General features: G+C 44.2%; 1 protein-coding gene across 1 annotated transcript; it reads right to left on the bottom strand.

Annotated features, from left to right (window-relative positions):
* Positions 1-1,338: 1,338 nt before the first annotated feature.
* Positions 1,339-55,183, bottom strand: LOC113405061 (dnaJ homolog subfamily C member 15). The gene is made up of 6 exons (XM_026651724.2): positions 55,008-55,183; positions 35,161-35,212; positions 32,555-32,628; positions 15,366-15,442; positions 5,182-5,252; positions 1,339-1,744 (listed from the first exon to the last, which is right to left on the bottom strand). Exons 1-6 carry the CDS (start codon positions 55,107-55,109, stop codon positions 1,674-1,676), a joined length of 447 nt encoding a protein of 148 aa, XP_026507509.1. The 5' UTR covers positions 55,110-55,183; the 3' UTR covers positions 1,339-1,673.
* Positions 55,184-72,089: the final 16,906 nt, after the last annotated feature.

The raw sequence follows: 72,089 nt of genomic DNA on the forward strand, positions 1-72,089 counted from the left end.
ATAAAAATGCACTTCTCTTTAGAAAACAAGTAGAAATGGAAAAATTATTAAAATCGATTATTTAAATTGAGGCTTTTGACTTGGTGATTTAAATCATGATTTTCATCACATTGATTTAAGTTAATTCACGCAGTCTCCTACATATCCTGCATCTGTACGGGCAGGAAGTATGACTAGATGACCTAACCTTCAAGGTTTCTTTCAAAGCTGGCCTTAGCATTTTTTTGGGTAGGCTGGCAAAACAGTTTCACACTCTTCCCCGTCATCAGACTCCATTAACAATGATTACTGCGCTACACAGAGGACTAATCTAAGGATTTTGAGGAGGATTAGTAAAATGGGGCTGTGTTCTGCTTAACTACACATTTAACACAAAAGTGTGTGTGTGTAGGAAAGAATGGGAAGACAAGACACCCCACAGTCTCTAGTTACAGAAGTGGAGCCCAGCTGTGGAGGATTGTGGTTAGTTGCCAATATTTAAAAAAAAAAAAAAAAAAAAAAAAAGTTCTCTCAGGAAAAAACTGTCCAAGTAAGATGGATACCTAGGGGCCATTAGGCACTCTGTATTCTGCTGAATGTTATCACACTACATGTTATCAACAGTAATTGTCCCAACCCTCTTCCCTCTGGCTAGTATTTTATAGAGAAACTAAGGCATAACAATTAAATCAGTTGACCATGGTCACAAAAGGGATGCTAGTCAGTGTTGAATTAGAAAACAGGAATTCCCTGTTCTTAATCTTCTCGGGTGACTTCTCATGGAATTCTGTTGCTCCATCCGGGGAGAGGTCATGCTGGCTACTCAGAGGAGTTCGCTCAGTTGCAGGCAGCTGATTGGGGGGGAACCTACAGCAGCACTAGTACCATGAATGAATCTTGGATGCCACTGCCCCTCATATTCGCAAACTGATCTAGAGTCCTCACAAAGAGAGTTATGGCACTGGCTTTCCCAAAGGCCAGCAGTGCAGTGAGGCATAAACAGACAGTGATTTTAAGGAAAGCTATCTTTCTCAAAGCTGTTTTAACATGGAAAAGGTCGAAGCACCTTAAAAAAAAAAAAAAAAATCAGGCTGATATTCTCCTTTACTTTTCTACGTCCCTCAAATATAGAGATAAGGAAACCAGCATTTTGGCGTAATCTTCAAGTCATTTTGTCCCAACCAGCAGCTTTGAAACGGCATCTATGCTGCAAATCCCAATATTTCAAAAGAAAGGAATCCAACATGTGGCAAGCCTTCCAGTTTTACCTTCTAGAGCCACTTCAAGTGACAGCTATACAGTATCACCATTATCAATAAATAAATAAATAAATAAATAAAGGTTTAATACAGACAAATGTTTCCATTTAAAAAAATATAAGTTCCAGAAGTCCAGCCCTATTGAACAAACCTGTAATAAACCATTTTTTAAGAACAGTCAATGAAGAACCAGCTTCAACGCTTAGAGTCAAAACAGATTGAGGGAGAAAAATATATTAGAAATGAGACATTGTAAAATGTATCAGTTTGATTTTTAAATAGTCTTAGATCTTTAATAATGAAGATAGATAACTGACTATTTGATCCAGTGTTATGCAGCTATATAGAGCAGCACGTAGCTATTGCACAATATATCTACAGGATTTCCAGTAGGAAGGAATGTATAAAAAGTTCTATCACAGACGTCCTTGGACATTAATTTTTGGTGCTGGATTCTAACAAATCTTTTGCTTCATTTACTTTTGTTGCTAAGTAGGGAGATCCACCTGAAAAAAGGGAGAAAAAATAGATTTATATCAGTATGAAATACAAAACCATTTAACTTAGAGCATCCCTTTAATTATTGGTGATGTGGGCTATTAGTTTCCTCCCCCTCCAAAAAAATCGTTCATAAGCTTACGTGAATATGTCAGAGATAAATTAAACTAGTGGATAAATAAACAGAACAAACATGAAATAAAATCTTAATCACTGCTGCTCTGCATTATTTTTCACAATCTCCTATTAAAGTGAAGTCCTCATGAAAAGTCTAAAGTTATTCTCTGAAATCATCTTATATTGGCATTTACCTGCAAGATTTAGACTGAATGCATTGTTCCTGCACCTGTTAAGCAAGGTCAGCTACCCTGAACAGTTCATCTAATGAGAACAGCTAGGATTCCCCCCCCCCCCCCCCCCGGAAATTATTAGAGGCAAAATGTTATAAGTAAATTTTTGATACAGAATATTAAGAACATACACCAAGCCTATTCCATTCTAGATTCAGAGACACAGAAATACCAGCCAAAAAATGTCACATTAAAGCTATTTAAACACGGTATGCCTTCTAACTTCTGGTCCTGAACAGTGTCATTGCTTTACGCTCCATCTAACAATCTGATTACAGTTCAGTGGTCTTTGTGTTTGTTTTTTTACTCTCCCCTTGAGTGCCAACCATCTGCCTACAGTCACCAAAAACAACATTATAAGGTCTGTATCAGTAGCTCGTCACTCACTAGAACACACCTCTATCTTTGTACACTAAAATGTGGTTGAAACATCACTGTGCCCTGAACAACCCTTTCCTAAGCATCTGTTCTGATGAATGAAAAAGTATGAATAAAATTTAAGGATACAGAAAGGACAAGTATCAGTTCTAGATGCCTGGCAACAGAAGGAGATGGGGCTTCCAAGACTGGAGGACTTCACTGTGACTTTTAGATCAGGAGTCTAAACCACTACACGCTCATTCCCAGATAGGGTTGCCAACCCTACTGGTTTCACTGGGAGTCTCCCGGAATCACGCACTTTTTCTCTTGGAGGCTACCGAAGCCAAACAGGGAGATTTTAGGCACTGGAGTCTGGCGGCGGCAGCAGGGCTAAGACAGGCTCCCTGCCTGCCCTGGCTCTGCATTGCTCCCTAAAGCTGCTGGCACGTGCCTGTGGCCCCCTTAGCCCCGCTGTGCCACCGGCCAGGAGCCGCCTGAGGTAAGCGCCTCCAGGCTGGAGCCTGCACCCCACACCCCCTCCTACACCCCAACCCCCTGCCCCAGGCTCAGCCCAGAGCCCCCTCCCACACCCCAAACCCCTCAGTCCCACCCCCCAGAGCCCATACCCCCTCCCGCACACCAACATCCTACCCCAGCCCAGTGAAAGTGAGTGAGGGTGGGGAGAGTAATCAATGGAGGGAGGGGGGATGGAGTGAGCGGGGCAGGGCCTTGGAGAAGGGGCAGGGCAAGGCAAGGGCGTTTGGGTTTGTGTAATTAGACAGTTGGCAACCCTATTCCCAGATCTAATACAGAAACAACTTAGTGAAGTCCATATTTTTTAAGTGTGTGCTGTGTTGTGTGTGTGTTTGGGGCGGGGAGGGGGGAGAATGCCTACCAATACATATGTAAAGTTTTTCTGATAACTGGGGTTTTAGTAAGGAGTGGGGATTACCAAATTGAATGTAGCTTGTCTAGTCCCCTTTGAGAGCAGAGGAATGAAAAATAAAATGATAAACTACAAAAAGCAATGCAAGCTAGAGAAATATTAACTATACACTGTTTAAATGCCAAAAGTGAATTTTCTCAAAATAAAGTCAAATTTGCTAGAAGCATTTTTTGCTACATTTACATCATTAAGTGCACAACCTATTTCGTTGCCTTCCAATGAGAGAGAAACTGGTATCATGCAATTCAATTATTTGTAATTTTAGTTTCGATACTCAGTGCAACAATTTTTGTGGCTTTCGTTGTGTATATTATTTCTCTAAAAACATTTGATTTTGATTGATTGATTTAAAATTGTGTCTTCAGATCCCATAGTTCTCTCATAACTAGCCTACATAACTGTAGTTTTAATCAGTTTCCATTGTTGTCCTTTACCCACTAACTCCAATTATCTGCTACAGCTGTGTATTGTCTTAGGCTTCGACCCTGCCATTGGAGCCACATGGGCAGAGCCCTAATGAAGTCAAAGGAGCTCTATGTGGGTATATGGACCTGCCTGGGTAGATGCAGGATTAGGACCTATGGCCCCAATTCTGCAATTGGTAATGCACAAGTGGGCTGCTGAGTCTACACAATGCCCTGTTGAAGTCTACAGAGCTCCAGGCAAGTGCAACTGTTGGCTCAGATGCTATCAATTGTGGGAGTGGGAGACTTTAGCGTATAGTATCTTCAGAACAGGGATTGTCTTAATATGTGGTACAGCACCCAGCCGAAAGGAACCAAGATCCTGATGGGGATCTCTGGGTGCCACAGCAATACAAATGATAATGTTTGTTAATCTAAACTTTTAACATACTGTACACTAAACTGTACCTCTGACCACCATAATATATTACAAATACAACAGAGAATTCCTTTCCTATTTTCAGAGTACAGAGTATACTCACTTTATAGAAAAACAAATTAAAAAGCAGAATGACAGATAACATCTAAGCAGGACTGTTTAGCCATTAGCAATCCAACGAGATAAGGCGGCTGAAAGAAAAGTGCTTACTCAACACCTTATATTGCTAGAGGTCAGTTATCTTTTTATTATGATGGTTAGGAAAAAAAGTAATCCTGTAAATCTGTCAACAAGAAATAAAAAACTTCACTTCCCCCTTTTGACTTTTGAAATACAGTGCAATTCTACCATCTGTTATTGAAAAGTAGAAACAGGAATGAACATATGGGTTCTCTTTCTCAAGCAGCTGTAGTGTACTTAAAATTATAATAATAAGCCTTTCTGTAAGATTTACATTAAAAACCTGGCCAATTAAAGCAACTGTGCCCAGCTTTACAGTTTTCCAGGATGGGTTTAAGAAATCCAGAATCTGATATATTTAGTGATTATAGCACATGTCCCTCAGAGACTTGTGTGCTCATATATTTATGGCCAGAAAAAAAACAGTTCAAGCATTTTGATGTAACGTAAATGGGAACTTCATGGCTAGTGTTTTCCCTTCTTCAAAGCTCCTGGAACACTAACCACTAGTGAAGTGCTGATCTAGAAAGTGAGCTCAAAAGGCAGCAGAGTAACCTAGTGCTGCTATTGCACGCGGATCTTGGATATCTGTCTGCTTTATTTATTAGAGAAAACAACAACATATAAAAGCTTAAGTCTCACTACTAAATATACAGCACATAATTTCATGAATTACATAAATGGCTAGCTACAACCAGTCTAAGTAAATTGAAAGGAGCTCGTAGTATGCGCTTTCCACCCAATATTAATGAAAACAACAGTGTACCTTTATCAGGGTGATTCAAAATCATGATTCTCCTATGAGCTGTTCTAATCTTGGCCTTGTCAGCAGATGGACTGTAGAAATAAATTAAAGTGCTTACCATAGTGTCAAATTCAGATTGTAAATTATCAGTTTGCACTGATTTCAGACAATTTAAAACTAGAGGTTTTCACCATCTTATGGACAAAACACCCAATTGCACCTTTCGGGATGTAACATTTTAATAAGCCTTTTAAGACATTTAAGGAAGTACACCTTTTTTTTTTTTTTTTTTTTATTAAAGCCAGTACAGTGCAGGAATACTGAGAGCTTTTGTATCCTCAAAACTCAACAGTTCCTGCCACATACACTACAGAGACTGTATCAGCACAGTTATGTCAGCATAGCTATGCCAGCATTACATTGACAGAAGGGGGTTTTCTGTCAGCGTAGGACCACCACCTCCCTGGATGGCATTAGCTAGGTCAACGGAAGCCCTCTTCCCTCACACCCCTGATCAATGTAGCTAAGCTAATATAACTTTTCATTACAGACAAAACCTTACACAGATTTAACTGTTTTTTCCACCAGTGAACAGGGGGAAATGATCCTTTTCCTGGAAAACGGTTATTTACGACCAATGACAAAATATCTAATATTTGTTGTAACTATGTATCTGTACAGAGTATTATTAAAATATGGCAATATTAAATAATTCCTCATTCTGGTGAGATCAGAAAACTCTGCATTTTTTGTTTTTCCAAAGCTGTTCAATGTGTTACACTCAGGGACATGTCAATTTACAAATGCTACAGAAAGCTGCTCCTTTCAGTGACAGGAAGATAAAATATGTACTTCAACTAAATTAAGTGTGTATCTTACCAGCAAATAGCCACTTATGGAAGCATTGTGCCAGCACAGTAGCAGCGTTCCTTCTGGTGTGCAGAGGAACATTTCTATTTGAATCTGTATGGTTTAGTTTTTTTTAAATTAGTTGACATGGGAAATGTAGCCATCATTTGCAGCAGCATTTACCACTTCAAGAGAAGCCAGAGGAAGGCAGCTTTTTGTCGCTCCACTAAAGAGTGTTATGGGGTAACACTTTTTAGTGGTACAAAATTTCATCATAGAAGGCGAATACATACTGCCCTTGCCTTTTCTTTTTAGCCTAAGGCTCCAAGAGCGGAGGCTAATACATACTTCCACCCCCATTGCTCCCTTTTTAGCTGAAGGCTCCAAGAACTTAACTCCACTATCTTTGCAGGAATGCCAGGTCTCAGCCTAACTATATTCTTGTGGGGGACTCCCCTAAATATTGTAATTGTTACTCTTCAATCACAGGAAAAATCAAAGCCTACATATGTTGCAGAAGTGGTGCACAGAACTGCACTAGAGAAGAAAAGGCAATGGGAATAAAAATTAGGCGGTCAGAGGCCCTGAAAATTACATAATAATTGAGAAATAAGATTATTTATATTTCAAATAATTTTTATATCAAACTGTTAAAGATCACAATTTACCATTATTTCAACCTATAAAGCGGTTAATAAATAGGCTGCTGTAATCTAGTGGATTGAGCACACAGTTAGAACCAAGTTTAGCTGAGTTCTGTTCCCAGTTCTGCAACTCATTGTGTAACCTGGGACAAGAAACAATCTATATACTCCAGTTACCCCACAGGCGTAGTTCTCATAGGGACAATGATGTTTGCCCACCTTTGCCAGGGGATTTCAGACCTATATTGCTAAAGGGCACTAAGTGCAAAGTATTATTAGAATCCAAAAATGAGTATTATTGTATTGTTAAGTTAGAAATTTAAATGCTCAAGAGTTAGGTTATGGCAAAATTGCATTAAAGTAGTGCAGTTCTGCTCTGAAAAATGACTGATAAAATGGCATGTAACATCAAGTTTGCTTAGTTTAACCAGATGTCACTAATCCTGCAAACTCAAAATCCTTTCTTAAACATCACCAGTAAAAAAAGGTTCTGCATTGCAAGTTACACTGCCAAGCCTCAATTTCATTAGTGCAACCTTACTCATTACCTTCAGGAAGGTTACACAGGGGTAACTGATTGGCCTTGTACATTTGGTCAGCCATATGTCTCTGGATACACATAGGAACAGATCTGTAGAGTAACGTAATGCTATTTTCCTGTCATTTTTCAGAGTATAATCACACTTGAAGGTTGAATACACAACCTCAACTTTGCCCCGTGTGTATGCATTGATTATACAATCTATTGTACTACTTCTGTAATGCAACATCTTAGCATTTTCTACAATCTTAGATTCTATTGTATATTCTTGCTATCTTTTTATTATTTCATACTTATTTTTATTGATTTATACACTATGCAATTTTTCTAGCTAACGTATCAATACTTTTATCACCACTTACATACCACATATTAAAATAATATAAAGATTTCCTTTGGAGAAAAAAAATCTTTATTTTATCTGGTAAGTTGTCTTGTAGAGAAAACAGTATGTACATTTTGAGTTTCTCTCATCTAGAACTAGCTAACTTACAATTCTCATTGGACTTATTCTGTAAATATGGAAAGTTCAGGACGTTTGCGTAATACGGGGGAGCTGGTAGCATCTACTATATTTAGATTCCCTAACATTTTCTATTATAAAAGGTTTTTGTGTACTTCTCTTTGAAAAGCTCTCTCAACTCCATTGTTTGCAGCAGGCTTTTGCTATTTGGCAGAGGGAACACCTTTGGACTAGAGAAGTGCCTTTTATTTGTCCAATTTCCCTCCTCATGGGCATCACCTAGAGACAAGAGTTCCCCCAACTCCCAAGGTGATGAGGAGAGAGCCAGGCTAGGCTTTCCCAAACCACCCTCTGGCCCCAGCAACCTATTCCCCTTCTCTCCATATGGAGCAGAGGCTTCCCAAACTTGAGGTAGAGGCGATAGGGAAGGAAAGAAAGCGTGTGTGTGTGTGCGTGTGTGAATGCGAGTCAGTTTGTAATTCTAGTGTTGATAACTCTCAGATTCTATTGTACTGTTCTCCAGCATACACAAAAGCAGCACACAAAGTACTACAAGATGCTACATGTGCAGACTATCTAAGATAATTGGAAAGTGGCATTTGAGATGCGATCACATATTTAACACTTTTGAAATACTTATACACAACAATGTATGTAATAAGCATCACCCACAAGAAATGAGTCAGTTTTAAAGTCCTAAACTCTCACAGAGCCATCAAAATATGCACATACAAAAACTAAGTAGGCACTGATCTTAGTACTGTAACCTTTGTATTTCTTTGTGTGTATCATCATATCACTGGGGCACACGGATCAGCATTCATGTCACACTCTCTGTCAGTACTCGGCCTGAGCTGGGGAAGCTAATGATCCAACCAGCAGACCAAATTCAGTGATGAATCCTGGTCACATGCCACCCAAGGCACATTGTGCATATGCTAAAGAAGAAGGTCATATCACTTCTAAGTTCAACTACATTCTGAGGCAGGGACCATTTCTTTGTATTTATTCTCTAAAGCACTAGTATGTGTTAGGCATTACATAAATAATAAAAAGAGGCACTGATAAGGGTGTGCATCCAGATGTAGCTTTTGCATTTCCTAACTTCTGAGCAAATTACATTAATTGGTTGCATATGTTAATCTCCTTTTAAAAAATAATCCAGAGTTTTTGGGCTAGTCAAATTTGCAAGACACCCTTCTGCAGTGGGAAGAAGCCTGATGGGCCAGATGCACTTTACCAAGTCTGCTTGTACTGGCGCTCCCTTTACTCCCTGGTCCTCCTGAGCAATCTCCTCTTGTGGCACTATATTTAAATACAGAGACAGTGAAATCTATCTACCCAGACTTTTTTAAATTTGAAAACGGTCTATGCAGACATTAGCTATGCTGCTAAATAATTAAAGGCCCAATCCTACAAATATGCATGAGTAACTATTTACATATGTAGTCCCATTCAAATATGGTGTTTGCAGGATTGGGCCACAGATACTAAAAACTATCATAGCTGCAGATGAGAGCACAAGTTACGAACTACTGAAAATAAAGGCTTATGATTTAAGTCTTGTTACCTTCGCTACAGCAGATGTTACCTCAGCTAACATAGAGCCTACCATAATAATACTTCACTTATAATGCCTTCCTCATAAATCTCAAAATTGAATTAAGCCCCAGAACCATTGTGAGCTAAGGATTTCCTTTTTACAGACGACAAAGATGAGGGACAGAGATTAAAATAACTTGCCAAAAGTCACAGAAATTTTATGCCACAGAATAGGGAATCACAAGACCCAAGCACAATACCATTTTTCTTCCCTGATTATGGAGACACCAGTTACTGCTCCATAGTTAATGCTGAATTCCATTTTGCATTTAAAGTACAGATTAATCCTGTTTTACGTCCACAGCCGCCACAAAATTATTGTTTATTTTGGGGGCACAGAATGGATTTTCTGAGAATTTACAAGTCTGATAATTAGTGTAAATTAAAAATTCATTAAAATTAGCCTCTAAGAAATTTAGCATCTGTCAGTGTTTGTCCCAAATGATCTTAGTAATGGAACACAGACTCTTCAGATTATCCATTGAGTTAATTTTTGTTGAAATCTTGTGCATAAATTATGTTAGAAGAAATTAGGTTGTATTTAAGCTATATTAATAATGTGTGTTGTATCTAATTGTTACATTTATAAAAACTACACACAAGGTCCAGTTAACAGCTCAGTTAACTTGTAAGTGGGGCTTTGTGACAGAGATAACTCTACAAATCACAACCGTTTCCCTACAGCTAATTTACATGCATCATTTTGATTAGTTATAATGAGTCAGTGCTATGAGGAAAACTGGACACATTCAAAATAAGGCTGTCAAATGATTGCGATTAATTTTTTTAATTAATTGTAAAAAATTAATAGCACAATTAATTGCACTGTTAAACAATAATAGAATACTATTTATTCACGTAGTTTTGGATATTTTCTACATTTTCAAATATATTGATTAAGAACATAAGAATGGCCCTATTGGGTCAGACCAAAGGTCCATCTAGCCCAGTATCCTGTCTTCTGACAGTGGCCAGTGCCAGGTGCCCCAGAGAGAATGAACAGAACAGGTAATCAAGTGATCCATCCCCTGTCACTCATTCCCAGCTTCTGGCAAACAGTGGTTAGGGACACCATTCCTGCCCATCCTGGCTAATAGCCATTGATGGACCTATACTCCATGAATTTATCTTGTTCTTTTTTTAACCCTGTTATGGTCTTGGCCTTTACAACATCCTCTGACAAGGAGTTCCACGGGTTGACTGTGTGTTGTGTGAAGAAATACTTCCTTTTATTTGTTTTAAACCTGCTGCCTATTAATTTCATTTGGTGACCCTTAGTTCTTGTGTTGAGAAGTAGTAAACACTTCCTTATCTACTTTCTCTACACCAGTCATGATTTTATAGACCTCAATCATATCTCCCCTTAGCTGTCTCTTTTCCAAGCAGAAAAGTCCCAGTCTTATTATTTCTCCTCATACAGAAGCCATTCCATACCCCTAATAATTTTTGTTGCCCTTTTCTGAACCTTTTCCAATTCCAATATATCAATTACAACACAGACTACAAAGTGTACACTGCTCACTTTTTATTTATTTGTACTGTAAAAAACAAAAGTAATAGTATTTTTCAATTCACCTAATACGAGTACTGTAGTGCAATCTCTTTATAATAAAGTTGAACTTACAAATGTAGAATTACGTACAAAAAAAGTTACTGAATTCAAAAGTAAAACAATGTAAAATTTTAGAGCCTACAAGTCCACTCAGTCCTACTTCTTAGTCAGCCAATTGCTCAGTTTGTTTACATTTTCAGGAGATAATGCTGCCCACTTCTTGTTTACAATATCACCTGAAAGTGAGAACAGACGTTCGCATGGCAATGTCATAGCCGGCATCGCAAGATATTTATGTGCCAGATGCACTAAAGATTCATATGTTACTCCTGAGGGCATTCTGTGCCAAAAAATTGAAAATTCTGCGCACATTTTAAAATTCTGCATGTTTTATTTGTCAATAAATAAATGCAGAAGCTCCAGCATGGCAGTGGGGAACACAGGCCACTGGCTGCACAAAGGTGGGAGATCACCCTGCAGCTCCTCCACCCCTGGGACATGGACTCAGCGGTGAGGCTGCACCCAACCCTGACACAGCACAATGCCAGGGCCTGCCCTAGAAACACCCTGGGACCCTGCTCCTCTGAGCCAGGTGCGGGGCAGGCAGACTCAACCAAGCAGGATCCAAGTGCGGAGGGGCTCAGTGTGGGGGGGATCCAGGTGTGGAGTGAGAAGATTCTGTGTGGGACAATCTGAGTGCAGGCAGCTCAGTAAGGTGTCTAGGTGTGGGGGGATCTGGATGCACGGAGGCTCGTTGAGGGGCTCCAGGTGCAGGGGCAACGAGACTCTGCAGGGGCTTCCAGATGAAAGGTGGTTGGGGTTCAGCGCAGGGGTCTGGGTGTAGGGGTCTCGGCGGAGGGGTTCAACGCAGGGCTCTGGATGCTGGGGGAGTGGGGCCTGGGTGCAGCTAGTTGGGGGGTCAGTGGCGTGGGGGTCTGGATGTGGGGGCTCAGGGTGGTGCAGGGGATGGAGCATCAGGGAGGGGGTTTGAGTGCAGGGAGCTCAGTGGGGAGTGGTCTGGGTTCAGGGGTGGGGATCTGCAGGCAGGGGGTCTGGGTGCAGGGGGTCTCCAGGTGCGGGGGTTGAGGTTCAATGGGGTTTTCGGGTATGGAGGGCTAGGGAGGTTCTGGATGTATGGGGTGAGGCTAGGCAGGGGTGCCTGGGTATAGGAGGTCTAGATGCATAGGGGTTGAGTGGATGGGGGAGCAGCTCCCTGTACAATGACCCCTCCTCCCATCCTCTCCTGCCTCCAGCCCAGACAGGACTAGTAGTTGATCCCGGCTCAGGGTAGGAGCCACTGGCTGGGGTGTCCCCAACCCCGTGGTGATTTACCTCTCCGCTGGCTGCTCCGGGTGCCTGAAACGATGCACCTGTGCTGCTAGGGAGTGGTGCGTGTCTGCTCTTGCAGCTTCCCTTTGCTTCCCTGTCAGAAAGTCATTTTTCTGTGGGGAAGCAAATACATTTGCAGGGGATATGAATTCTGCACACGTGCAGTGACACAAAATTCCCCCAGGAGTAATAGGTCCCTTCCTGCTTCAACCACCATTCCAGAGGACATGTGTCCATGCTGCTAATGGTTTCTGCTCGATAACGATCCAAACAAACAGTGTGGACCAATCCCATTTTCATCATCTGAGTCAGATGCCAGCAGCAGAAGGTTAATTTTCTTTTCGGTGGTTCAGGTTCTGTAGTTTCTACATTGGAGTATTGCTCTTTTAAGACTTCTGAAAGCAAGCTTCGCACCTCGTCCTATTTTGGAATGTACCTCAGATTCTTAAACCTTGGGTCGAGTGATGTAGCTATCTTTAGAAATCTCACATTGGTACCTTCTTTGCGTTTTGTCAAATCTGCAGTGAAAGTGTTCTAAAAAGGAACAACATGTGCTGGGTCATCATCCAAGACTGCTATAACAAGGAATATATGGCAGAATGTGGGTAAAACAGAGTAGGAGATACACAATTCTCCCTCAAGGAATTCAGCCACAAATTTAATTCATGCATTATTTTTTTAATGAGCATCATCAGCATGGAAGCACGTCCTCTGGAATGGTGGCCGAAGCATGAAGGGAGATATGAATGTTTAGCATACCGCACGTAAATACCTTACAATGCTGGCTACAAAAGTGCCATGTGAACGCCTGTTATCACTTTCAGGTGACACTGTAAATAAGAAGCGGGCAGCATTATCTCTCGTAAATGTAAACAAACTTGTTTGTCTTAGCGATTGACTAAACAAAAAGTAGGACTCAGTGGACCTGTAAGCTCTAAAGTTTTACATTGCTTGGTTTTGAGTGCAGTTATGTAACAACAACAAAAAATCTACATTTGTAAGTTGCACTTTCACCATAAAGAGATTGCACTACAGTACCTGTATGAGGTGAATTGAAAAATACTATTTCTTTTCTTTGCCATTTTTACAGTACAAATATTTGTAATAAAAATAACAATATAAAGTGAGCACTGTCTACTTTGTATGCTGTATTGAAAATAAATCAATATATTTAAAAATGTAGAAAAACAACAAAGAATATTTAATAAATTTCAATTGGGTATTCTATTGTTTAACAGTGCGGTTAAAACTGCAATTAATCGTGATTAATTTTTTTTAGTTAATCACGTGAGTTAACTGCAATTCATCGACAGCCCTAATTCAAAATTCTTGTTGGCAGATTAAGGAGAAGTGACAATTGGGACAAGTAAAAGTTCCATGACCACATACTGGCTGGGGCATCAGTACTTTAAAAGGCTCCCCACAGGATGGCATTCTTGCCTTTTCTCCACTGCACACTAAGATAGTACTAACTGGGGAAACAAGCAGAGCATAAAGGATACCTTTAAAGTGCATAGACATTGGAATTATGGGGCTGGGATCTCCCATCCCTCCTTTACATAGCACCTGTTCTCTAACGCAGACCTCTAAAACAACAATTCAACTGCAAATTAAGGTCCAGAATCACCAGTACATCGACTGCTATGAACTGTTCTGTCAAAGTAAACCAACTTTAAAGCCATCTAAATGGACCAGTAAGCTCTAACTGCAATGCACTACTCTGGTGTACCAGTGAATCTGCCCATACGTTTAATTTTAATAAGTGATTTAAGGTTGCTAATGCATTTCTTCAAGTCACCCAAAATACCACATGGTACCATTCTCTTTGGGTTTCTTGTTTAGTGTGTATGTATGAAATATCTATTTTCAAAACCTAAGGAAATTGCAAGACAAAAAATACATCAAGGACGACATAATTTTGGGACATATCAGTTAAAGACCCTTACAGGAATGTTGTAATTAACTTTAAATGTAACCTTAACTCTTAATTGCCTGGATTAATAAGGGTTAGCTAGGCATCATTACAACATTCCTGTAATTAAAGTCTAATTAATGTTAAGGTTACACAAACAAAAATCCAAACATGTTAACATATGGAACTGCACAGTTAAGGGAACCAAACAATTTTACCTCTGGCCTATAGTGACTTCCTGCAGTAATCATGCAATTATGATTAAGACATTTCAGCATTTGTGGCCCCAGATTAGATTAGATTAAACTATTTTTAAAGACATTCAGGGCTCCCCCTACTCTTTTCTCCCTTCCTGGAGTTGCTATTGGGAAGAATAAAGGTGGTTTGTGTGCCTTAGTTATGCATTTCCATATGTTAAAAGAAATCCAAACATGTTTAAGCAGGAGCGGCGCCAGGGTTTTTGGCGCCCTAGGCAGGGGTCCTTCCGCGCTCCCGGTCTCGGCGGCAATTCTGCGGCGGGGGGGGTCCTTCCGCGCTCCCGGTCTTCGGGGCACTTCGGCGGCAGGTCCCGGAGCGAGTGAAGGACCCGCCGCAGAATTGCTGCCAGAGACCCGGAGCACGGAAGGACCCCCCGCCGCCGAATTGCCGCCGAGGGCGGCAAAATGCCGCCCCCCCAAATCCTGGTGCCCTAGGCAACCGCCTAGGTCACCTAAATAGAAGCGCCAGCCCTGTGTTTAAGTGTAATCTTAACTCTTAATTGCCTGGGTTTGTAATGCTTGGTATTGGGCATAATCACAATATCCCTGTAATGTGTTTCACCCTTAAGTTACATATGCCTACGCTCACCCTTAAATTCATCCTAATACACTGTATTGCATCCTCAACTCCTTTAACCACAATAAAAAAAGATGTGAAGAGAGATTACACATACATTTGAAATGACAGACTAAATGGAATTGCTTTCTGCATTACTGATGCATTAATACAATCCACAGTATTGTAAATCTTTATTTTGTAGTGAGATCAGAGTAGATGATCATGTTGATCAGCATAGTATGTGCTGTTCTGATTTATATTTACAGCATTTGCCCTCCACTGCTGTAAGGGGCCTGAAGGCATGACGAAAGTTGCATGGTTGCTCATTTTATTGCATTTTTTCCCCAACCAAAATACAGTCTTAGAATGGCATATGGAACACAATTTTTTTTTAACAAGTTACAACTGTGAGCACCATATAGCCCTATTCTTTCACCTTACATTTCTCCATTCAGTCTGGTGATAGAACAGAAACAGTATTAATGCAGCACACCTACCTTATGCCTAAAATAAGACTCGCTTCTCGTCTGCTCATTTTCTGTTCAAATCCTCCTTTATAGTAGGATGAAAAACTCTATGGGAGGAGTGGAAGGGGGAGGAGGGGAGAGAGAGAGGAAAATCATTAGTTCCAGGTACATAGGTGTCATGATCTCAATGCTATTCTATTACCTTAGCAAGGTTGATTGGCATTTGATTAGAATTCATTTCAAGTGATGAAACTACTGAAAAACAAATATGGTTTAAAAGGAACTCTGTCAAACACTGAAAATCTGACCTCTTAAAAGTTACAGTTTGTGTTTTTACAGTGTCCCACTGATAACGAAAGACATTAATTGTTGCAGCCATTGATTTGTAGGGTTGAGAGTCTCCCTGCCCTTTGGCAGGGGAACCCTAATTGTCTAAATGCTGGGTAGAATGAAATTACACATGAGCACTGCCCTGGGCTTCATGTGCACACAAATTCATGCGGACAACTTCCCCTGCCAATTGGTATTATTTGCTGTTTTTTTCCCAGATCAGAAACTGAGATTTTAACCACTGTTTAAAACAACTGAAAGAGAAAACTTGTTTTGGAGAGTGAGGTGTGGTGAATTTTTTAAAAGCAAAAACTATAGCTGTCCAGGGAAGGGAGTGAGGATAAAACTGGTGCCTATCAACCATGTGTTAAAATAAATTATTGAAATACCATAGCCAGTTACACTAACTAAAGATATCAGTGTTGTTGTTGTTTTTTTAAATAAAAAGAATTAGGGACTAGTCCAGCATCACACAGCCTCAGCCCTCTGAGTCAAACAAGCCCCAGAGACAACAGATGTAGTTCCAAGACAGCCTGACTATTGGGAGCTGGAGCCCAGAAGTCAGTTAAGAAGACTGAAGTTTTGTTAACTGCCAAATTTATCAACAAGTAAACTTTACAAAAAGTAAGCTTCATCCTTTTATCATCAAAGTGAAGTCTAGCTTCAGAACTGTGCTTTTTACCCACAATTAAAATATGCCTGGCCCTTAACTTGAGATCACAGCCTAGGTCAGTCGTGGGCAACCTGTGGCCCATCAGAGTAATCCGCTGGTGGGCCGTGAGACAGTTTGTTTACATTGACCGTCCGCAGGCACGGCCGCCCGCAGCTCCCAGTGGCTGCGGTTCACAGTTCTCAGCCAATGGGAGCTGCGGGAAGCAGCGCAGGCCGGCCACCACTTCCCGCAGCTCCCATTGGCCAGGAATGGCAAACCACGGCCACTGTGTGTGGCCATGTCTGCAGATGGTTGATGTAAACAAACACTCTTGCAGCCCACCAGCGGATTACCACGACGGGCCACATGCAGCCCGCAGGCTGCCCACCACTGGCCTAAGTAGTATGGCTGCATGACTGTGATGGTGCTGCCCATGGGAGCCAGCTGAGGTCACTCAATTAGGGTGAACTGCAAACAAAACGGGGCAGACAAACCCCAGAAGCTGGTGGTTATTTCAACACTTAGCTTTACCAAGCCAGCACAAAGCAGCTTCTATAGTACCTCACTGGTTACTCAGAAGTCCAAACAACGCAGTTCCCTTAAAGTGCCCAGCCTCAGGCCTCCGTCCAGACACACCTGTCAGATATGATGATGATTACTGAAAATCTTATCTCATCACATAAAAGAAAAGATTCTTTCAATCCCAAAGGATCAGCCACATACCCAGGTTCAATTATAACTTAGATCTTACCCAAAATACACGCTATAGTCAATTCTTAATAAATTTTAGTTTAGTTAATAACAAAGAAAAGAGAGAGAGGGTTGGTTAAAAGATGAATATACATACAGACGAATTCAATTCTTGAGGTTCAGATACATAGCAGAGGTGAGCTTGTAGCTGCCAAAAGTCCTTTTAGATATAGTTCATAGGTGGCTCCAGTCAATGACTGGGGATCTCAATCCTTGTGGCTTAAGGTTTCCCCCTCTTGAAACCCAAAGCAGATCTGAGATGAAGTAGGATCGTGTCCCAAGGTTCTTATACATTTCCAGCAGCCTTTTGGCCTGAGAAAACAATAGGCTTAACTCTCCTTCTCCCAAACATCCTGGCAATTAGCACAGCGTAATTTATCCATTAAACAGTTCAGATACAGGTTACCACAACCTTCAAAGAGACATATAGACAATAATACTATTTCACTCAACTATCATCATAAATGTTAATATTCCTTTTTTGATCTTTAAATTAAAGCTATAGCAATAGACAAGAATTGTTTGCTTATATTACAAGACCTGAGCAAACATCTAACCTTCTAACAATGCAGACTTACATTTCAAAGCTCTATTCATTTACCTATCTTCCTAACCAGTTCTTAAGGTTCACCCATGGGTCAGATCAGTCTGTGAGTTAATTAACTCTTTCTGGCCCTGTCATCTTTCAATGAGATATTATATTACACTCATACCGTCACAATGACAAAATACAAACTCCCTTTTTATAATTGTAAACATTCTTCTTATTCTTCTTATTATTAGCGCCTAGGAGCTCTAGTCATGGAGCAGGACCCCACAGCACTAGATATAATACACAAAAGACAGGCCCTGCTTAGACTGCTTACTTCAGGGAGCCTTGATCTTTATAGTTTCCAAAAGGCATTAAACAAGTGCTTTGCCCTGTTCTTTTGAGAGGAAGACACTCAGGCCTGTCTTGGACCTTTAAAATCACAGCTAGGTCATTAAGGACAATGGCTTCCTTCTCAGAGGACACTTATGGCACAAACAGCCCCTTTTTTAATGAAAGTCCCAGTCCTAAAGAGATTTGAAGCTTCCTTTTTAAAGCAAAGGAAATCAGACTAAAAGCCATCTTTGTCTAGGTTAGAGGGATGGGCAAGTGAGGACAGAACATTCCTTTACAAAAAAAAAAAAAAAAAAAAAAGGAGAAGGGCAGTTTTCTAGCTACTAAAGAAGAAAGAAGTTTGATTATCCATCTAACTTACACGTGCTACTCGGACTTAAATAGTGAAGTGTTTTCATGAAGCAGTGCTACTTTTGATATTTCCTGTTAGGAAAACTCAAAGTGATAAGGGAAGGACATTTCAGGCACCCTACAATATTAAAATCAGCCTACCACATCTGCAATCCTTGCTGGGCTGGAAAGATCACAAAAGTGAGCTCTCCACTTCCTGATACTTCTGATATTTTGGGCCCCATTTAACCTTCTAGGCAGGTCTTCCTTACATGTTGTGCCCTATACAGCCCATGATAGTTAATTCAGTTTCTTGCATGAACTCTATTAAAAGAAAATGGTAAATAGCTTTAGGCCCACTCTATAAGTGTATGGATTCCCTCAGCAATCTCCAGAAAAGGGCTGTCAGATAGGGAAGCCTAATTTATTTGGGCTGTGACATCTTTAAAGACCTTCCCTGGTTCGCATAACCTACGTTTCTGTTACAATTTCTGCACCAGTAAGAGATATCCCAGTGTCCTTATGAGACTAATCACCACACCCTGTCTATATAGAAGCTATGTTTTTTATAAAATGTGTACGTGTTTCGGTATCCACAAGTCACCACAATCTCTCACTGAAGAGACGATACATAACTCCACAAAATAAAAAAGCCATTATATATATTCTGCTAGATATTAAGAATATTTTATGGGGAAAAACTATGTTAATGCAGATTTAAGGTTGCTTGATGGTATGCTGTCCCCTTGCAGTATGCTGAGTTGAACAAAACTCAAACTTCTGAAAACCAGGAAATGAAGAGTGAAGGTTACCCATGGCTCTCCCTTCTTTCAGCAATGCCTCAACACCCCCTACCCTATTTGCACACACACTTTTACTCTGCCAACCCCACAGTTGCTGAAATATACAAGCTCTTCACCTCCTTTTAACCACCCATTCACACTCAGCCACAGGATTCCATCTGACACGATTAAAGGACAAAAAGGGGGGAAATGGTGGAGTTGCCTGCACCACCTGCCCTCTACCCCTTCAAGCAATATATCCATATGCACATACTCACACTGGCTCTTGGCACTATAACATGCAGGAGGTTCCAGATCCTAGTGTACACTCACCCATACAGCCAACTTCCCAGAAAGAATACCACACGTGTACAATTTAAGAATCACTTCACGGCCTTTTACAACTCCCTTACACTTACTCACAGGATACCATCTCAACCTACACTTTCATGCAGCCATCATTAAAGCATTGGAATCCGTTCCTATTCCACCTCACTACTGACAATTCCCATTTAATAAAAGCCCTGTGCCTTGTTACTGACGTAACCTACGCCATTCTACATAAATGTGATGCATCCTGCAGGTACACATGCAGGTCTTCCCTTTCCTCACATGCTTCAGAGGGTGCAAAACACAGATTTCCAGATATCACAACCACAGTCAATTTATCTAACTCTTTTATTGAGCTCATTTATACTTTTGGCCTTTACATCATTCCCTGGCAACAAGTTCCACAGATTAACTTGCATTATGTGAAGAACTTCCTTATATTTGTTTTAAACCTGCTGCTATTAATTTCAGTGGGCGATCCCCCAGTTCTGTGTTATGTGAAGGGGTAAACAGCACTTCTCTATTACTTTCTCCACACCATTCATGATTTTATAGACCTCTATAATTCCCCCCTCCCACCCATCATCTCTTTCCCAAGCTGAACAGTCCCACTCTTTTTAATTTCTCCTCATATGGAAGCTGTTCCATAAGCCTAATTATTTTCATTGTCCTTCTCTGTACCCTTTCCACTTCTATATCTTTTTTGAGATGAGGTTTCCAGAACTACAAGCAGTATTCAAACTGGGGGCATACCATGGATTTATACAGGGGCATTATCATATTTTCTGTCTCATTTTCTATCCCTTTCCTATATTGTGCAGTTCAGAGTACTATCCACCATCTATGCAAGTTAAAAGTGAACTTAAATTCACAATTTGGGTCCCCCCAAAACTTAGTGGCTGCCATGCACTACTTGGGTAAAACTGACCAACAGAGACCACTCTGACCCACGTCACAGCAATAGATTGATCACTAGTTCTGTGCAAACCCCACTAGAAACCGTTAGAAAAATATTTTTGTTATTTCAGGGCTTATATATCTGGAACCCCAGTTCAAACAACCCAGGGGGTGGGGGGGGTGTCACTAACCATACTCTGCACTCCCACAAAGCATAGCAAATTTCAAGAAAATCTATACAAGCACAAACATTTTAGAGCGCTTAGAAATGTCCTCTAAACCTCCTCTAAACAGGAAGGCTAGACAGACAATGGAGGGAAAAGGCTCTGTGCCCATCCATCTGCAGCACAGGAGGCTCTGAAACGTGTGAAGTGGCCAATTCACCTCAATAAGGTGTTTTCAGCTGAATGAGAACACCTCATGGAGATTAATACAACCTGAAACAATAGCTCTGAGAATGAGGAGTACTTGTGGCACCTTAGGCCTGGTCTACACTATGAGTTTAGGTCGAATTTAGCAGCGTTAAATCGAATTAACCCTGCACCCGTCCACACAACGAAGCCATTTACTTAGATATAAAGAGCTCTTAAAATCGATTTCTGTACTCCTCCCCGACAAGGGGAGTAGCGCCGAAATCGACATTGCCATTTCGAATTAGGGTTAGTGTGGCCGCAATTTGACGGTATTGGCCCCCGGGAGCTATCCCACAGTGCACCATTGTGACTGCTCCGGACAGCAATCTGAAGTCGGATGCACTGGCCAGGTAGACAGGAAAAGCCCCGCGAACTTTTGAATTTCATTTCCTGTTTGCCCAGCGTGGAGGGCACAGGTGATCACGCAGAGCTCATCAGCACAGGTAACCATGCAGTCCAAGAATCGAAAAAGAGCTCCAGCATGGACCGTACGGGAGGTACTGGATCTGATCGCTATATGGGGAGAGGATTCCGTGCTAGCAGAACTACGTTCCAAAAGATGAAATGCCAAAACGTTTGAAAAAATCTCCAAGGGCATGATGGAGAGAGGCCACAATAGGGACTCACTACAGTGCCACGTGAAAGTTAAGGAGCTCAGACAAGCCTACCAGAAAACCAAAGAAGCAAACGGAAGGTCCGGGTCAGAGCCGCAGACATGCCGCTTCTATGCTGAGCTGCATGCAATTCTAGGGGGGGCTGCCACCACTACCCCACCTCTGACCATGGATTCTGAGGAGGGGGTAATCTCAGACATGCCTGAGGATTCTGCGGACGGGGAAGAGGAGGAGGAGGATGAGCTTGCGGAGAGCACACAGCACTCCGTTCTCCGTTCTCCCCAACAGCCAGGATCTTTTTCTCAGCCTGACTGAAGTACCCTCCCAACCCTCCCAAGGCAGTATCCCAGACAATGAGGCCATGGAAGGGACCTCTGGTGAGTGTACCTTTGTAAATATAAAACATAGTTTAAAAGCAAGCGTTTTTTAATGATTAATTTGCCCTGAGGACTTGGGATGCATTCGCGGCCAGTACAGCTACTGGAAAAGTCTGTTAACGTGTCTGGGGATGGAGCGGAAATCCTCCAGGGACATCTCCATGAAGCTTTCCTGGAGGTACTCCAAAAGCCTTTGCAGAAGGTTTCTGAGCAGTGCAGCCTTATTCCGTCCTCCATGGTAGGACACTTGACCACTCCATGCTAGTAGCAAGTAATCTGGTATCATTGCATGACAAAGCCTGGCAGCGTATGGTCCCGGTGTTTGCTGGCATTCAAGCAACATCCGTTCTTTATCTCGCTGTGTTATCCTCAGGAGAGTGATATCGTTCATGGTAACCTGGTTGAAATACGGGAATTTACTGAAGGGGACAGAGGTGGCCGTTCCTACTGCGCTGTTTGATGTGGCTGAAAAGAAATCCTTCCCTGCAGTTTGCTAAGCGGGGGGTGAGGGGGATCATTGGTGCTGAGCTTTTCGCATTTGGCTAGCTAGGGGTAAAGCGATCATCCCAGAGAATTGGATGGGGGGGTAGTTTGGTTTCTGCTGCTGCACATTAACAGGAAAACCGCAGCACTCAACGGGCTTTGCTTGGTATGTGGGAAAGGAGGGTGCTGCTTTTAGGAAGGCTGCAGAAGCCGAAAGACAATGGCTTACCATGGCCGCATGCAAGCCGAATTCTGTTGCCCGGACCTGCATCTGTGATCTCTAACACCAAAGCCGCAGGCACTCAATATTAAGATGCAAAATGTGACCTTGTACCGAAATCACATGTGCTATGTAATGTGAATAGTGTTGTTCACCGTGAAAGAGTATAAGCATTGTTCTGTAAAATGTATCTTTTTAAATACTTCTCTCCCTTTTTTCCCTCCCTCCCGCAGCTGCAAATTTTTCAAGCCTCCCTCCTCCGTCCCGAAGGCTATCTCAGATAAGGCGGGGGGGGAAACGGACGCGAGACTAAATGTTCTCTGAAATCATGGAATCGACCCGCAATGAAAGAGCTCATCTGAATGAGTGGAAGGACACGGTATCAAAGTACAGGAAAGATGCCAGTGAAAGTGAGGACAGGAGGGACCAACGTGAGGACATGAGGGACCAACGTGAGGAGAGGAGAGACGCTTGAGATGAGAGGTGGTGGGATGCAACGCTGGGGATGCTATGTGAGCAAACGGACATGCTCCGGCATCTGGTGGAGCTTCAGGATCACAGAGTGCCGCTGCAGCCCCTGTATAACCGCCCTCCCCCCTCACCATGTTCCATAGCCTCCTCACCCAGACGTGTAAGAATGCGGGGGGGTGGGAGGGAGGTTCCGTGCACCCTTCCACTCCACCCCAGTGGACAGCCCAAGCAAAAAGCTGTCATTATTTTGAACTTTTTTAGTGGCCTTTTCCTTCCCTCCTATCCTCCTCCCAAACCCCACCCGGGCTACCTTGTCAGTTCTCTCCCTCTTTTTATAATCAATTAATAAAGAATACATGATTTTTAAACGATAGTGACTTTATTTCCTTTGAAAGCAAGCTGTGATCGAAGGGGGAGGGTGGGTTTCTTACAGAGAATGAGTCAATCAAGGGGGCGGGTTTTCATCAAGGAGAAACAAACAGAACTTTCACACCGTAGCCTGGCCAGTCATGAAACTGGTTTTCAAAGCTTCTCTGATGCGCAGCGCTTCCTGGTGTGCTCTTCTAATGGCCCTGGTGTCTGGCTGCGCTTAATCAGCGGCCAGGCGATTTGCCTCAGCTTCCCACCCCGCCATAAAGGTCTCCCCCTTACTCTCACAGAGATTGTGGAGCACACAGCAAGCAGCAATAACAATGGGAATATTGGTTTGGCTGAGGTCTGAGCGAGTCAGTAACGTGCGCCAGCGATCCTTTAAACGTCCAAATGCACATTCTACCACCATGCTGCACTTTCTCAGCCTGTAGTTGAACAGCTCCTGACTACTGTCCAGGCTGCCTGTGTATGGCTTCATGAGCCATGGCATTAAGGGGTAGGCTGGGTCCCCAAGGATAACTATAGGCATTTCAACATCCCCAATGGTTATTTTCTGGTCTGGGAAGTAAATCCCTTGCTGCAGCCGTTTAAACAGATTAGTGTTCCTGAAGACGCGAGCGTCATGAACGCTTCCCGGCCATCCCACATTGATGTTGGTGAAACGTCCCTTGTGATCCACCAGTGCTTGCAGCACCATTGAAAAGTACCCCTTGCGGTTTATGTACTGGCTGCCCTGGTGCTCTGGTGCCAAGATACGGATATGGGTTCCATCTATCGCCCCACCACACTTAGGGAATCCCATTGCAGCAAAGCCATCCACTATGACCTGCACATTTCCCAGAGTCACTACCTTTGGTAGCAGCAGCTCAGTGATTGCTTTGGCTACTTGCATCACAGCAGCCCCCACAGTAGATTTGCCCACTCCAAATTGATTCCCGACTGACCGGTAGCTGTCTGGCGTTGCAAGCTTCCACAGGGCTATCACCACTCGCTTCTCAACCGTGAGGGCTGCTCTCATCTTGGTATTCTGGCGCTTCAGGGCAGGGGAAAGCAAGTCACAAAGTTCCATGAAAGTGCCCTTATGCATGCGAAAGTTTCGCAGCCACTGGGAATCGTCCCACACCTGCAACACCAGTCTGTGCTTGTTTCCCGGACCCAGAATCGGCGTTCCACGGCTAGAACCTGCCCCATTAACAACATGATCTCCAAAGCCGGGGCCCACGGTTTGAGAGAATTCTGTGTCCGTGTCCTCATCACTCTCGTCACCACGCTGCCGTCGCCTCCTCCTCCTTGCCTGGTTTTTCAGGTCCTGGTTCAGCATAAACTGCACAATAATGCGCGAGGTGTTTACAATGTTCATGACTGCTGTCTTGAGCTGAGCGGGCTCCATGCTTGCCATGGTATGGCGTCTGCAGTGTTCACCCAGGAAAAAAGGCGCGAAACGGTTGTCTGCCGTTGCTTTCATGGAGGGAGGGGTGAGGCTGTACCCAGAACCACCAGCGACAATGTTTTTTGCCCCATCAGGCATTGGGATCTCAACCCAGAATTCCAATGGGCAGGGGAGACTGCGGGAACTATGGGATAGCTACCCACAGTGCAACGCTCCGGAAGTCGACGCTAGCCTCGGTACATGGACTCACACCACCGAATTAATGTGCTTAGTATGGTCGCAGGCACTTGACTTTATACAATAGGTTGCCAAAAATGGAATTCTGTAAATTCGGAGTAATCTCGTAGTGTAGACATACCCTTAGAGAAGATCCTGGCTGCCTCGCAGATCCTGGCAGGGGCAGCCAGAAGGGCTCTGACACTCCCAGAGGGGCAAGGCCCCAGCTCATATGAGGAGGGCAGGGAGGGAGGCTCAGGACTCGCTAAAGGGGAAAAAGCCCCCCCATATCTGGGCACATACATGGGAAGGAAGAATCCCTGCCTCTATTCTCCTCCAGTCCTCCTGCCACTCAACCCATTGTCCCCCTTCCCACTATCCCACCTCTCCTACCCTAATCCCCAAGCCTCCCTCCCCTACCACCCACCTCCATTCATCCACCATCCCCCTCCCCTTTTACCTGATTGCAGCTCGAAACCCCTCTCCTCCTTTCCCCCCCACTTCTCTGCCCCCTAATTACCCCTTCCCTCTCAGGTAGAACTGACATCTTTAAATTTTCCCCAAAGGCTTTGGGAGGTGCAGGGTGGTTCGTGGGCAATGGCAGAGTTGTGGCATGCACTAGGTGGGGGTGCACTGGCAGAGCTGTGGAGTGCCACACTTCCCTCGCCCAAGCCCCCAAGCTCTTCCCCTCCACCACCACCCATCCCCCTTCATGCCCCTTCCAATAACCCTGTTCTCTTCACTGCATCCCCAACCCCTCATCATATTCCCCCACTCCTCCACCCCTCAATACACCTTCCCTCTCAGGAAGCATTCACATGTACAATTTTCTTTCCTTGATTACTTTGATTACACACCCCACCACCCAAAATGAAATTAATACCCATTACTCATAAATTGTAGCCAACTTCCAGCCACTCAGTCCAAAACTCCTTTTGTCTTTGGTCACTGGGGTGGGACAATAGAAGGGAGGGAAATGAGGAACTTATCCTTAGTTACGTTAATGGAAGGGTGAATTCACAGCCATAAGGAGGTCTGTGATTCATCTAGTCATCAGTACTTTTCAGTGAAACAGAACAAGGCAGCAGAAGGAAACTTTTTTTGGCGGGGACTGTAACTCAGGAACCCATGGGTCAAATGACTCCAAGTTTGGATCGCTAACCCTACCCCAGCACCCTCACAAGGCACACCGAATTTCAAAGCAATTCAATTCACCATTCAGACTTCACAGCACTTATAAGAACTGAGCTTTAAAAGCATGCAAAATGGCAGGAATGGAAACCCACTAGCTGTTTTTCTGTATTGGCATATTCACAGTGTAAAAATGATTTAGCGGGTGCCATGCATTACCTTGCGTAAAGCTTGACAGCTTGAATCATTTTGACCCACATCACATCATCAAAAGTTTGATCTCTAGCTCTGAGAAAACAAAAATATGCAGCATTTTTCAGGGTTTCTCTCTCTGGAATCCCATGCTCAAATGACTCAAAATTTGGCTCACTAACTCTACCATGCATCCCCCTGAAGTATGCCAAATTTCAAAGAAATCCAACTAAGCAAGTCGATTTTAGAGAACTTAGAAAGATCAACCTTTAAAAAGATGTCATGATACAATCTACTGTGGCACTCTGGTACCACTGTAATACCTGCACATGTTGCAAATCCCAAGATTCATTTCCTCTTCCCAGACTTTTCAACATCTTTACTTTATACATTGTGTTAGAACGGCTGACTTGAGTTATATGAACCACAGAAGAGGTGATCCCCCAATCTCATTCCTAGACTCTGACAGTCACATGATAGCCTGACTGAGTAGAATCCCAAACTCCGACTGGAAAGGAGAGAATTGCAAACTAATTATTGTAGTACTCCATGTTTGCTAAAGAGGGGATATATTCATTATGGAATAGGGAATTTCCATGATTGTGGGTACTGAGGGTCATGGACGTTCATTTTGTCTTAGAATTAATATTGTTACAGCTCAGTCTTCATATGTATCAACAATTCAACAAGGTAGTGTCATTAAAATACCTCTTTTTCATTTATTTCTTATTTTAAAAGTGACTGAAGTTATAATAATAGTAATATCTACCTCAGTAATGCAAACCAATGACTAATTAATGTTTCACTCTTTTTGGTGACAACAGACTCATGTCACCACGGAATTAGCAGAACAGTGTAAGCAGCACTAGTGACATCAGTGGCAAATGACACTTTGAAAAGCTAAGTTAATTGGAAAAGACGTGTTTCTCTGGAAAAGCCGCATTACAGGAGATGGTACGTGAAGTAAACACTTAAATCCCCTAAAAAACACAAAATATTTCCTCTAATCCTTTCACTGAAATAACATATTACAGTGGAAACTTGAAGGCTGGACTTCAGTAGTATTTTCACTTACGTATATATACTTAACTGCTGTAAGTTACAGTGATTCAGAGTAAATTTCAATACATTTCAGTTAATAATCTTAATTAAAAGTTTACCAGAATTGTTGACTATTCATGCTTTTTGCTTACATAAAAAATAGGTGAGAGACACAAGATACAGGCATTTTAAATGACCATTTAATAATCACTCAGCATGAGTTCAGTTAGTGATCTGGAAGAAAATCAGTTTGTGGTTTACTCTTTGACTGTAATTAACTGGGACTTGCTGCAAACATAAATAAAATTAGGATTTGGGTGAGGTCTCTGATTATACAGAGCCTGAGGTGAACCACAGGGAACTATAGCCCATACCCACGGGTCGCAAAATTTCCATGTGCTCAGCTAGTCTCTTCTATGATAACATTAACCATAGACAACTATGCTACTATTAAATGTATACTCCAGCAGCATGAGCAGAAGTAATGATTGCTGTGATAGCTACTAGTTCAGTAGTCAACATTGTCCGGAAAGCAATAGGTTGAAGACAGAGAGTACTAGAAGGAACTCTCTTATTGATTACGTTCTCTAGCTTTGAATCCCTCTTCACAAAAACCATACAGATAGAGCACAAAGGAGTTTGGGGAGCAGGGGCTTTTGCAGGATCCTAGGGAAAGGGTACCCTATATGCTATCTCCTTCCACAGTTGGAAGATTGAAATATCAGTTTTGTTCTGCTTTGCCCACATCTTCTGAGTCACAGGCAGAAAATAATTAAATTGATACATCTGGGAAAACATATCCCAACACCGATACTCAAGAGAAAGAAGATACTTGTAAAACAGAAATGCCAAAAAATGTTGGTTGCTGCTGGACAGTTTTTAATACACATACTGGACCATAAATTTACAATGCACTTTAGAGAAAAACAAAGTGTGACAGACCCAGACCAGTGGGGTACAGGAGTCTGGTAGAGGGCAAATATACTGGTCACTGGATGAGTAGTTTTCTGTTCCCTGAGTGACCAGAGCTGGGGCCGTACTAGAGTAATCAGGAACCTGCTAGAACCAGTTAAGGCAGGCAGGCTAATTAGGACACCTGGAGCCAATGAAGAAGAAGCTTCTAGAATCAATTAAGGCAGGCTAATCAGGGCACCTGGGTTTTAAAAAGGAGCTCACTTCAGTTTGTGGTGCGAGTGAGAGGAGCTGGGAGCAAGAGGCGCAAGGAGCTGAGAGAGTGTGCTGCTAGAGGACTGAGGAGCACAAGCGTTATCAGACACCAGGAGGAAGGTCCTGTGGTGAGAATAAGGAAGGTGTTTGGAGGAGGCCATGGGGAAGTAGCCCAGGGAGTTGTAGCTGTCATGCAGCTGTTACAGGAGGCACTATAGACAGGTGCAGTCCACAGGGCCCTGGGCTGGAACCCAGAGTAGAGGGCGGGCCCGGGTTCCCCCCAAACCTCCCAATTGACCTGGACTGTGGGTTCTTCCAGAGGGGAAGGTCTCTGGGCTATTCCCCAACCCACATGGTGAATCTCTGAGGCAAGAAAATCCGCCAATAAGCGCAGGACCCACCAAGATAGAGGAGGAACTTTGTCACAAAAGATATTGTTCCTGTCCTGGCAAACTTAATCTAAATAAGACACACAGAGGAAATAATGGCAAACAAGGAAGAAAACAGAGGGATTAAGGTTATAACAAATAAACACTGAACATGTGAAAGATGCTGAGTATGATGCTTGAAATTTTTAAGTTTGCAAATAGAGTAGGACAAGTCAGAAGAAAGAAACTGCACTGACTGGAGACTATCCTTGCAAAGCTAACCAAAATAAAGATTTAAAGAAGGAATTTGAAGGGAGGAAAAAAAGGGTTACTCACCTTCTTGTAACTGTTGTACTTTGAGATATGTTGTCCACATCCATTCCAATCAAGTGCGCGCACGCGCCATGTGCATAGTTGCCGAAAATTTTCCCCCCAGTAGCTCCCATCGGGTCAGCTGTGGAGCCCCCTGGAGTAGCGCCTTCATAGTGCTCAATTTATAACCCTGCCAACGTGGCCTCTCCCCAGTTCCTTCTTGCTGGCTACTCCAACAGAGGGGTAGGAGGATGGGTATTGGAATGGATGTGAACAACACATCTTGAAGAACAAGTTACAAGAAGGTGAGTAACCATTTTTTCTTCTTCGAGTGCTTGGAATCGACGTGAACAATTGGGTGACTTCCCAGAGGTGGGGTCGGAGTTAAGGAATCGCTGATTAGAGCATCGCTGTGCTGAAAGCTGCATCATCTCTAGCGTGCTATGTGATGGCACAGTGAGAGGTGAATGTATGCACCGAGGATCAAGTAGCTGCCCTGCAGATTTCTTGTATCGGGACCTGGGCCAGGAGCACGCAGCTGACGAAGCCTGTGCCCTTGTGGAGTGAGCCTTAAGATGCAGGGCTGGGACCTTTTCTAGCTCACAACATGTGCGGATACAGCCTGTGATCCAGGACGATAATCTTTGAGATGAGACCGAGAGTCCTTTCATGTAGTCTGCCATTGCCACGAACAGCTGGTTCGACCTCCTGAACAGCTTTGTGCGCTCGATGTAGAATGCTAACACGCACTGAACATGCAATGAGTGCAGCCTTTGCTCTTGGGTACTGTTGTGGGGCTTGGGATAGAAGATAGGTAGTAAAATGTCTTGGCTAATATGGAATTGTGACACTACCTTAGGGAGAAAAGCCAGGTGAGGTCTGAATTGCACCTTGTTCTTGTGGAAGACCGGGTAGGGTGGGTCGGAGGTAAGGGCCTTTAACTCCGACATCCTACTGACTGATGTGATGGTCACCAGGAAGGCTACCTTCCATGACAGGTAGAGAAGGGAGCAAGTTGCTAGCGGTTTGAATGGGGGTCCCATTAATCTGGAGAGGACCAGGTTAAGGTCCCATGCCAGAAGAGGCTGTCTAACCCGAGGATATAGCCGTTCCAGGCCCTTAAGGAAACGTCCTGCCATAGGATTAGCAAATATGGAGCGTCCAGACATGACCGGATGGAAGGCCAAGATAGCAGCGAGGTGTACCTTGATGGATGACGCTGCCGGGCCTTGTTGGTTGAAGTGAAGAAGGTACTCCAGGATGAGTGGTATAGATGCCTGGAGTGGAGGAGTGTGATGTTTGGGGGGGGAGGGAGGATAGCTCAGTGGATTGAGCATTGGCCTGCTAAACCCAGGGTTGTGAGCTCAATCCTTGAGGGGGCCACTTAGGGATCTGGGGCAAAAACAGTACTTGGTCCTGCTAGTGAAGGCAGGGGGCTGGACTCAATGACCTTTCAAGGTCCCTTCCAGTTCTAGGAGATGGGATATCTCCATTAATTATATATTATTATTATTATTATTATAATGTTGGGCACACCAGCAAGTGAACCACTTTCATTTGGCCAGATAAGTGGCCCTGGTGGATGGTTTTCTGCTGCTGAGCAGGACCTTTCTTACAGGTTCCGAGCACAGCTCACTGGGTTTAGCCATAAAGCTCCAAGCCGTGAGATGGAGGGCCTGGAGGTCCAGGTGGTGAAGGTGACCGTGGGCCTGTGTGATCAGATCGGGCTAGAGTGGTAACACGATAGGAGTGTCCACTGATAGCTCCAGAAGCGCGGTGTACCAATGTTGACGGGGCCACACTGGGGCCAGCAGAATTACTACAGCTCTGTCTCTGCAGCATTTTAGTAGTACTCTGTGCACAAGTGGGAATGGTGGAAAGGCATACATGACACGGTCTCCTCAGGGAAGCAGGAACGCATCCGAGATTGAACCCGGGCTGTGATTCTGAAAGGAACAGAACATTGGGCACCTCCTGTTGCTCCTGGTAGCAAACAGATTGACTTGGGGAAACCCCCACCTTTGGAAGATGGAATATATGACATCCGGACACATGGCCCACTCGTGATTGCGGAGGTAGTCCGCTAGTTTGTTCTGCACACCTGGGAGATAGCCCACTCCATTCACCTGGAGGCATTCTATGCAGAACTCCCATAGCTGATGGGCTTCCCGACCTAAGGGGGGAAGAGCAGGCTACACCTTGCTTGTTGATGTAAAAAATGGCCGAGGTATTGTCCGTCATTACCGCCACACACTGGAATTGGAGCCGGGATAGTAAGATTTGGCATGCTAGCTGTACTGCTCTGAGCTCTCTGATATTGATATGGAGGGAGAGCTCATCCTGCGACCATAATCCTTGTGTCTGGAGCTCTCCCAGATGCGCCCCCCAACCCAGAATTGACGTGTCCATTACTAGGGACAAGGAGGGCTGGGGGCTTTTGAAGGGGACTCCCTTGCACACTGTGCAAAGGTTGAGCCACCACTGGAGGGACTCGAGTACTTGGTCTGGCACCGTGACCACAGATTCCAGGCTGTCGCGCCCCGGGCAGTATACAGACGTGAGCCATGCTTGAAATGGTCTGAGCCTCAGTCTGGCATGCCGGACCACGTAAGTGCAGGCTGCCATGTGGCCGAGGAGACTCAGGCATCCCCTCACAGTAGTGGTCAGCTACCTCCTGAGGTTTTGGATAATGTCTGTCATGGTCTGAAATCAGATCTCTGGCAGGAGCGCCCTTGCCAGCACCAAGTCCAGCACCGCACCGATGAATTCTATTCTTTGAGTCGGTGACAAGGTTGACTTGTTCACGCTGAGGAGTCCCAGCCTCTCAAAAGTAGCTCTGACTAGTCAGACTTTAGACTCCACCAGCTCCCTGGTGCGCATCATGAGTAGCCAGTTGTCGAGGTAGGAATATACCTGCACCTGCCTCCTGCGGAGCAATGCTGCTATGACCGACATACACTTGGTGAACACTCGGAAGGCTGTTGACAGAGCGAAGGGGAGGACCGTGAATTGAGAGTATTTGTAGCTGGCTACAAACTGCAGAAATCGTCTGTGTGCCAGCTGAATAGCTATGTGAAAATATGCGTCTTTCATGTCAAGGGCGGCATACCACTCTCCCGGATCCAGGGAAGGGATAATAGTGCTGAGGGAGACCATGCGGAACTTCAACTTCACCATGAACCTGTTGAGCTCTCTCTCACAGGTCTAGAATGGGTCTGAGACCCCCCCTTTGCCTTGGGGATTAGGAAATAGCGGGAGTAGAACCCCTTGCCCCATAGCACCTGAGAAACCTTGTCCACTGCCCCTATGTCGAGGAAAAATTCATCTGGAATCATTTAAAACTACACCGAACAAAGCACTGAAGCATGTAGCACTGAAAATAATCTTGCACTGGAAAACCTAACTAGATATCCTAAAATGTTTCTCTTCAATTTTAAATCATGTTTGTGATTTTAAATATAATTAATTTTTTTATGGTAAAATAACCTCTAAACTTACAGCGGTTGCAATCTTCTTTGCTCTTTCTGTGAATACTTGTTCCAGTGGTTTCCAGACCTGGAAAGCATAGCGACCTGAAAAACAAAACAATTAAAAAAATCAAACTTCACTTAAAAAAAGAAACCTTTACAGATGTTTACCTGTGCAAACACTTAGTTTGCAAGTATAATACCAGTACAGGACTTTTAGTCTAAAAATCAAAGCCATCTCCATTTTTAATCTATTCATGTCATTTGTTTGCTGGCAAGCACTGTAACACTTTACAGCTTTTCAAGATGTTCCCTGAGCAGTCAGTTTTGTAGTCAGGCCCAGAACAGTTCTCTGATGAGTTTGCAATAGGTTGCATTTTTCAATCTTTATATTAAGAAGAGGGGGAAAGTTTGGTTTTTATCTAAAAAGAAAATAATGAATTGCAAGATTCACAATGTTTGTTTCCCCAGGCCAATATATTCAGATATGTTTGGCTAGGATAAACTGAGATATTTGCCTTGTAAATTGTAGGAAATACTGCAATTAGCAATTATAGCTTGTATTTGTAATGTAATTCACCAAAATAAGTACAGCTCAAAGTTGTTTCCAAATCTACTCCTTACAGTGTTCATACAACTTTGCACCAATATCACACTGAATGGTAATTCTTTGCATTCTTACTTTATTTATTTAGTGAAAAACGGAGTCTTTTTGGATCCAGCACCATTAAAGACCCAACATAGCCATGACCTTCGCTAAATACAAAACAGACTGGATGGAGCTCTATTCACCAGTCAGTAAATTCTACTCCATTTGGGAAAGAATAGAGTAAGTCTAGTAAGTTCAGTGTCTGAAATTGCATCAGAGCCATGGTAGGAATTATCAGTTTTTTGGTTGGTTGTTGTTTTGTTTGGTGGTGGTTGTTTTTTTTTTTTTGCTTACTATATACTAGAAAATTTAGTCACCATTATGCAATTTTAATTATTTTTTAAAATAAGATAATGCTTTAGCCAGATAGCATTTTGCTTTCATTCTTAACGATCAAGATGTCTACATAGGTCATTTCAATCATGCAAGTGTGTGCTTAGGTTTACAAAGAAATCAAGTTAATATGGTTTGATTTGATTACCTGAAGTGAACAGAAATCAATTTGTATATTTCAAGGCCAGAAGGAACCCCTGATCCTCCCACGTAACATGGGCCATAGAATTTCAACCTGTAATTCTTGAATTAAACACAATAATTTGTGGTTGAACTAGAATCTATCTTTCAAATTAATATCTCATCTTGATTTAAAGATTTAAAGAGATGGAGAATCTACCACTTCCCTCGGTAAATTGTTCCCTACGATCCCTCTAAGCTGCACGTCCGCACAGCTGCCTATTAAGCCCCACGCAGGGACTCAGGATTGCGGCGGGGAGAGATGCCTCTCCCCCCAGTGCGTACCTGCCCCGACAGGGAGTGGCGCCCCTCCCCGCCGGCCCCAGAGTGGACCTGACCCGGTGGGGAGAGGCACCCCTCCCCGCCAGCTCCAGTGCGGACCTGCCCCGGTGGGAAGAGGCACCCCTCCCCGCCAGCTCCAGTGCGGACCTGCCCCGGTGGGGAGAGGCGCCCCTCCCCGCCGGCTCCAGTGCGGACCTGCCCCGGACTTGCCACAGCCAGGGGAGAGGAGCCCCTCCCTCAGCCCAGCCCAGCCCCACTGGAGCTGCCGTGACTGGGGAGAGGCACCTCTCCCCCGGCCCCGAGCTGCATCCCTGGCCCCAGCCGAAAGCCCGCACCCCCCCTGCACTTCCACCCTCTGCCACAGCCCTGAGCCCCCTCCCACGCCCCAAACCCCTCATCCCCGGCCCCACCCCAGAGCTTTCACCCCTAGCCGGAGCCCTCACCCCCTGAACCCAATCCTCTGCCCCAGCCCTCAGCCCCCTCCCACACCCCAAATTCCTCATCCCCGGCCCCACCCCACCCCGACAGAGCCCTCTCTCCCCCCCCCCGCATCCCAACCCTCTGCCCCAGCCCTGAGCCCCCTCCCGCACTCCAAATCCTTTCGGCCCTACCCCCACCACATTAATTTTATGTGCACCATTATGAAGGTGATTTGTCACACATCACCTCCATATTGGTACACATAACAAAATTCATTCCGCACATGGACATAAAAAATTAGAGGGAACACTGGTTGTTTCTATGGTTAACTACCTTCACTGCTAAAACTTGCTAGACAAATTCAAAGTGGGGAAAAGGCGCATCACCTCTCTGCCACTGCATCTTGTTATGCCTTTGTAAACTAGATTAAAGAGCACTCTATTATCCCATATCTTCCTTCTGTGTAGGTACTCTTAGACTGTGATGAAGTCACCTCTTATTATCTTTGATGGCTAAACACATTCAACTTCATTAGGTCAGGTTTTCCAGACATCAAACCATTCTTGTAGCTCTTTTCGGAACCTTTCCAATTTTTCTACATCCCTCTTCAAGGGTGGATACTAAGACTGGACACAATATTCCAGTTATAGTCTCACCAGTGGCACATGGAACCTCCCTACTCCAACTTCTTATGCTCCTGCTTATATATCGCATTAGCCCTTTTGGGCACAGTATCACACTGGGACCGCATGTTCAGATGGCTGTTCAGTTACCTGCAAATGCAACAGCTGCAACACCCAGGCCAACTGCCATCATAGTTCTGGCCTATAACAGAAAAATTGAGTCAGTATAAAATTTAAGTTCTGATTTTAAATAAATTGTAAATCTGTTGCAACAGCGAGCATTTCTGAAGTCTGAATGTGCATACCATTTGGTCTACTTCTGTAAACCCTTTAGTGAATCTTCTAATAAGGTTTAATATTTTATTATTTTCTTATAAAAGGAAATTACAACCTTTTCTCCATGTATTTTAACTTTGGAATGCAGCAATACGTGCAGTGTGTAAAAATGTAATCAAATCTTGGATACGTTTTAATGCATGAAATTAGAAACACAGAAAACATTGGAAAATGAAAGGACACGCAAACCATTCTGCTAGGGTTACTTGAAATAATTCACACAGTAAAACTCCAATTTAGTTTAAAAGGACACAGATAACAGAAAACCCTATAATATTAACTAAAAAAACTGGGTGGTTGGATTGTGATTATGAATGGAATAAAGTTTGCATTAGGGCTTTGCACAGGAATCTCATCATGACAGAATTTCTGGGATTAGGAAAGGGAGTATTAACTCAGGCACAGTCCCTAGACCAGGGATCAGCAACCTTTGGCACGTGGCTCGCCAGGGTAAGCACCCTGGTGGGCCCGGTTTGTTTACCTGCCACGTCCGCAGGTTCGGCCGATCGCGGCTCCCACTGGCCGCGGTTCACCGTCCCAGGCCAATGGGGGCTGCGGGAAGCAGCAGGGGCTGAGGGATCTGCTGGCCGCCGCTTCCCACCGCCCCCATTGGCCTGGAGCGGCGAACCGCGGCCACTGGGAGCCGCGATCGGCTGAACCTGCGGACGCGGCAGGTAAACAAACTGGCCCGGCCCACCAGGGTGCTTACCCTGGCGGGCCCCATGCCAAAGGTTGCCGATCCCTGCCCTAGACTTACACAGTAATAACTGGGAGAACTCCCAACCTTTGGTACTCCTTCCCCAGTGCAATCAGCATCAGCTACAGCTGAGGTCACAGGGGTAAAATAGGGTCTACAGGGATATGTCTACCCTGCAGCTGGGAGCCTCCCAGCCTGAACAAACACATACTATCTGTGCTTCAGCTAGCGGATTCAAAAAACAACATGAATGTTGTAGCATGGGAGATGGTGTGACCTAGCTTCTCAAGTACAAGGCTGATCCAACCACCCTGGGTCTGTACTTTGGTGGCTAGCCCATGCCGCCACACGCACACTGTTCTTTTTAGCACACTAGCTTGAACAGAGCTAGTGCGTTAGTCTATTCAGCCTGGGAGATCTACAATGCAGCTGGGAGTATAATACTGCCTTAGGGCCTTCTAGGTCCTCTGTCCCTCAGACTTAAGACAGACCCCATCAAGGTAAAAAGTTCCGGAAGCCTTGTTTTCCCTCCCACTACCTCCACATGGGGCACAGCAGCTGAGAGGAAGCTCGTGGGGGTGTCTTTTTGAAACTCGATGTTCTTCCCCAAAGCAGCTACCTTTGTCTTCCTGCTTCAAAGGGAGCCCTTGACTTGTCCTCCTGGCTCCTATTCCTCCTGGCAAGCATCAGCCTGCAGTCTGTTTTGTTTCATACCTTGAGACCCCATTCCTTCTGACTCCCCAGGCAAGTCATTAGGGATCTGAAACTTTTGGAGACCGATGGGATTTCTCCCTCCCGCCCCCATAAAGATCAGAATTGGAGGTGTTGATGACACTAGGCCTAGTGAACCAAAGTTCTTCAATGTTTAGCTGTAATCGACCTCAAAAGCTAGATGCATGGAATGTGTAAACAGCCAATTATCAGTTACAACCTCCCCCCGGCCCCATACCAGGTACTAAGCGATAATGATAAGGTTTGCATGTTTCTGGCTGAAAAGGTAATAAACCCAGGGTAAACAAAACCAGGTAACAGTTTAAAAAAAAGTTACTAACAAGCTAAATTTATAGCCCTAGAATGATTTAACGGCTTAAATGTATAAACATGCCTTCGGTAAAAAGGGAAGGGGAAGTAAAGGGAAAAATAAAGGGGGAGGTGGTAAAAAGGGGAAGGGGGGGCTTAGTTGTAAAATGTATAAAAAAAGAAAAACTGTTTTTGCTGGTGTGCTTGATCTGAGACTTGCCTGTCTCCTTGCACCACTTTAAGATGTCAAATAAACTTTGTTTGCTTCTCCACCCCAGTATGTTTATTGGCGCAAAGCACACCGGGCAACGAACCCCGCTGTTGCTGTCCTTGGGCCTCTGTGCCGGCATCAGTCTTGGCGTCCCTGGGTGGGCTCGAGGCTGAAATTTAGCCTTGCTCGGACCCCTCTCGGAGGTCAACGGATTGCGGCAACGATCAACGCCCAGCGCGCACCGGTGACTTCATTGGGGGCCTCGGCGGAGACGTGATTTGGTCGACCCCAGAGGGTACAACGGTGCAACGCGCTCGATTAGTGGAGAAGCAGCTGCGGGCGACGGTGCAGAACCGGACCCTTGGATAAGGTAGGAACAGTCCAGTGGGGACTTTACCTGTTTTGACCTGGGGACGCCCAGTGTCTCCCTAGAGTATGGGGCAGGGACAGAGTACTGCAGGCAGGGCAAGGTGTACGCCCTTGGAATGCATTCTGGTGAACTGGAAAGTGTTTGGATCGGATCCGTTGATTAAAACTAAACTGAAAAGATTCTGTACAGTAGACTGGCCTCAATATCAGCTAGAGGACCAGGAAAGGTGGCCACCGGAGGGATCACTTAATTATAATACGATCCTTCAATTGCTTCTGTTTTGTCAGCGTACGGGTAAATGGAATGAACATATGTATGTACAGTTGTTTATGTTGTTAAGAGATAGGTCAGATCTTTTGCAAAGGTATAATTTGACTCCGACAGGTTCGGTAGTAACTACTGTTAGTCTCCAGAACCCTCCCCCGGTTGTGATGGCAGAGTCGGTGTCCCCTTCGGCTCCAACACCCCCACCATATAAAGACAGGGTGCCTCAGGTCCCAGAAATTGCCCCCTCAGTGGGATTCTATCCATTGATTACTGAGACTCAGATAGCCCGTCCTGGATCAGAAAATCACCCAGCCACTACAATGCAGGTTTACACCCATGTGCCTTTTAACCCAGTGGACCTAGCAGCCTTTAAGGCACAGGCAGGGGAATTCTCTACGAATCCAAACAAGTTTATCTCGGTCTTTGAAGGGTGTCTGGCTAGCCATAAGCCTGACTGGGATCACTGTAATGTCCTTATGCGCACCCTGCTGTCTGAGGTGGAGCGTAATCAGGTTGTGTCTAAGGCACGGGAGGAGGCACAGCTTAGACATGAGGCAAACTACTAATGCCAATCCCGATGATCAGGCAACTGAGGCAATTATAAAGGGTATCTTTACCAGCCGTGCGACCCCTGATATTAAAAGGAAACTGCAGAAAAAGGAGGATTTGATGGGCATGACAATGGCACAGATTTTGGAAACTGCAAACAGGGCTTACAGCCTTAGGGAGAGAGAAAAGAAAAAGAGGCAAGTGAAAATGATGGTTGCAGCAGTACAGGCTGGTGGCAGGGGAAGATATCAGGAAGGTGGAAGGGGCCGGGGAATGAGAGGGCGTGGGCGCCCTGGCTTACAGGAAAGGCGTCTGGGTCGCAACCAGTGTGCCATATGCTGAAAGGAGGGACATTGGAAAAATGAGTGCCCCGAAAGGGAAGGTACCCCTATGATGGCAGCGGAGGATCAAGAATAGGGGTGTCAGGGGAGACGGACTATCCTGCCCCCGGAACCCCGAGTAAACATGCGGGTGGGAGACTTGGACATAGACTTTTTAATAGACTCTGGAGCTGCAAGAACCGCTGTAAACCAACCCCTTCAGCTGCCTGTGGCAGATTCCCTCACTGTGGTGAGAGCCACAGGGAAAGGAACTAAGTGCCCAGTATATGCTCCAGCGGAATGTGCTTTGGGAAATAGAACTCTATCTCACAAACTGGTTTACCTCCCCGATTGTCCAACGCCACTATTAGGACGGGACCTGCTTTGTCGCTTAGGTGCCACCCTGCATTTCACTCAAGATGAAATAAGCCTCACCTTACCTCCAGAGAATGCCTGGATAATGACCCTTGCAATTGAGCCCTCAGCCATGCAAGCCCCAGAGTGGAGTCAGTGGGAGAAGCGGGTTCTTCCTTTGGTATGGGCAGCAGGGATCCCAGGAAAGGCAGCCCATCAAACTCCTGTTAATGTTCGGCTCTTGCCAGGAAAAGGTCCAGTGCAAATCAAGCAGTATCCGATCAAAAGGGAAGCCAGAGAGGGACTGCAGGAAACTACAGACCAGTTCCTAAAGTGCGGGGTACTTCGAGAATGCCAGTCAGCTTGGAATACTCCTATCTTGCCTGTACGAAAGCCCAATGGCACATACCGGCTGGTCCAGGAGAGCGGTTAATGAGCGGGTTAAGACTCTGCACCCCCTTGTTCCAAACCCGTATACACTGTTGGCCTCTATAGGGGGACAGTACACCCATTTTTCAGTCCTGGATTTAAAGGATGCTTTCTTCACGATTCCGGTCGACTCCCAATCTCAGGAGATTTTCTCCTTCGAGTGGGAGGACAAAAGGAGGGTTAGAAAGCAGCTTTGCTGGACAGTGCTGGCCCAGGGATTTAAAAATTCCCCCACCCTTTTCAGCCAGGCCCTGGCTAGAGACTTGAAGGAGTGGGACAACGAGGACAAAGTCCTTCTGCAATATGTGGATGACTTGTTAATTGCTGCTGTGGTTCTAACCTCTTGCCTTAAAGCCACTGTGAGCCTCCTGAACTTTGTTGGACTCCGAGGATATCGAGTAGCACAGAGTAAGGCTCAGATTGCTCCCCCAGTGGATGGAATTTGACAATGGAACACACTTCACATCCCAAGTAGTTCAGAAGATATCGGATGCCCTACAGATCCCCTGGAAGCTCCACACGCCATGGCGACCGCAGGCCAGTGGGGTAGTGGAGCGTACAAATCAGACAGTTAAGCGGCACCTCTCAAAGGCTTGCCAAGAGGCTTCCCTTAAGTGGCCTGATGCTTTGCCCCTTGTTTTGCTCCGCATTCGTGCTCTCCCAAAGGGCGGGTTAGGGCTCAGTCCCTTCGAGATTATGTTTGGAAGGGCATGGCCTATGAATGGTACACCGGTTCTGGCAGGGGAGTGGGAAACGGGGTGTGGCTTCTTATCTCAGTATATGTGCTCTCTGTCTGCTGTTCTTTGTTCTCTCCACAGGTACACTAAAGATTTGCAGCCTCTCCCGCTGGATGCCCCAATCCACTCCTTGCAGCCAGACGATTCCGTGCTCGTTCGGACCTGGAAAGACGAGCCTCTCCAAGACAAGTGGAAGGGACCCCACACCGTCCTGCTGGTCTCCCATACAGCAGCAAAGGTTGAGAGACACAAAATCTGGATTCATCACTCTCGTCTGAAAGCGGTGCCTGCTCCTGAACGGTGGACCGTTCAGCCTGCAGAGAAGACTGCCAGCGACGATCTGGGACTTAAGCTGTTATTCAGGCGACAATAGTGTCTGCTGGGAATGCCCTGTGATCTCTTTTGACAGTCGCAGTGCACTCCCCGCGAGACCTTTGAGTATTGGTTGTGTTTATTTTCACAGGACCAGCCTAACCTGGTGGCATGGTCCCTTTTGTTTTTAATCTGCTTGCTGTTGGTAATTGTTATTTTGTGGGTATTTGGGGAATTGTGATTGTTAGGCCCTAGGGTCACCTGCCCAGTATGAGTTCAGGTCCAGGGTCTGCCACAGTGGTGCTCTTTGCCATAGGGACACTCCTCTTGTTAACTCCCGTTTCCCTCCAGGCACATGCGGGATGAAAAGGAATCCCTACTAACTTAGAAACAAACACATATGAGTCCCTGAAGGTTTGCTTTGCCCAAGAGTTTAACCTCTCTAACTGCTGGGTATGCTCCCAAATCCCGCACCAGGGTTACCCTGGAGGGTAGTTCCCCAAAATTGGTCAGATATCTGTTGGGGATGGTTCAGTAGGGGGAAAAATGCCTCGGGTACTCCCTTGTCGCAAAACTGTACCATTGAGTCCCAGTATGCGTTAAGGGATGACCCCTGGAAGCCACAGGCCAACTCAACGTATATCCTTTCCCCTATTAGGTTGCGGTCAGTGGCCTTTGGGTTGGTGTGCTATTGACAGTTCAAGTCCAGCAATCACACCTGGTTTGCTGGGAATAGCACCTGTCAGTATTATTTATCCCCTGACAGTGACGCTTCCATCCCTGTCTATGTTAACGGCAAATCCGACTCTACCGCCCGGTTCGGATCGTTTAGTGATACCCAAACAAATAGGTGGAGTAGCGGTTATAATGGCTTGGTAGGGAATGTCCACTCCTTTTATATTTGCGGTACCTCTGCCTATAAGTGGCTACCGCATCGGTGGTATGGAAGCTGCTAACTAGGATATCTTGCCTCTCCCCTTCGTGTCCTCCCTAAACTGCCCCCTGGCCGCCCCAGGCAGCATAGATCTTTGTATGCCACCCCAGAGCCCATTACAGAAGGAGACAGGTTGGGTATGATCTTCCTCCCACCCTATGGGGTGGGACGACTGGCTCAATTTTATCGTAGGCTCTCTGTGTTTCTCACCAAGTATGCCAATGAGACCTTGGCCATAGAGAAAAGCCTTAACTCAGAGCTTTACCAGCTCCGGTTGCTGTCCCTGCAAAACAGACAGGCCTTAAATTATGTTTTAGCCTCCCAGGGCGGGAGGTGTGTCCTTATTGGGAGTGAATGTTGTACTTATGTCCCGGAAAACTCACAGGACATTAACAAGCACGTCCTGTCAGCCGAACAGGCTTTCGAGCAGTGGAAAGCCCAGGAAAGGGAACCCACAGTTTTTGATTCCCTTTGGAGTTGGTTGCCCAACCTAGGAGGACTGGGAAATGGCCTTGTGTGTTTCCTCCTCACAGGTGTGGTACTGTGCCTGGTCACCCTCCTCCTGATTGCTTGTTTTAAATTGCTCCTCCGTAAGCTTTGTGCCCCCCGTTCCCCAGAAATCCCAGCATACCCTCTCATTGAGAACCCCAGCTCTATGGCACTCAATCGTATCTTGTCCACAGAATATGAGAAAACTCAGCCAAAAGCTTGAGTATTCTCAAAGGAGGGAATTGTTGATGACACTAGGCCTAGTGAACCAAAGTTCTTCAATGTTTAGCTGTAATCGACCTCAAAAGCTAGATGCATGGAATGTGTAAACAGCCAATTATCAGTTACAACCTCCCCCCGGCCCCATACCAGGTACTAAGCGATAATGATAAGGTTTGCATGTTTCTGGCTGAAAAGGTAATAAACCCAGGGTAAACAAAACCAGGTAACAGTTTAAAAAAAAGTTACTAACAAGCTAAATTTATAGCCCTAGAATGATTTAACAGCTTAAATGTATAAACATGCCTTCGGTAAAAAGGGAAGGGGAAGTAAAGGGAAAAATAAAGGGGGGGGTGGTAAAAAGGGGAAGGGGAGGGGCTTAGTTGTAAAACGTATAAAAAAAAGAAAAACTGTTTTTGCTGGTGTGCTTGATCTGAGACTTGCCTGTCTCCTTGCACCACTTTAAGATGTCAAATAAACTTTGTTTGCTTCTCCACCCCAGTATGTTTATTGGCGCAAAGCACACCGGGCAACAAACCCCGCTGTTGCTGTCCTCGGGCCTCTGTGCCGGCAACAGAGGGATTGGGGTGGGTGGGGAGGAGAGAGGAAAATCATAGAAACTGCTATAGCAAGTCAGTGGTCCATCTATTACAGTATCCTGTCTTTGACAATGGCCAGTAATGGATGCTTCAGAGAAAGGTGTATTAAACTTCATAGACAAATATTTAATAACCGACAATAAGAGAGGCTTCTTCCTAACCTATCAATTAGTCATTGGATTCTGCTTGAAGCATGGGATTTATATCGGTCCTAAAAGAGGTTTTCTTCCTATATTTTATTTAGTTTTTCTGTAACTGTCAACATTCTCATTATCTATTTAAATATCTAATCCTACTTTGAATGTAATTAGGCTCTTGGTCTCAATGTTAGCATAAAGTTTCTCATGTTAATTGTGTAAAAAAAGTTTATAATCAGTTTTACAGTTGTTGCCATTTAGTGTCATGAAATTTCCCCTTGTACTATGGAAAAGGGTAAATAGGAGCACCCAATTTACTTTCACCATACCATTTATTATTTTTATATTCCCTCTTATTTATCTCCTCTCTAAATGTAATAGTCACAATCTTTTCAACCATGTGTCACACGGAAGTCTCGTCAGGCCTTTAATCACTTCACACCTGTTTTTGAACTTCTTCTATTTCTGCTATCTCTTTTGAGACAGGTGACCAGAACTTGACACTGTATTTCAGGAGAAGGCATCATATTGATACATAATTGCATTATACTATTTTTAGTATCCTTTTTGTTTTGCTGTGTACTAAGTAAAGACTTTCATTGAACTGTCCAAGTAACAGCTACATCTTTTTTCTGAGTTAAGAGCCCAGCAACATAGATTCATAGATTCTAGGACTGGAAGGGACCTCGAGAGGTCATCAAGTCCAGTCCCCTGCCCTCATGGCAGGACCAAATACTGTCTAGACCATCCCTGACAGACATTTATCTAACCTACTCTTAAATATCTCCAGAGATGGACATTCCACAACCTCCCTAGGCAATCTATTCCAGTGTTTAACCACCCTGACAGTTAGGAACTTTTTCCTAATGTCCAACCTAGACCTCCCTTGCTGCAGTTTAAACCCATTGCTTCTTGTTCTATCCTTAGAGGCTAAGGTGAACAAGTTTTCTCCCTCCTCCTTATGACACCCTTTTAAATACCTAAAAACTGCTATCATGTCCCCTCTCAGTCTTCTCTTTTCCAAACTAAACAAACCCAATTCTTTCAGCCTTCCTTCAAAGGTCATGTTCTCAAGACCTTTAATCATTCTTGTTGCTCTTCTCTGGACCCTTTCCAATTTCTCCACATCTTTCTTGAAATGCGGTGCCCAGAGTAGTTCTCTTTATTCCATCCAATGTTTATTATTTTGTATGTGTCAAAATTAAATTTCACCTGCCATTGTGCTGGATACTGGCCTAACTTTCTTAGGTCCCTCAAATTCCTCAGTTTTATTTATTCTTGAATAAGCAAAATATTTTTTCATCTGTAAAATTGCCACTTTACTGTTCACTTTTCCAGATAACTGATAAACACCACCAGTCCTAATGTGGAATGTTACAATTTTTCAGAAGTTGTGAATGGAGGTTCAGAAGTATCCAGGTTAACTGTATCTTGAAAAAAATCTGATAAACAGCTCATGGTATAATTTTTTTAGTTTGCTGGATAAAAATGGGTACAGATTTCTTAAATAAATATTAAAGAGTCATTCAGTTGAACTGGTTTAGGCACACTATGGAAGTATATTATTGAAATCTTCCATATACTAATCAAGGACTCAACTGTTATTTCAGTATTTTTAGTGTAAACTGAAGTTTCTACTGTAGAGAAATCCACTAAAAATCTAAGTTGATAATTCTATATTCTTCCACATGACCCAAGATGAATCTAAATCTATACATAAAAATACTGTGTCATTAAATGACAGATCATGAGGTCCAGTAAAATGAACAGTAACTCCAAGTACCTCTAATGACTCAATGAGTAGCCTGGAGTAAATCGTTTAGCCTTCCCTTTGTGTCCCCATCTGTACCCACTTATCTCAGCTGGATATTTTAAAGAATAATCAGTTTCTACACTGCTTTGAAACTGTAATGTGCTAAGTATTACTGATATCAAAAGCACAAATCTTGAATTAAGCTCACAGATTTCTTGTTGCTGTTAAAAGGCAATTTACTAGCACTCTCAAGGGGACAAAGAGATTTATGTTATATGAGACTAGTACCACCAAACTATTTTTTCCTCTCATTGCTTGAAAATAAGTTATACATGCAGCATAGTAGAAACTGTATGAATAAAGGGTCATTAACTTTCAACAGCATGCTTACTTAAGGTTTACATTTTGAAAAGTGTACTGTTAAGGAATTTGTAAAATATAGGCTTTAGATGTAGCTACATTTAAAGTATTCCCTTAACAGCCAAGTAACAAATTAATGTCAAAGATGTATGAAGCTGTAATGGAACAGAAGAGAAAAGCAGCTGACCCACAAACACTTCTTTCTTTTTTAGTGCATCAGCTCTCCTGGGTTAATCATTGATATATCCTATTGTGCTGATCTCAGTATTTTTATTCTTACTATTTAGTTCAATGTACAATAACAAAGCTTTTTGAATTCAGAGAACAGCAAGGAAAGTGTTGCTGAATCAGCAAAGGCTGGATTTTTTTTTTTTTTTTTTTTTTTTTTTTTTAAAGAAATGCAGAGCAGAAGAGAGATTAGAAAGGCTGCTTCAGAGATGACAGAACACACTGCTAGGTAATAAATAAAGGATGAAAAAGTGTTTACCCCCCAAATAAATGTTATTTCCATTATATCAATTCAAACAACTTCATATATTGCAAGTGTACAGAGGCCAACTCATGACCCTTTAAAGATGTATTATTCAACAGCTTTTATTCTATAACACAACAAAAAGATGCAATGATTTAATTCCTCTCTCCACAAATTCTCAATCTACTGTGTTGCATTAACAGCAGTAACGAATCACAGAAACAAAGGGCTGGAAGGGAGCTCAAGAGGTCATCTAGTGAAGTTCATCTCACTGCGCTGAGGCAGAGACAACTATACCTAGACCAGATGTGAGAGACACAGGCGCCGACTTACTGAGTTGCCGGGGGTTGCCCAGCCCTCACTCCACCCCTTGCTCCAAGCCTCTACCAAGCCCCAGCATAGCTCGGACAAGAAAACTGGGTGGGCGGGCAAGGGTGGGGGGGTGGTAGCAGGGAAGGGGCACCTATTTCCCCCCACCCCCTCCAGCTGGCCCTTAGCACTCAGCAGGCACCCGAAGATGAGACTGCCAGGGGCACACAGACTGTGGGGTGCGCCCATAGGGTAGGGGGGAGGGGCCCACCAGGGCTTGAGCTCCATCCACCTGCCCCTCCCAACCCTGGCTCGGTGTCCGTCTGCCCGACCAGCCACTTCCCTTTCCTGCCGGCGCCGTGCGCTGCTGCCCCAGTCTCCGGCCTCAGCGCTAGCCCTGCCCAAACCCACCCCAACAAGGCACACTCCAGGCGCGGGGGCCAGAGACTGAGGCAGCAGTGTGCAGCACCAGCAGGAGAGGGACGCAGCCAGGCCAACAGACACCAAGCCAGGGTCGGGAGTTCCAGCCTGTGGATTCAAGGGGCTTCGGCCTCGATTAGGGTGGGCCTTGTTGGATGCTAAATAGGTAGCCCATGGCCCGCCCAGGTCTACCTGTGGCTACACCCCCCACCTCTTTATGCCCCTCCCCACTTCTTCCTGTCCTCGCTCCTCCATCTCCCCCCATCCCCTCCTACACACCGCAGAACAGCTGATCCATGGTGGGCGGGAGGCACTGGGAGGCACTAATTGGTGGGCCTCCAGCAGGCAGGAGGCCCTGGGCAGGGAAGGGGCAGGCACTGACCCACAGGGCTCCTAGTGAGTGCTGAGCACCCACTGTTTTTTTTCCCCGTGGGTGGTCCAGCCCTGGAGCACCCACCGCATCGGCACTTATGGTGACAGATGTTTCTCAAACATGTTCTTCTAAATCTCCATTGACAGGAATTCCACATCCTCCGTTGGTAACCTATTCCAGTACTTAACTATCCTTGTAATTAGAAAGTTTTTCCTAATATCTAACCTAAATGTCCCTTGATGCATATTAAGCCAGATTGCTTCTTGTCCTCCCCTCAGTGGACATGGAGAACAACTGAAGAAATATCTATAAATGTAAAATTTCTGTAATCCATAATTCTGTGATGCTCCATTCAGTGAGAGGATTAGAGGAAAGAAAAAGTAAAAAAATCGACTATATCGAATTTCCAGCCACATGTAAAGTTTTATTGCAGGACTATTGTGTAGGAATAACAATGGCCCTGTACTAACAGAACCACCTGATACTAATGTAAAACCAGTCTCTACATTAATTTTTTAGGACATATCAGTTTACACAGAAGAGTCAAAGCATGGAGCTTTGAATCCTATGAGTAGGGCACTATGAAATTCACATTAGTAAGAACATGGACGGAATCATGGAATCAAAATATTAACGTGGCATCCTGCTCTCCCCAGCACTAGGACCACGCAGAGCTATGTGCAGCCACACTTAAAGAGAGTCAAGCTGCTCTGGATTGGGAGCCTCAGAAGCCTCCTGATCTGCTGCACAGAGCCGGGGGGCAGAGGGCTAATGTTTGGGTGTCCCCGTCCCTCCCGCCGGTGAACCTGGTCTACACTGAGCAGGGGTGGGTGCCTGTCTTTGCACCAGCCTTTGGCTCAGGAGTGGCTGGTGCCTACTACTATCTGAACAAGTGTTCAGGCTGGTGAGTGCTCTGCTTAAAGAGACAGCATGCTAACACACAAAGTCACCCGACACACACTCTCTCTCTCTCTCACACACACTCCCCGGACATACATACGTCCCCCAACATACACTACCACTCACATATTCCCCCAACACACACACCGTCTCTCTCACACACTACCCCTACACACACACACACACTCACAGACTTCCCCTCTCCCTCCCTCACTTCTGTGGACTTCTTGTGTTACTGTTTTTCAGGCCTTTAAGTAGCTAAAGTCTATCGCAAAGGACAGGGAAAGAGAAAGCACTTATCTAGCCCATCAGAACTGATAAGATTTGGCTATTGATACTGGCTTAGGACCCAGTTCAGCAAGGTACTTAAGCATGTGCTTAACTTTAAAATATGTAAGTAGTCCCTTTGAAATCAAAGTTGACTTAGGCATGTCCCTTAGTTTGATTTTTAATTAACTGTAAAAGAAATAAACTTGAAATCTAATCAGTTTCAAAAAGTGAAAGAGAAGTAGTTTCAGGTACCCCATCTGGCAAGGCCCATGCCAATTTCTGTAATTCTACAACCACATTTTCCTATTTTTAGAAACATCTCTCTCACACATTTGGGTGCGTCTTTCATGCTGAAACAGGGGAAGCTGACCAACATATTCTGTTAATACCTCTTTTAGAGAGCAGTATCAGTCAAACTCTTTGAAAAATGAATAACTAGCTCAATCCTCAAGAAGTCATCACTCAACCCTGGAGACCTCATCCTGTCTCCAAAATCCCATTCCTAGACAAAATAATTCAGAAAGTAGTAACCATCAAGCTCCTACATAATGTGATGGCCAGCATCCTGGATGCTTCAGTCAGATTCAAGCTAGGGCACAGAGACAGTCCTAGTGGCCCTAAAAGATGGACATGGTACGTACACAGGCACAATGCCCATGTTCATATTGCTGGGTTTCTCTGCTACACACCAGACCACAAGATGCTAACCTGCCTAACTGGCATAACAGAGTAGATGGTACAGCACTACAGTCACTTGAATCATTCCTCTCCAACAGACCTCAGAATAGTGATGTCTAATTACACTGGTCTACAATTTTTGAGAAGTCGTCTGCTTTAAAGATAAAATGTGCTATTTATTATGTATTTTGATGTGCTGAATTCAAATATGACAATTAAAACAACTGATTGGCTACTGTTTCTAAGATATTTAAGTTTTTACATTTTATGTCTATGTATATTGTGTAGATAGTAGAGTTTTAATCATAAATTGTAAACCTAAGTCTTTTCATGTGTTTATGGTTGCTTTACATGATAATATTTCACCTGTCCTGTTTATGTAACACTTTAAAAATCAGCAAAAGGGTTATATAAATAAAATTTATTATGAAACAAAAGGCAAAAAACTATTCTGTACATAGTTTAGTCCTATTCAGTGTCTACTCGGCGCTTCTTGGCTTGTCTCTTGTATTCATTAAATGGAGCATCTCTTGTCACTGTCCAGCAATAGTCTGCAAGCACTGATGGGCTCCATTTGCCCTGATAGTGTTTCTCCATTGTTGCAATGTCCTGGTGAAATCGCTCGCCGTGCTCGTTGCTCACTGCTCCGCAGTTCGGTGGAAAAAAATCTAGATGAGAGTGCAAAAAATGTATCTTTAGCGACATGTTGCAACCAAGGCTTTTGTATGCCTTGAGGAGGTTTTCCACCAACAACTTGTAGTTGTCTGCCTTGTTGTTACCAAGAAAATTTATTGCCACTAACTGGAAGGCTTTCCATGCTGTCTTTTCCTTGCCACGCAGTGCATGGTCAAATGCATCATCTCGAAGAAGTTCACGAATCTGAGGACCAACAAAGACACCTTCCTTTATCTTAGCTTCACTTAACCTTGGAAATTTTCCACGGAGGTACTTGAAAGCTGCTTGTGTTTTGTCAATGGCCTTGACAAAGTTCTTCATCAGACCCAGCTTGATGTGTAAGGGTGGGAACAAAATCTTCCTTGATTTAACCAGTGGTGGATGCTGAACACTTTTCCTCCCAGGCTCCAATGACTGTCGGAGTGGCCAATCTTTCTTGATGTAGTGGGAATCTCTTGCACGACTATCCCATTCGCAGAGAAAACAGCAGTACTTTGTGTCTCCAGTCTGCAGACCAAGCAAGAGAGCAACAACCTTCAAATCACCACAAAGCTGCCACTGATGTTGGTCATAGTTTATGCACCTCAAAAGTTGTTTCGTGTTGTCATAGGTTTCCTTCATATGGACTGCATGACCAACTGGAATTGATGGCAAAACATTGCCATTATGCAGTAAAACAGCTTTAAGACTCATCTTCGACGAATCAATGAACAGTCTCCACTCATCTGGATCGTGAACGATGTTGAGGGCTGCCATCACACCATCGATGTTGTTGCAGGCTACAAGATCACCTTCCATGAAGAAGAATGGGACAAGATCCTTTTGACGGTCACGGAACATGGAAACCCTAACATCACCTGCCAGGAGATTCCACTGCTGTAGTCTGGAGCCCAACAGCTCTGCCTTACTCTTGGGTAGTTCCAAATCCCTGACAAGGTCATTCAGGTCACCTTGTGTTATGAGGTGTGGTTCAGAGGAGGAGGATGGGAGAAAATGTGGGTCCTGTGACATTGATGGTTCAGGACCAGAAGTTTCATCCTCTTCCTCGTCTGACTCAAGTGAGAATGATTCTGGTGCATCAGGAACCGGCAGTCCTTCTCCGTGGGGTACTGGGCGTATAGTTGATGAAATGTTTGGATAATGCACAGTCCACTTTTTCTTCTTTGACACACCTTTCCCAACTGGAGGCACCATGCAGAAGTCACAATTGCTGGTATGATCTGTTGGCTCTCTCCAAATCATTGGTACTGCAAAAGGCATAGATTTCCTTTTCCTGTTCAACCACTGGCGAAGATTTGTTGCACAAGTGTTGCAGCATATGTGTGGGGCCAACCTCTTGTCCTGATCTCCAATTTTGCAGCCAAAATAAAGGTGATAGGCTTTCTTAACCATAGTGGTTATACTGCGCTTTTGTGATGCAAAAGCCACTTCACCACAAACATAGCAGAAGTTATCTGCACTGTTCACACAAGTACGAGGCATCTCTGATCACTTTGGCTAAACAGAAACGTGTCCCTTTGCAAAATCAAACACTGACAAATAAGACAGCATGACACTGTATGATTTCTAGAGCTGATATAGGGCAATTTGTTCAGCAGAGTGATGTAAGCTTCGTTATGATTGCATCACCCATGACTTCTAGGAATAACATGATGCAATTCATATCATGTATGACGCAATACCAGCTTCAGATTGCATCATTCATTGTTTTGCTTAAAAAGCAAGTACTGTCCAAACCCAGTCATAGATTTATTCATAGATCCAGTCAAAGATGTATTTTAGTCATTTCTGGTTTAAATTGAGATCCCTTCCCTTTATAACTCACTTATCCTCCGCCATTCCCAAGTCAAGGGTCGTATATACTGACCCAATAGCATATCTTGAAAACTAGAGCCAATCAACAATTTTAAGCATCATTTTCGTTCTCAGTGACCCAGAATTAGTAAAGTTTGACTACATTTATTTCAGAAGCATTTTGGCTGTAGAGCAGTGTTACTCCTTCTCTCCATAGGTCCTCACCTGCTGAATCCCAGAGAGATTCAGATCACCCCTGTCTGCTTTTCAATATATTCAAAACCACTGGGAGAAATAGTGACATACTGTCGGCTCAGCTGCCAATAATATGCTGATGACTAGAGCCCTACCAAATTCATGGCTGTGAAAAATGCCTCATGAACCATGAATCTGATTTTCTCCATGAAATCTGGTGTTCAGTCAGGGGCTCCTACCCTGTGCAGGGCTCCAGCTGTTAGTCCCAGCTGGGGATGAGGTGGGACAAGACTTTCTCTTCCCTGGCAGGGGCTGCTCTCAGGACGGGTCAGACATACCTCCAGGAACCTCCCCTGGCTGCAGCAGTCAACCCCCCACATGGTGAGGCTGCATCTCCAGCTGTCTCCCCTCCAAACACTGGGGCGGGAGACTGTCAGGAAAATCAGACATATGGTAACCCAGCCCCCAGATCTGATGACCCACACTTCTGTGCTGGTGGCACTGGCTTTAGAGCTAGCTGCCCAGCTCTGAAGGCAGGAGGGCAGAAGTAAGGGTGGCAATCCCACTACACCCCTACAATAACCTTGTGACCCAGCCTACCCCCGACCCTGACCACCTTTTGGGTTTGGACTCCCAGGGTTACAACACTGTGAAATTTCAGATGTAAACAGAAAATGACTAATTTTAAAATCCCCTGGCCGTGAAATTGATCAAAATGGACTGTGAATTTGGGCCCTATTGATGACACTCAGCTACAAGATTTTTCACCACTGATGCAACCATCCTCACTAAGATATCACAAAGCCTACAGAACATCAGCTCTTGGATTAAGTGTAGTTGATTCAAACCAATGCCAAGCAAGACTGAAAACGATGAAACTTTTTGAAGAACTAGCTGAGATACAGTTGACACCATCCATTGAAGGCATGCAACCCCTATTCATTGAATCACTGCAAAGCCACCTTCTAAAATCTGACTTCTCACTAAGCTTGGATGATCAGGTAGCATCAGTGAATAAAAATGCCTTCTTTCACCTCCAGCACTCTAGGAAACTTCCACCCTTCCTTTCCAACAAGGACCTGGCCACAGTGATCCATTCATTTTTCAGCTCTAGGCTGGAATACTGCCATTCACTGGAGCAAAATGCAGTGATACTGGAACAATTTTTATAGTGTGGATACTGAAGACTGAAACCATGTATTTTGGTTATTACTATTTCAAGACAGGAGCTACAGCAGCACCCCCAGCACTCCTAGTTTCAGCACCTATGGCTGAATGTGAAGACAATGGATTGGCTTCAAATAGTACAAAACATGGCTGCCCGCTTTCTCCAGGTTCTAGATCACCATGAGCACGTAAGGCCTGAATTCAAATCCCTACACTCGCACCTACTCAGTTTCAGATGCCACTTTAAGGCTCTGATGCTAATCGTCAAAGCAATTAATGCATCAGTCCCAGCTACATTAACTGAATTTCTATCTATGAACCACTCTGACAGCAGTGCAAGGACAATGCAGATCACAAAACCCAGGATGAATCACATGAGAGCTGGGAACAAAGGGATCCTCAGCTGAGGGGAACCGTCTATGCCAGGGGTCAGCAACCTCTGGCACGCGGCTTGGGCCAGGCCAGTTTGTTTACCTGCCGCGTCGGCAGGTTTGGCCGATCGCGGCTCCCACTGGTCGCGGTTCGCTGTCTCAGGCCAATGGGGGCTGTGGGAAGCGGCGCGGGCGAGGGATGTGCTGGCCGCGGCTTCCCGCCGCCCCCATTGGCCTGGGACGGCGAACCGTGGCCAGTGGGAGCCGCGATCGGCCGAACCTGCTGACGCGGCAGGTAAACAAACTGGTCCGGCCCACCAGGATGCTTACCCTGGCGAGCTGTGTACCAGAGGTTGCCGACCTCTGGCATAGACTCTATGGAATGAACTTCTAAAGGGGATTAGGTGAATCCTGAGTCTGACCCTCTCTAGAAAATACTGCAAAACTTGCCTCTTTGTTTTACCATAGCAAGAAAGACATTAACATCATCCTCCCCCCCCCCCCCAAAAAAAACCCACACACAATGAAACAACCAACACAAGCACAACACACAATACCTGAAGTGGAGTTTGGTCTCCCCTCTCCAGAAAGGGGGGAAGAACCAGAGACTACCAAGTCCACTAGGAGTTTTACTATTGCTATTCACTTTACGTGGAAGGCACTCAGCTACTACAATGATGGATGGCAGTGTTATAAAACCCTAAGAGAGACTACACAGAAAACAGTGAACCTAACTATACATGAAGTGCTGTCAAAAGCACACAAAATGAATCTACTGAAGAAATGAAGAGGTTGGGGGTGGGGGGAGCTCTAAAATTATAGTAATCTTAACTTGTAACAACAGTGGATGAAAAATTCATACAGAAGTGATTTTTAAAAAATTGATAGTGTCCCTTCAGAGTAGAAAAATTCTTTGCGCTACAGCAACACAAATAATGACACGAGCAAAACATATCACAGGGCATATTTTAAGTGGTGAAAGTTTCCCCATTGCACTAGAAGCATGTTTACTTTCAGTAATGACAACTGTGGCCAATGTTTTAATAACTGATCCATGTAGTTGCTTCAATTTTATTTTTCACTGTTCCATGAACTGATCACCAAAACGCACATAAACAGACACAAGATAAGGGTACAAAATCTTTTCACTAGACTGTATTACCTAAAATTCAGCAGGCATTTTACCGCCATTTACTCCCCAATTTACCCAGTGCTTCATGGGCTCTCTGTCTGATGAGAATTAAATTTCCTAAGTGTAACTCTCAGAGCTCAGAAAATAATTTAAATTTAGAATTAAAGTAATAAAACTAAAACATCAGATGAGAATTTTACAGATAATGCCTTTTATGGTATGCAAATAAAATAATCCTAGGCCCTGTCTCTACTAGGGGGAAACTCCTGTGTACGCAGGCCCCATACTGTTGAAACAAGCTTTTTTTCCTAGATTCCAAGGCCAGAAGGGACCATCGTGATCATCTAGTCTGATCTCCTGTATAACACAGGCCATAGAACTTCCCCTAAATAATTTCTACAGCAGATCTTTTAGACAAATATCCGATCTTGATTTAAAAATTGTCAGTGATGGAGAATCCACCATGATGCTTGATAAACTGGTCCAATGGTTAATTATCACTCACTGTTAAAAAAAATTACCCCTTATTTCTAATCTGAAGTTGTTTTGCTTCAACTTCCTGCTGTTGGATCGTGTTACTTTCTGCTAGACTGAACAGCTATTATTAAATATTTGTAGATACTCACAGACTATAATCAAGTCAAGTCACCCCTTTTAAGCACCAGGTCAGCACTGAGGTCTTAATCAACATGGAGCTTAAAATCTTGGCGGTAGCAGACAGCTAGGGCAGGGCTCCCAATTTGGCTCCCACCGGTGGAGCTGTAGCGTGTTAGCAGTGGTGGCACAGAACACGTGCTAGAGTGACCCTACTCACTAACCCATTTACCCTCTCAGGTGTATTTTCCTTCCCACCCCCTGACGCCGGCGTTCCCCGCCACGCACGAGCGTGATTTCCCGCAGTGCCCAGCGCCGGGCACCGGGAACCAGGCAGGCTCCTTTGCCCCCCGGAATTTTCCAGCCAGCGCCAAGGATTTATCCCTAACGGCTGCGGCGCGCGTGACTTCGCGCGGCGAGTCCCACTCGGGCGGCGGAGCATGGAAGGGCCGGACTGAGGGCGCGGGGTGGGGGCGCGGAGCGGTAACCGCCATCCTAGTGGCTGGGGGAGGGGAAGGAGCGCGACAGACGCGGGCTCCCTGCCCGACACTTACCAGCCCCCTGTCCATGTCGGGCTCGCCCTGCCGGCCGCTGCCGAGGACCCTCGCGTACTCAACGTAGCGCAGGGTCTCCGAGGGGGCCCCGGCACCTTCCATGACAGGCCGAAAGAATGAGGGCGCCGTACGGGGCCCCGCTAGGGACAAGCGAGCTCCTAGGGCGGAGCGCACTAAACAAGCGCGATTCGCGCCGTGCCAGCCCCCCCCCCCCCGCCCTTCCTGTGAGGGGCGGGGCCAAGTGCGGGCGTCAGCCGCCTGTGCAAGCACCTCCCCGCCTGAGTCAGAGGGGTGGAGTGTGCGCGTGAGGCAGCCGGGCGGGGCTGGGGTGCCCGAAAGGGTTAAACTTAGTCCAGTCCCTGGGGGCAGGAGGGCACCCAAAGGGGGCATTCATAGGACACACTCTGACCCTGTCACTGGGCTGGGGTGGGGACAGAAGGAGGCTGCTAGTGTAGTCAGGGCCTGTGAACACAGCCCCCGGAGCATTTAGTGCCTTCCAGAGTCAGCTATTGCCCCCTTCCAAGCTGGTTGGCCCCACAGAGTCTTCCTGCCCCCCCAATCTTAAAATGTGCCTTTCACATCGTTATGTTTAAAAAAATGTAAAATAATACACATGGCTCATCGTGAAGTGTTGTCACCACTAAGACTCCCATGCCCACATGATAAATTACATCACCTTTCTACCTGTCCACCCCTCAATCCCCAAAAGAAGGGATAGGCCCAGAGGTGAAAGTAAGCCGGTACAAGAGCCAGTACGCTGTGCCGGATTCCTGGGCCCCTTAAAGCGGCGCCCAAGCCCCGCTGCCGGAGCCCCGGGGTAGCAGTGCCAGGGCTCGGGCAGGGATTTAAAGGGCCCAAGGCTCCAGCACCTGTGGGGAGCCCAGGCCCTTTAAAGTGCCACCTGAGCCCCACTGCCGGAGCCTTGGGGTAGCAGTGGCAGGGCTCCCATGGTGATTTAAAGGGCCCTGAGCTCCGCTGTGGTAGCAGTGGGAGCTCCAGGGGTGATTTAAAGGCCCCGGGGCACCCAGCCACAGCCGGAGCCCCGGGGCCTTTAAATCTTCTGGTTGAGGCCACGCCCCCTGCGCAGGACTCCGGAGTACCGGGGTAAGTCCTTTAAGTTACTTTCACCCCTAGATAGGCCTCTCGTTGCACCCTGAAGGTCAACAGGTTCAGGGTATGTCACACCAGAGCAGAAAGCAAATTCGTGAGCCAAAGGCCCCCCAGTGAGAACACCTTGTTCCCATGTGCACAAATCTAGGAACTGTTTGTCTTCTCTTTACCAGACCCTTTATCTGACTCCTCACTAATTTGTGGTGGATGAGGACAGGAAGACTCCCTCAGTGGATTTTAAGGGTTTGGTGTAATTCCTTCCTTAGGCCAGGGAGGATTTTGCAGTTTGTGTCCTGGATGGCAATTAACCTGTATTTGGAAGGTGACACTCAAATTCCCTGTAATTCACTCCCACAACATGAGCTGCTCACTCTCCCAAATCCCAAGACAATTGAGGGGAAGGAGGATCAAGAGGAAGAAATGAAGGGATGAGAGATAATGGTAGGTAGAAACTGGAACAGAGAGGGGAGAGAGAACACTGAAAGTAAAGAGATTAGGAGAGAAAGGCCAAATCAGAAGGAAAAAAAAAATCTTGGCCTAGATAGAAGATTTCAGAGGAAGATGAAGAAAAAGAAAAAACATTTATACATATGAAAAATTCAAGAAAAACTGGTCTGAGGGAAGACATAGACAATGAAAGAGACTAAAAATGCATGAGTGTTTCTTTCAAGTTAGTCAAATATGAAATATACACTTTTATACTTAAGTTTCACAAGTCTCTTGTAAATCTAGACGAGGGTTAGTCAATTATTTTTTGTCAAGGTCCAAATTTCTTGGTCAAGATCCAGACTCCAGAGAAACATTTTTCACAGTGCAAGTGCCCCTGTTCAACAAACACCTACAATTCTGTGAAATATACCCAGGGCCTATTGCTTATAATGTTATTGCATTAAATGAAAAATAAAATCAAACCACTGTGTGTAACCTGAAAATAACCCCCAAGAGAGGTGTAATAAATTACATCTGAGACTTTGAAAAAGTACTTAGATAAAATGTCAAATAGCATTAAAACACTTTCAGATACCTTTTAAGTTTTGAATGAGTTTTGTCAAATACAATTATTGTAGGCATATCTGTATATAGATAAACATATTCAAAACTTTTCAGCCTCTTGTGGTTTATATAACAGTATCAGAAAGAAAATAATACTTAGTACATATGAACTCTTTATCTTTTATGATTCAAGTCTTTCCAATAACAAATACACACCCACCTACATGTGTATTAAGCAAAAGAATCATAAATAATTACTGTGACATACCTGTTATTACTGTAGTATCACTACTGAAAATGTAATTTTATACAGCAACACAAATTTAAAATAAAGTATGTGTGAATGATGTATAATTATACTACTGCCATCAATAGGAAAAGTCCTCTGCTGTACAAGGGCCTTGAAATTTGGAGTGAGTTCAGTCAAGATAAGACGGAAGCAATTGCACAGACGATTATCAGTCAGAATGGAGCGATTATGCGATTTATTGTTGTTTGTTGTTGGGAATGCTGACTCACACACATATGTTGAGCCAAACATAGTCAAAATGTTAAATGCCACCTTCCTCAAGTGTGGATACATGGAGTCCAGCACAAGGGTTGTCCAGAAAGTTTCAGATGTCGTTTCAGTGTGCCGCACCTTAAGCACTTCATCCGCTTGTAATTCAGTAAACTCAAGCTGTAGTTTTGCTTTTCAACATCTGGAAAGTATGCTTTTGCTTGATCACACCAAGTACCATTTGCTTGTACAACAAATGGGTTCCTTACAAACAGGAAGATGGCTTTAACACTTTCAAATTCTTGGAACCTCTGCTGGAAGTGTTGAAGAAGCCTGTCCAGAGATGATGCCATCTGATTCACGTCTGCAGTGTCCCAGCAGCTTAGCAACGTTGGGAAAGGCAGCATCTCCCCAGTTTTCGAATCAATTTAGAAGAGATTAAGTTTGTTTTGAAATGAAGAGACACTGCTGTGGAGATCCACTACATTGCAATTTTGCCCCTGTAGCTTTAAGTTGAAATCATTTAAGAGGCCTATTAAATAAAAGAAATGGACATACAGCGCTAACTGCACTGTGTCTCTCAAATCACAGCATTTATCCACTGCCATGGAAAACAGCCTGCCTGGTGTTACCTAGCAGCTCTGTGTTCTTGGAGAACCAGGGCGCAGAACCCAGCCTGTTTGACTCACGAAAGACCTTCTCCCTCCTCCCCCTAGCCTCTGCTTGAACCAAATCTGCATCAAAAGAAAGACTTACAAAAAGCAATGAAAAGGCAGTGGGAGACACACCTAAACCCCTGGGATAAGGATGACGGGATTAAGGAAACTCTTCTAGCCTCGTTTGCATTGAAGATGGGACAAAGAGGCATCTCCATTAGCATATGGAGATTCCAAGGCAAGAACTGCACGGAACTGCAGAAAAGCAGGGAAGCACTGCATGATTGGGGATCTCTGCTCCAGATGTTAATGAACCCATGCCTGCACACACCCAGCTCAGTAGTTATCAGACCAATTCTAGTAATACACCTCTACCTTGATACAACGCTGTCCTCGGGAGCCAAAAAATCTTACTGCGTTATAGGTGAAACCGCGTTATATCGAACTTGCTTTGATCCGCCAGAGTGTGCAACCCCGCCCCCCCGGAGCACTGCTTTACCGCGTTATATCAGAATTCGTGTTATATCGGGTCGCGTTATATCGGGGTAGAGGTGTAAATCCTTTATTGGTATCCAAAATAGTGAAGCTCCCTAATTGCATTGTGAGCTCCCTCCAAGGAACACCGCCCATAGCCAGAAATGATCATCTCCCATTGTTTAGACTGAGCAAAACAGCTTTGGTATACTCCCTTGAGCCATCAGTTTACATATAAACAAATCTAGTGTTCTCCCTTGAACCATAGTTGTTTCTCTACAAAAACCCCTACCCATGCTCAAGTAAGTGTTGTGATGTCTGGATCCAAAATCTGCATCAGTTCCTTTGGGACTTCATCTTCTCCTGACTGATCATGCTGGGGGCTCTGCGTTCCAGCACTCTGGACCCTCAGTTACCACCACCACCTGGGACCCCCGGTCAATTCAAGCTTCATGGAGTGGTGAGAACCCAGCTCTCTCTCTCTCTCTAAGTATAGCCTTCTGACCTTGACTTGTGTGATCAGTTATAGTTTTCTAAACCTGACTTTTATAATCAAATTTAAGTTAGATTTAATATTATAACTGCTTTGTTTGTTTGGCTCCCCTATGGTTATTATCTGGCAATAAATAACTTTCAGGATTAAACTGGTTGCCTCTCTCTCTCTCTCTCTCTCCCCTGCTCGTGGGTGTTTTTTGGTTTCCTCATTCACTCTGCAGCAACGCTCCTCGTACCTAAGCTAAAAGATCCCTGCAGCACCCAAAAATCCTGTGGGGTTTGCTCATCAAGTGGGTTACTACCAGAACAATTGTAACGTGAAAGTGGGGCTAGGGACGTGCTGAACTTGGGACATATGAGGGTGGCAGCTTGGAAGTGCTGCTCGACGCAGTCTGCTGAGTCCAGGGGCATATGAGGGTGGCAGATTGAAAGTGCTGCTCAACCCAGCCTACTGCGTCCAGGGACATATAAGGGGTCAGCTTGGGAATGCTGATTAACCTGGTCCTCTCAGATGCGCTCTGTTCATGTGTGTGTATGTGTTCGTCTGATTCTGGGGCTGGAAGAACCCAGCCTTGGGGAACCTAGGTCCTGCAGGATAGCTCCATTGGGAGGGAACTTGCAGCAGGGAGAAGTCGAGCTCTGTATGAGAACATAAGTGACAAGCAGCACATTGATAGAAGTACAGAATCCCGCCCCCCTTAAGAGTAACCCTAATAAATGAGCATACCCCAAAGTAAAGGGCAAAGCTGGTAACACTGGCTACCCCAGGAGAATGAAGGAGAAAAGAAAGAGACACTTGAAAAGGAGAAACAGGACACTAGAAAACACTGGTCACAGCATAAAAGCAGTCATCAGGGACCAACTTTTCCTGACCAAGAATTAAACCCTGGCTGTGGTAGTGAGAGTGCCAAATCCTGACCACTAGGGAGACGAGGGTAAAGGGCTCTTTGTGTCCAGGCTAGAGACCAGCTTGGGACATGTGTGAGATGACCAGCAGGGTGAGGAGTGGCCAGAGGACAGGTCAAAGGCCCTTCCAGACCAGGCCCTGGAGAATGGAATTTGAAAGGAAGCATGGGGAAGGAGAACAAAGGAGAAAAGAAAGAGACACTTGAAAAGGAAAAACAAGACACTAGCCACAGCCTGAAAGCAGTTGCGAGAGACCAGCCTTCCCTGACTGGGAATTGAACCCAGGCTGCAGCAGGGAAAACACTAAAGCCTGACCACTAGACCATCACGGAAAAGCCCACAACAAGACCTTGGACAGCTTCTGCTCACACATGTGGGCTCTGCTGCCACTCAAGCATTGGGAACCTCAGCAGAGGAAGTGCTGCACTCCAGCTAACTGCAGGAGATGGTCAGCCAGAATGGACCAGGGCCCCAGCAAAAGCCACAGAAGGCTTTCTCTGAGGATCAAACTCAGGACCTCCAAATTATGAGACTGACATGCTACCTACTGTGCTAAGAAGGCCCCTTACCAAAAATCTTGCCACTGCCAGCTGCATGGTCACAGCCACCTAGGGTGACCAGATAGCAAGTGTGAAAAATCAGGACGGGGTGGGGGGGGAGCGTAATAGGAGCCCATATTAAAAAAAGCCCCAAATATCGGGACTGTCCCTATAAAATCAGGACATCTGGTCACCCTACAGCCACCTGACAGCACACCAGTTCAGTTACAGGATAGCGTGTCACATCACCCACCTGAAGGCAGAATCAGCCCACCTGGCTACCTCGTGGCTGGGCCTTCAAGAGAATGGCCAAACTGGGTCAAAACAGTGGTCCATCTGCCGAAGGAGCCTCTCTTCTGACAGTGGCCCTTGCCAGAGGGCTCCCCCTTCCCCCGGGAATGAAGCGGAGAGTGCAATTTTGCATGAGCCGTCCCTCATCGTAAACTCTTGCCATCTGGCAGCTGGAGGTTTGGGGACCCACAGAGCATGGCCTCACAGCCCTGACCGTCTTCGCTAACAGCCATTGATGGGACCGACCCTCCACAAACTTATCTCCTGCTCTTTGGAACCCACTTATGCTTTTGGCCTTCACTACACACAGCCCAGGTCAAGCAGTTCCACAGGTTGACTGTGCCTTGTGTGAAGAAGTATCTCCTTTGCTTTGGTTTAAACCTGCTGCCCATTTATTTCATTTGGTGACTCCTACTTCTTGGTTTATTTATGAGAAGGGGTGTCGAACACTTCCGTAGTCCCTTCCTCTGCACCTTTCAGACCATCGCCCTCCATTGAATCTTCTGTCTCTATGCTGAGGATGTTGTGAAGGCCAAGACTATAACAGGGTTTTAAAAAGAACAAGATAAGTTCATGGAGGGCAGATTCATCAATGGAGATTATCTGCGATGGATAGGGTTGATGTCCCTAGCCTCTGTTTTCCAGAAAGTGGGAATGGGTTACGGGATGGATCACGTGATGATTACCTTTTCCGTTCATTCCCTCTAGGGCACCTGGCATTGGCCACTGTCGGAAGACAGGATACTGGGCTAGATGGACCTTTGGTCTGACCCAGTATGGCTGTTCTTATGTCTTGTGGGAGATGGGGCCCCCACAACTACATTCAAGCTTTGGTCATACCAGGGATGGATATAGTGGCATTATGATTGCTTCTCTTATTATCTATCTTTCTCCTAATATTCTCTTAGCTGTTTCCACTGCCTCTTCGTATCGAGAGGATGTTTTCAGAGAGTTAGCCACCATGACTCCAAAATCTCTTTGAGTGGGAACAGCTAATTTAGACCCCATCCTTAACTGGGAGGTGCACCAGGCCTTGCACTTCAGCCCCATCTGAGGCATGCAGGGACTCAGGGCTTCAGCCCCACACAGGGGGAAGAGGGTTCAGTCCTAGCGCACCTCCCATGGGGCTGAACCCTGAGTCCCGTTGGGGCTGAAGCCCCAAGTCCTGGCTTGCCCTGGGGTCCACTGAAAACCCTCTGGCGGTCCGGATTTGGACCGTAGGCTACCTATTGACTATCCCTGATCTAGACCATACTGTCATAATTTACTCTGTTTGAATGTATGTGATTATTTTTTTAAGCCTTCAGTGGAACTGCATTTCTTGTAATCATAAAACCTATTTTAAAATCAGTAATAATGTCCTTACCTAATCCTTTCTCTGTTCATTCACATAAAGGTAAGGAAGAATGACACATTGCTTACCTACTCTTTCAGTTAGTAAATACAAGTAAACCTCAAATAAACTAGAAGTACTGGCATCTTTAAAAATGTGTAGAATAACTTAAACCTCTTGCCTTTTACTACAACTTGTTCAGGAATTTGAGCATTTTTTGAGGCTATTATTGATACACTTTGTCAAAAGGTAAGGAACAGTAGGAGAAGATGCCGTTGTATGTATCTCTTTTTGGAGAAACAACTGAGATTGTGGGGAAGTGAAGAAAACAAACAAACAAACAAGGTTGGAGGAGTACAAGAAATGACTCAGATTAGTGATGGGAGGAACTATCCAGAATGAGGGGGCTGATTTTTCCAGTTTAGGGCCAGATTCTGCAGTCTTTGCTCACTAGAAGTATTTACTTACACAAGTTAGTCCTACTCAGCTCAGCGGGACTATTCATATATGTAAGTACTACTCAGCATGAAGAAGGGTTATAGAATTGGTCCCTTAATGTTCAAAGATTTTTTTTCCTCTCTTAAATTTCAAATGTGCATTTACAAAAAAAAAAAAAAAAAAAAAAAAAAAAAAAAAAAAAAAAAAAAAAAACAAAAAAAAAAAAAAAAAAAAAAAAAAAAAAAAAAAAAAAAAAAAAAAAGCGCTAACTTTAAAATTTTGTGGATACTTCTGAACAAAGCACCTGGATTCCTTTATAGTATTAGTAAGACCCAGAAAACAAAAATCAATGCTCTGAGTACATCAATAATAATACATTTTAATAATGCTTTGCACTTCTACACTACCAAAGCAATTTATATGGATTCATCCAAGCATTCAGGGATACAAAAGACATTTACAAACATTATCTAATTAAGCACTACAATATCCTTGTGAAGTACATTAGATAAAGGAGCCAAAGCGATCTTTTTATCCACAATTGAGATGCATTCACCACTGGAACAAAGTATGTCAGCTGTTCAGTAATGCTAAATTACAACAATTTAGGACTGGAAATGAAGAAAAATATTTTCTCCCATTGAAAATGCAGAGAAAGTCCAGGTAGACAGAATAATTACCTGACTAAGCTTGTCCAGGTCACCGAGGTTAACACTGGCACTCATACAAACAAGAACACTAGGGGGGGAAAAACAGAAGTACCAAAGAAAAGGCTGTTCTCACAGTATTTATGTCCTGAAGGAAACCTAAAAATATTATAAGTCTTGTGAGAAAGCATGATAGAGTGAGATTTTCCAGTCCAATTTCTAAGCCAATGAGCTTTTTTGGGTTAACCTTTAAGGTGTGCTTATCACTAATTTATTTATTTCATAGGAGCAAAGTCTGCACCTCTGCCTGTACAGTAAGTATATTTTTCCTCATTAAACTAGATACATTTATGCTAGCTTATGCACAACACACAGGAAAAACATTTATCCGTCTTACATTTTTTAAATGGTTGTTTTTATCTATTTTTCTCTGGTGCTTTTTCACTGCTTTCAAATTGAGAAGTCCTAAGAAAATTTGGAAATCCACTTGCTTAACTTTATTGTTTTTATCAGAACTGCCTACAGACAACAAATTGTGACTGGAGAGTGTTTTGCAAGTCTTACCAGAAGAAGCAAAAAACAAAGAAATGAAGCCAAGGAAGCAGTCTGGGACTTTGTAAAGGAAAACCGAGCCAAATAAGAATGTCTTTACTTTTGACTTCAAAATATATTTTCAGTTATTTGGTTGCAAACAGCACTTGAAGAACCAACATCAGGCTATGAGAGAGACAGCAAAATGCCCCTCTGTATATGTATCTAGCATCTGATTCTAGAAAAGGGGTATTGTCCATCACACATTAGTCTAAGAGTCACTTAGGGTATGTCTACACTATGAAATTAGGTCGATTTTGTAGAAGTCGTTTTTAGAAATCGATTTTATACAGTCGATTGCGTATGTCCACACTAAGCTCATTAAGTCGGCAGAGTGTGTCCTCACTACCGTGGCTAGCATCGACTTACGGAGCGGTGCACTGTGGGTAGCTACCCCACAGTTCCCGCAGTCTCCGCCACCCATTGGAATTCTGGGTTAAGCTCCCAATGCCTGATGGGGCAAAAATATTGTCGCTGGTGGTTTTGGGTACATATCGTCAGTCGCCCCTCCCTCTGTGAAAGCAATGGCAGACAATCATTTCGCGCCAGACACCAGGGCGATTAGAAGAGCACAGCAAGGCGTGCTGCACATCAGAGAGGCTTTGAAAACCAGTTTCATGACTGGCCAGGCTTTGGTGTGAGAGTTGTGTGTGTTTCTCCTTGATGCAAACCCGCCCCCTTTGTTGATTTTAATTCCCTGTAAGCCAACCACCCTCCCTGCTTCAAAATAAAGTAACTGTTGTTTTGAAACCATGCATTCTTTCTTTATTAATTAAAAAAAATGAGAACGGACAAGGTAGCCCGGGTGGGGTGGGGGAGGAGGGAAGGACGAGGCCACATTGCTTATTGTAGCCACACTAAAAATCAAACTGTTTGAATGACAGCCTTCTGTTGCTTGGGCCATCCTCTGCAGTGGAGTGGGTGGGTGCCCGGAGCCTCCCCCCCACCCGCGTTCTTGGGTGTCTGGGTGAGGAGGCTATGGAACATGGGGAGGAGGTTATACAGTGGATGCAGTGGGGATCTGTGCTCTTGTTGGCTTTCCTGCAGCTCCAACAGACGCTTCATGTCCATTTGCTCCCCCAGTAGCCTCAGCATCGCGTCCTGCCTCCGCTCTTCGCGCTCACTTAATTCTTTCCTGGCCTCTGCCACTGAATGCCTCCATGCATTAAGCTGTGCCCTATCAGTGCAGGAGGACTGCATGAGCTCAGAAAACATGTCATCGTGAGTGGGTTTTTTTCGCCTTCTAATCTGCGATAACCTCAGGGACGGAGATGATAGGGGGAACGTAGAAACATTCTACGCTCTACAATTCTGGGGGGACTGCTGGTCACCTGTGCTGCTGAGTTCGCCACGCTGACCAAACAGGAAATGAAAATCAAAAGTTCCCAGGGCTTTTCCTGTATACCTGGCTAGTGCATTGGAGTTCAAAATGCTGTCCAGAGCGGTCACAATGGAGCACTCTGGGATAGCTCCTGGAGGCCAATACCGTCTATTTGCGTCCACACTAACCCAAATTTGACCCAGCAAAGTCGATTTTAGTGCTACTCTCCCCCCCGGGAGGAGTACAGAAGTCCATTTTAAGAGCCCTTTAGGTCGACGGAATGGGGTTGGTTGTGTGGATGCATTCATTTTTAAATCGACCTAAAGCAGCTAAATTCAACCTAACCCCGTAGTGTAGACCAGGCCTCACAGAAACTTCTTCCAGAGATACTTCATTGTTGTAATAATCCAGTAGATATTTATTGACTTAAACTTTTTATATGATAGTTCCTCTTCTCTCTAAGATGTGCATTTTAATAGTTTCAGGCCAGATCCCATCACACACCCACTGAGCCTAATCCAAAATCCATGGAAGTAAATAGCCCTATTGATTCAGCAGGCCTGGTTGTGGCACAATGTACTATTCAGTGTGAATAAGGGTGGCAGGATCTGACATTGAAAGATATATGACCAAACTTTGGTCCAGCCATACAAGTGTATAATGTGGAATAAGACTTCCACCTGGCAGAAGGGTTACATTGCAGTCCATAGTATATGTTTCTTCTTGATTTTTTTATCATGGTTCATTTGTATGCATACTACAGATCAGCAAGGCTCAAATTCTGACTGCCAAATTTACTAAATTGCTTATATCACCTTTTCTCTATGATCTCAGAAACTTCAGATTTCCATCATCAAATTCCAATCACTGCCATCTCAGATTCCTTTGCCCTGGTACTATTTTGATGGGTGCTTTAGAAATGCTTAGTGCAGGGGTCGGCAACCTTTGGCACGCGGCTCGCCAGGGTAAGCACGGTTTGTTTACCTGCCGCGTCCTCAGGTTCGGCCAATCGTGGCTCCCACTGGCCATGCTTTGCCGCTCCAGGCCAATGGGGGCTGTGATAAGCCGCAGCCAGCACATCCCTCAGCCCGCGCCGCTTCCCGCAGCCCCCATTGGCCTGGGACGGCGAACCGTGGCCAGTGGGAGCTGCGATTGGCCGAACCTGCGGACGTGGCAGGTAAACAAACTGGCCCGGCCCGCCAGGGTGCTTACCCTGGCGAGCCGCGTGCCAACGGTTGCCGACCACTGGCTTAGTGGCAGATAGCCATTTGCAGTGGCTTCACTCCCCACCATCAGGTGACTCTCAATTTCCTAAGTCTAGATTCCCCAGCACCTCCCAAATCCTCCTGACATCTAAGCTCTCCTTCTTTCCCATCAGAGCCATCTTTGAACACAGTTCACACCTCCATCTTGGAATACTGTGTACTGTGAACGAGCCCCTGATGGTGTGGCTGATGTGGTTAGGTCCTATGATGGTGTCCCTTGAATAGAAATGCAGACAGAATTGGCAATGGGGTTTGTTGCAGGGATTGGTTCCTGAGTTAGTGTGTCTGTTGTATTGTGTGTCCACTAACACTAACCCAGGAACCAATCCCTGCAACAAACCCCAGTCACACCATCACCTGCACATCTACCAATGTGATATATGCCATCATGTGCCAGCAATGCCTCTCTGCCATGTACATAGACAGTCTCTATGCAAAAGAATAAATGGACACAAATCAGACATCAAGAATTGTAACATTCAAAAAACAGTAGGAGAGCACTTCAATCTCCCTGGACAGCACATGAAAAGATGGGAGTTGCCTTACCAAGTGGGGGCTCAGTGCTAACAGACTTAAAATGGCCATTCTTCAACAAAAAAAACTTCAAAACCAGACTTCAATGAGAAACTTCAGAGCTGGAATTAATTTGCAAACTTGACACCTTGACATCAAATTAGGCCTGAATAAAGACTGGGAGTGGCTGGGTCACTACAAAAAGTAATTTTCCCTCTGTAGATACTCACACCTTCTTGTGAACTGTTGGGAATGGGCCACATCCACCCTGACTGAATTGGCCTCGTTAGCACTGAGTCCCCACTTGGTAAGGCAACTCCCATCTTTTCATGTGCTGTATATTTATACCTGCCTACTGTATTTTTCACTCCATGCATCTGATGAAGTGGGTTATAGACCACAAAAGCTTATGCCCAAATAAATTTGTTAGTCTCTAAGTTGCCACAAGGACTCCTTGTTGTTTTATCATATAACAGAATGCATGTACAATACAAACCTCCTCCAGCATCAGAAGGGCTTGAAAAAAGACATTCCAAGTCTAGAGAAAAACAAATTCAATGTGAAAATTTTGGTTTCAAAACACAAAAGTTTCTTAGTAACAAAGATAAATAAAATTTCTATTCAAAGGTATTATTTTAATATTGACAGCCTCCTCAGGGCCTTTTTCTTTCTGACCACTGCTCCAAGAGTAGTGGTGGAATAAGTTTATTGCTCTTGAAAGCATTTGTACAGTTTGCCAATTACCTTTGCAACAGTCTTTCCCAGCAAATCTCTCTCAAGTGTTTTCTAATGGCATAAAACATTCATTTCCAGTACTAATGATTCCCAAAACATCAGACCTTTAAAACAGGCCTGTTCTATTATATTATTAATTATTATTATTTATATAGCACTATGGGTATGTATGGCACTTTATAGACATAAGAATATATTGCTCCCTGAGTATAGCAATGCTTTTTCGGCACTAGTTCAGGACTGAATGTAGCAAGTCCTGAACATCAGAACAATGTAATTTTCAATCTCTGGCTCCTTTAACTGAAGTGTAACAGCTAAGCAGAGAAGACCATGCTGTAATACTGAGGCATATTGCAGAGAAAGTAGGGTTCAATTTCTTTCAAAGAGTGTAGGGTGATAATTTTTGACAGATACTGTCAGTTTCAGCTTTTGTAACAAAATGGAAAGTGTGTGTACCATTTCTCATCTCCTAAATAGATTACCCACCATAAACACACACACTTGTCAAAGCTAATTACATTCTTCCTGCTGAGTCTGAGAAATTCCTGTCCTGAATCTAAACAAGAATAAATCTTGGCCCAATGTAACATTTCACCCTTCTTCTAGGGCCAGTTCTCCAGGGAGCAGTGACATTTCTCTCCTTCGCATCACAAGCTCTTAAAATTAGTGCTATCAACCCTTCAGAACATTCTGGTCATTCATAATGGAACATTTTATGTGAACTGTACAAAGTTGACAACAAGAAGAACCAAACAAATATTGTAGCATTGAGTCACAATATGTCATGTGTTATTGGTCTATTAGATTTCTGTGAGCTTAAATGTTGCACTAGTCATAATGTATGCTTTGGATTAAGTATTTTAAAAACATGGCTAAATATTTCTGTGTTTTTTAATTTCAGGCTTTTATTTCTTGGTTAATTGTACATCTTTCCAACTGGATTACATAAGAATCTGATTTTTCATTTAAAACAAGTTTCTAGTCTTCATGGTTATGGAAAAAAAAATTGAAAAATGTAAACTTTAAAGGTTTAGAAACCAGATTTTAAAATTGTGGTTTTTTTTTAAAAAATGCATCATTTGCAAGCAACATCATGATTTTTTGAAGGGTCTAATTCATGACTTTTGAACATGGGTTGTGCAATAGTTCTCTCTTCTCTGCCCTCCTCTGCTCGGATGTGGAAGCTTCTTTCCCCATGTGGTATCCCCAGAAGTGGGGACAATATGGGATGCTGGGGGTATATTTTGGATCTGGATAGCTAGGGAGAAGGAAGCCCAGTCCAGCCTTGCCCAGCTTCCCTCCTCCCCACTGTAGCCCACTGCTTCAACTGCTCTGGCAGCTCCCAGGCATTCCACTATAGGGCATGCTGCTGCTGCTACTGCTTTGGTGGCGAGGGCCAGCCTTAGAATGTTCTTGTCAGTCACCATTTTGTCAGCCTGCCAGAATTTTCCTGAGGAACACAAGTAAGAAAGGAAAATGGTGATTTTTAACACTTTACAACTCAGCTAAATCTGGATGGAATTTCATGAGACTGAGGAAAGCCATCAGTGTTGAGAAGTGCCTTTCCTTTGTCTCATGATATTCATGAAAGGAAAGGCACTTCTCTACATTGATGGCTTTCCTCCAGCAAAATATCAAAGGCTTGCTGCCAATAATGCAGGAGTTTGTGCTTTGCACAAAATAGCTCTCCACTCTTTCTTTGTATTTTTAGATAGAATATGGAATGAAGAAAAGAACCCAAAGCAGTGGAAGAGAAGCCTTATAGTAAAATTGTCAAAGAAGGGTGACCTTAGCAACTGCAATAACTGGAAAAGAATCACATTACTATCAGTGCATGAGAAAATCATATGCAACATTATTCTGGAACATATCAAGAAATAAATAGGCCTTAAACACAGAGAAGAATAAGCAGGATTTAAACTATTGAGATCATGGACAGACTATATTGTTGTTCTCAGACATTATAGAACGAAGTGTGGAGTGGCAAGTACCTCTTGTGATAAATTTTATAGATTTCCAGTAGGCTTTTGACAGCGTACACAGATACATTCTTTGGAAAATTATGGCATATTATGGAATACCAGCAAAGTAATTAGATTAATCAAGGATCTATATGATAATACCAAATGTGCAGTCAGAGATGGTGACAACATCAGCCAATGGTTTGCACTGACAACTGGAGTAAGGCAAAGGTATATTATGTCCCAACTATTGTTTGCACTGGCCATGATCATGTCATGAGGATAGTAACCACAGAAGGCAACTGAGGAACTTTATAGAAGAATAATAAAGCACAAATGGATGACCTTGTTTTTGTTGATTGTCCTGCTTAGTTCAACAAATTGTTTAATGGAAGAAAAGACATCACTTTTGGCAGATACAGTAAAACAAGTTGGTTTCTTCACCAACAAGAGGAAGACAAAATATATGGCTATCAATGTTCCCAAACTAACCATTTGATTGGACGAAGAAACACTAGAAGAAGTAAGCCATTTTACCTATCTAGGGTGTGAGATGTGCAGTGATGGTGACACCATGCTAGATGTCAAGCAACAAATATCAAAATCAGCAAACAACTTTCATAAACTTGAAAAGATTTGGACAATTAACAATAATTGGCACTGACACAAAGAAAACAAATATTTAACACCAGCATCATGTCTATCCTGCTTTATGGAGCAGAGTCATGGAAATCTTCAACAGAAATTGATAAGAAAATCAACTCATTCCAAAACAAATGCCTACAGAAGATCTTCAGAATCCATTGGAAGGAGTTTCTTGCAACATCAGAAATTCTAAGTAGAGCAAACCAATCTAGAGCATCAAATATGGTAAGAAGACAATGATGGATATATTTAGGACACACTTTAAGGATGCCACCAATGTGACTTCCATGGCAAGTGATAATAGGTACATAACCTGGAAAGAGAAAAAAGTGTGACCTATTGTGCAGAACAATAGAGAAAGAAGCCAAATGTATCAACACGACACTCAGAGGCCTGAACAGACCAGCACAAGACCAATATAGATTGCAGAAAACGGTGAATATCTTATGCACCTGAGGGTGTGGGATGACAAAGAAAGTAAGAAGAAGAATTTACTACCTGTGAGATGCCTGCCATCTTGGCTGACATGTTTGAGTTTGAAGCAGAGACCTTCAGAGTTAAAAGCATGAGCTCATATCCTCTGTGGATTAGCACAGAAAGAAACTTGTAAAACAAACTCACCGGTGAGTGTACACGCTATCTTAACCCAGTCCAAATTAAAGGGCCCAGAACAGACATCTCCATTAAATTAAATGTAATCAGACCTCATTTACTTGCCTCTGTAGCTAATCACATGCTCCATTGCTTCTGGTCCAGATGACTAAGGAAGGATATTTTCAAAATAAAAGCTAGATACATTGATTCTAGTATATTTATCTCTCCATGTCCCCATTTCTATTTTCTCTGTCTCTCAGTTCTACTGAAATTTTTAACCCCATTCGCTCAGAACTCACTTCTTTTTTGTTCTTCCTCTCTCCAACTCCATTTCAAGCCCTGCCTTATTTGTCACACCTCTCCTTTGTCTGTATAATCTGTCCTCCTTATCTTTGTTCATTTACTTCCTCCATTTCTCTGCTTCTGACTGGATAGTGGTTAGTTTTGCCAGTCGCAGAAAGCTTTTCTCTTCTGGTCCAAAAGGATATTTCCCTTGATATATTAGTGGAATGGAAAAGTGTTATCACTATCATGTAATCTCAATGTTGTTGTCATCAAACCAGTCCTGATGGCGGCGGGTAGCAAGGCCAATGGATTCCTTGCAAACCTCAGGGATGGTCTGTTTTAGGACTTCCCAGTCTTTTTCGACACTTGTGTTGTCATTTCCAGGTGTGCATATGCACAGTTTTTCACTGAGGAGTGTTTGGAAGTTCTCTTGGTGCACTAAGGTTTGAAGTCTTTGGAGGTTGTATTGCCATCTGTGTGATTTGGATTGCTTTCTATGTTTCGGTGCAATCCTGATGGACATGACTGACCTCACCAGGCAGTGGTCAGTCCAGTAATCATCGGCTTCTCTCATGACATGGGTGATTTGGACATCTCTTAGATCCTGTGTTCTTACAGTAACATAGTCTAGAGGTGCCACTGTTTTGAGCGGGGGTGTTGCCAAGTTGTTTTGTACTTGTTGCTTTGTCTGAAGACTGTGTTTTTGATCACAAGGTCATGTTCTGTACATTTGCTGAGTAGAAGGATGCCATTGGAATTGGTCTTACCCATTCCTTCTTTCCCAATGGTGC

This window comes from Terrapene carolina, unplaced genomic scaffold, assembly GCF_002925995.2.
Source record: "Terrapene carolina triunguis isolate 2854851 unplaced genomic scaffold, T_m_triunguis-2.0 Scaffold18, whole genome shotgun sequence".
Taxonomy (NCBI): Eukaryota; Metazoa; Chordata; order Testudines; family Emydidae; genus Terrapene; species Terrapene triunguis.

What these genes read in the sequence shown, in the direction of transcription:
- LOC113405061 (XM_026651724.2), bottom strand. Translation starts at nt 55,109, where the DNA reads ATGGAAGGTGCCGGGGCCCCCTCGGAGACCCTGCGCTACGTTGAGTAC. An exon ending in CAAAGAAGATTGCAACCGCT is followed by an intron (nt 15,443 to 32,554) that starts GTAAGTTTAGAG and finishes CTCCTCCCATAG; the next exon opens with AGTTTTTCATCCTACTATAA. An exon ending in TTTGAATCACCCTGATAAAG is followed by an intron (nt 1,745 to 5,181) that starts GTACACTGTTGT and finishes CCCTTTTTTCAG; the next exon opens with GTGGATCTCCCTACTTAGCA.